Raw genomic sequence first — 72,089 nt, 5'->3', positions numbered from 1 at the left:
GGTAGATTTGAAGGAAATTGGTCCAGGATTTAGTAAGAGGGGAGTGAGGGGGTCATGGGGTGTTATTTTGGGAGTGGTTAGAGGTGGCGCCGCCGGTGGATGGTGGTGGAAAAGGGGGCGGCTCCGTTAGGGTTAGGCTTGGGTTCTCTGATAGGGGTGTTTGGAACGATGAAATGAAGGGGGGTAGGGGAGTTAGGACATATATATATCAAGTAAGGGCTCAGTTCCCATCTGTCTGATCATATGGGATCAACGACTGAGATTGGACTCCAGAAAACGATGTCGTATGGTACTGGGGAATTTGGACCGGGTGAGGCGTGGATTTGGGCCGGGTACTGGGGCAATTCTTTTGGGCTAGGGACAATTAAATGGGTTTTAGCCCAGATTTTCCTTTTCATTATTTCCTTCTTTTTTCCAATTCATTTTTCTTTAAAAATTCTTTTTCTTTTTTTCCAAAATTAAAATTAAAACCTAAATTAAATCCTAAACCAAATTATCCTACCAAATTAAATTAATTAACCCTAATAATTGTTACTACAAATAATTAAAAACCAAATTAAAGGAAAAACTACCAAAATTCAAAATAAAAATTAAAAGTGCAAAATAAACTATTTTTATGATTGTTTTTCCTATTTTTATAAAATAATTTGTCAATTAATCCTAAAAATGTAAAATTAAATCCTAAATGCAAATGCAACATATTTTTTGTAATTTTAATTAATTAAATAAAACAAACGTGCACAGACAAATGCAAATAATTAACAGAAAATGCCACGAAATCCAATCAAAATTGCAAACACTGAAAGAAATTATTTTGTTTTGAATTTGTTGGAGTAATACATATAGGGCAAAAATCACGTGCTCACATAGGAAAGCTTGCCATCTACCGGTTGAGTTGGAGCACAAGGCCATGTGAGCTTTGAGGAAGCTAAATCTTGAGTGGGATGTTGTAGCCAATCTTTGTGTGGAGCAGCTTAATGAACTTGATGAATTCCGATTCCATGCCTACTCCAGTTTGTCCTTATACAAGGATAAGATGAAGTACCTTCATGATAAATATGCTCGTGGAAAGGAGTTTAAAGTAGGTGATTTGGTTCTCTTGTTCAATTCTCGGTTACGTCTGTTTCCGGGTAAGCTTAAATTAAAATGGAGTGGACCGTTTGAAGTGGTTTCGGTGACCCCTTTTGTTGCTTTGTTGAAAAACAAAAATTGAGAGGTCTTTAGAGTTAGTGGGCACCGGGTAAAGTATTATCTTGGAAAAATTGATGACAGCCACGTGGTGGCACTTCTTCATTTCAAATGATGTGATGGTAACTTGCGTCGTGCCGCGACGTTAAATCAGGCGCTTCTTGGGAGGCAACCCATGTGTTTTTCTTCTTGTTTTTTTATTTTCTTTGTAGTATAGGATTGATTTTTGGGCTAACTGGTTGTGAGATGTTACAGGGTTGTGTTGATGCAGTGCATGACTTAGTGGAAAAAAGTGCCAGGTCTCTGAATTTGTTAATGCGGCCGCACTACATTTAGCGTAGACCGCACTGGTGGGTGAAATATAGACCTCTCTGAAGTTTGCCACTGTGGCCGCACTACATTTTGTGCGGTCCGCAGTGGACCACTACGGTCGCAGTCCATTTTGTGTGGATCGTAGTGTGTTGCCTCCTCAAGCTTGAAAATAGTTGTGCAGTGCGGACTGCGGTCCATTTTGTGTTGTCCGCAATGGTTGGTGAGACTGGGCCCCAGGTCCTTTTCTATAAATAGGGCCTGAGGCCCTCCTTTTACCCTTTTCGAACCTTTGGATCTCAGAAGCTTTAAGACACTGTTCATCACTTCCCTTGCTTGTAACTAATTGTTTGGACTCGTTATTCTTCATTTCATCTCATATCTGGTACCATTACATTCCTTTTACTTGTTCTTTTTATTAATTTCTTTTAATTTGTGTTTTTCTTACATTCCTTTCTCTTCTTCCCATATTTTCTTTTGTAGAATAGATTAAGGTAGTTACCCTTTGGATTAATATAGACATAGTTAGTTACATATACTGGGCAAACTCTTAGGGACAAGACTTGGGTGTTAATTAAGCTTAAAATCAAAAATCCATGAACACTAATTTAGTGCCACAGCTGGGCACTCAGTGCGGATCGCGGTCGTTTTTATGCGGTTCGTGGTGCCCCTGTGCGGTCAGCAGTACCATTTTGTGCGGACCGCACTGCTTATTATTTTGAAAGCTGAATCTCATGGAATGTGGCCGCATTACATTTTGTGCGGACCGCATTGCCCCTTGTGCGGCCGCACTATATTTTGTGCGGCCGCACTATATTTTATGCGGTCCGCACTGCCGGGATACAGAGAGTGGGTAGTCTGAACCCCACCTCTATGCGGACCGCATGGCCATTTTGTGCGGTCCGCATTGACCCCTATGCGGCCGCACACCATTTTGTGTGGTCCGCACTGGGTGACTCCTGCAACCTGTTTGCAATTTTTCTTTTCTGATTCTGCAACTCTGTTCTTAACTGCTACAACTGATACTAACAAGTTCATTTGGATTGTGTTTGCAGACAATGGTGAAACAACGAGGTAAAGGATCTAAACAACCGGGCAGAGGAGGATCCTCCCAGGGAGGGAAACAGAAAATGGTTAAACTCACTCCCCAAGCTAGGCAAAACATCAAAAACATGAGAAAGATGATCAAAGCAGCTGATAGGGCCATTGACATGTCGGGGAGTGAGTACGAGCCCTCCCGGGAGATATCTTCAAACTCAATACCAGAATACATCCCTGACTGGCCAGAGAGGAACAGACCAAGAGACATACCTCCAGCATCCCCCACTGCCTAAGAGTCAGTGAATGTATCTTCTGGGTCGTCAAAGGGCTTAGCTGAAGGCGGTGGGGATGAATACTCCACCTCTACCATAGCTTCATTATCCGAAGAAGGTGCAGTAGGAGATAAGGAGGAAGTAGGAGGAGAACAAGTAGTTGGAGAAGGTGGTGAACCTCAGGTTGGCGGGGTAGCTAGAACTAGGAAACCGGAGGCGTGGCAAGACCGGTTCATCAGCGAAGTTGCATACCATAAATTCCAGGAATGGTGGCCGGTGAGGAAGTTAATCCCAGAGAGGAGTTTTGTGGATAGGGACTTACTACCTCACAACCCCAATATGAGGAGGCAGTTTAGAACAAGAGTAGACTGGGCACATTTTCTAGATGAGTCTGTGGATGCTAATGAACACTTGGTCAAGGAATTCTACACCAACGTTGCCCACATCAAAAAGGGCTCCAAGGTGACTAAGGTTCGAAACCTGAAAGTGTTGTTTGACAGGAAGACAATAAACGATTACCTTGGCTTCATTGAGGAGGATGAGACCCTATATATGGCAAATATGGAAATAGGCAAGGAGATCCATTCCTAGCTAGCACAATACCTGGCAATCCCGGGTACCACCCCTGACTGGTTGATTGCGAGCGTCAAGATTCTGAGACATAGTCTGAATTTCGAGGCACGGGGGTGGGAGACATTTGTATATAGCAGGTTGGACCCCACGACACATGGCAACTCCCTACCTCTTCACCAGGCAGTTTTGGTGGCGTCGATCATGGTGGGGTACCCAATAAATGTAGGGAATGTGATGTCAAGAATTATTACAATTGTAGGTGCTGAGCATGACAGAAACTACTCGTTCTCCAGTTTTCTCACTATGTACTTCCGGGATCTGAAAGTGGAAAAGAGTCCCTTCGACATCAAAGTCAAAGTAAAGGCCCCTTTTTTCCTGGTATAGCATGCAGGGGGATGATAACCTCAAGAGCAAGAATTTCAAGCGTACAGTTACTGATCCAACTAGCCAATCTGAAGAGCTAGTTATGGTAGTGACTCCTGCTGAGCCTGCCTCTACTTCCACTGCTATCCCTCTTGGTCCATCCACCTCAGCGGACCCGGAGATTCCATCCTCCCGTGCACATCCTATTACTACCCACCGACTGAGCCAGGCACTTCTTAGTATAAACAACTGGATGCAGACTACGTCATCCATGTTGTCCACTCTCACTACCACGGTAGAGGCTCAGTCGGCACCTCCACCCCCACAAGTTCCCTAGTCGATAGAGGATGCTCTCAAGGAGATTTTAGATAAACAGAAGAAAATCCTCGACACTCAGATGGTGCTCCCAAAGGCAATTGCTTCGCACAGCCAGTCTCTCAAGGAGCTTGCTAGGGAGCACAAGAAATTGAGGAAGATGCGGGCTTCCAAGGAGTCCGTGAAGGCACTGAGGGTTGATGTTGACCAGTTGAAGGCAGACCAGCTGCCTTTGGACGTATTGCTCAATGAGCCTATGTCAGTAGCTCATCCCCAGCCAGAGCAGTCACAGAGGCCTCCAAAGAGAAAGAGGATGATTCCCAGAGCGGACGATTCAGTCATCCAGTTGGCAGACCCACCGGAGGCCTCCTCCAGTCAGCCACAGGATGCACCTCAGGTGCCTGTCCAGGCCCAGGTCCCAGCAGCACAGTAGCAGGGAACCAGTCTGAGGTTCCCGAGCACAGTGAGGACCCAGGGGCCACTCAGAAGCCCATGCAGGCAGACAGGCCATAGGGAGTTTCTATATCCTTTTTCCCTTTCTCTTTTTGGTGCTTTATTTAGTTTAGTTGGCATTGGGGATAATGCAAACTTTTATTTGAGGGGGTAGGCCTACTTTTGATGGATTCATTCGGATGATTGTATATATTTGATACATTTTATGCTTTTTTTATTTTTCATCTTTGGTTTGTATATAATTTTAACATTTCTTTACATTTCTCGTACTTTTAGTTTACTTTGGGTCTGTATATAAAGTTTTGTTACATTGTACATATTCATCCCATCTATTGTATATTCGACAAATCCCCTCTTGTATATATTCATTTTACTTTCCCCAATTTTTCTTTCCATAGCTTCTTATTTGTGATTTGCAACTTCTTGTTTTGAAAGTTTGCAATAAGCCTTTGGTTTTCTTAATGCCACAGTTCTTTCCAAAGGTGGAGTATTGTGTGAACCAGGTGGCTATTCCCAATGAGGGATGGCGTGACAACCTTCTTAAGGGTTTGAGTCCGTTTTTCTTTTTGTTTTTAGTAGTTAATTGTTAAGGGTGCCTCAAGAAAATCTTCACTTGGGCCTAGCACATTTGCCTTTGATCTTACGGTCAAAAACAAATTGTTGTGTTTAGGATGGTGAAAGTCGTGGCCTTGAGACTCTTGTGTTGGCCGATAATCATCAAGTGGTTTTTCGGGATCATTATGTGCTCAAATCTTATCTAAGGTTATTGTGGGCCCCCGACTCTATGTCTTTAGTGATCCCATAGCTCGTGTGGTGAGTAATTGCATTGCAAGTCCAAGTCCCGAGCCATTGGTCTAGAACTTGCCCAGAATGTTTGTTGAGGCGAAATCCTAAGTGAATTTTGACTTGAGACATGATTATAGACTCTCCTTGGTCCAAATGATAGCTTGAACACTTCCATAACCTACCAATGATAAAATTCCTAGTCAACCCTTTTGAGCCATAGACCTTTTTCTTTCAAAACCCATAATACAAGCCTATACCCATTTTAAAAGATACCCTCTCTTGGCACCCAATCTTTCCTTAGCATATGGAAAAAGTATAAGTTTGGGGGAGAAATGAGGATTGCAAAAAAGTGGTAAAAAGGCACAAAAATGAAGAAAAGGAAAGACAATGAAAAAGAAAGAAAAGCAAAAGGACAAAAAGAATGTTCAATATGAAAGAGAATAAAAAGGGATTCAAGAAAAGCAAAGAATGAAAGGTGTGGAAAGTTGAAAAAAGGGAGAAAAGGTTTGAAATGTATAAGAAAAAGTGACAGTGTGTCTCTCTAACCCCATAAAAAGAAGTAAAATGACTCAAAGAGTCAAGTGAATATGTGCCAATGAAGCAAAAGAAGTGTTTAAGGGAAGATGGAACCTACTTAGACCAAACATTTCCTACCAAAAGCCTTCACCATAACTCCACAAAAGCCCTATATGATCTTGAGTTGAATGAAACTTACATAGTGGTGACTTACATAAGGGGCAAGCATATGGTACTTAGAGCCGGACTTGTGACTCTTTTTTTGAGAGAGAGATGAGTGAATCCATTGACCTCATTTTGAGTGCCACTATTCTAAAGGTGAGGTTTTCTTAGGGAGAGTTAAGGATGTGTGAGTTTGGTTTCCACAATGACCAAAGTAATAGAAAGAGTTATCTGATATGTTGAGTCAACTCTTGATGCTCTTGTGTCACACTCATTCCATGGTGTTTAAAAAAGTAAAAGTTGTTAATGATTCATTTGTATTGAGGGCAATTGTTAGTCCCAATTGATGCTAGATGAGGTCACTTTAGGACAACTGAAATTTTCTTGGATCTTCTCTTAAGGGGTGGGTCTTATTTTGTTTGCTTGAGGACAAGCAAAGGCTTATGTTTGGGGGAGTTGATAACTAGGGATTTTAATACCTTTTATACTCTTTCTTGCTTATGTTTTGATTAGGAATTTGAACAAAATAGTCCCAAAAGGCTCACAAGTTGTGCTTGATTGCAAGTTTGATCAAAAAAGTGACAAGATATCAAAGATCAGCTCAAAAGGAGTGGAACTTGCACAAGTGCCAAAAACAAGAAAAGTTCATGCAAAACAGGCCCAGTGCGGCTGCACACCATTCTGTGCGGTCCGCACTAGGAGATTCAGAGAAGCTGATTTCCAGGAAAAGATGCAATACGACCGCACTGGAGTTAATGCGGTCGTACTCAATTTAGTGTGGTCCGCAGACCCAAGGATCAGAGAGATGCTAGATGTGAAGTTCCAAGCCAATACGGTCCGTAGTCCATTCCGTGCGGACCACACTAGAAGCTTCTGCAGTAGTCCATTATGTGCGGTCCACATTGCCTGAGCTCAGAGAGCTGTATTTTCAAGATCAAAGCCCTAGTGCGGCTGCACTCCATTTTGTACGGTCCGCACTAACCTCGTAGGGGTATTTTAGTCCAGATTTTTTAGCTTAGTATAAATAGCTTCTTTTTCCATTTTTAGGGTACCAGATAGTTTTGTAACGTAGCTGCACTCGTGGGTTCGACTTTCTTAGCCATTTTGGTAAATTTTATCTACTTTTCATCATTGAATCTTGTTATATACCTTAGTGATTAATTAATATGAGTTGTTCTTCATCTATTTCTTGCTTGTCTTCTTTAATTATAAGTAGCTAGACCCATAAGCTAGGGTTTTTGCTCAACCCTAGTGTGGGAAATTGATGGGTCTTGTATTTTAGGGCTAGATTAACTATGGGTGTTTGATATTTGGGCCAATTTCATAGTTAATTGCTGAATTAGTGGTTGCAAATGCTAGTTTGTATTTAGTTGACTAGGGCTCTTCTTGAGAAAGAGAGCCTAAGTCTCCGAAATTGGTCCAACAAGGAATTGGGCATACTCAAGAGATTGATAGCCCCAATTAAAGGGTTAAACCTCGAGAGAGTAATAACTGACTTGAACCCTAGTTGCTTGTGCAAATTTGCATACCCAATTGGTCTTGAGAAAGTCAATTAGGGCAAAATCACTTGAACCGCCGAGAGGTGTAGAGTGGGTAATATTGTGCAACAGTTATATCATACTCCCCAATTGTGCCAATCGTGTCTTAGATTCAATTACCTGTCAATTAACCACCTAGGTGAAAGTCATTACCCTAGTGCCTTTTTAACCATTTGAACAACCCTTTTTAGTTTAACTCTTAGCTTAATCTAGTTGCATTTACCATTTGTATTTTGATAATAGTAGAAGTAAAAAAGAAAACCCCAAAAATGAGTAGGAGTGTAATTTGGAACACATACGCAACTCTACACTAGATAGATACTCGATTCCAAATTCTAGCTCTCTATGGAAATCGATCCCGACCCTAAATCGGGTAAAAGCTGCTCCGACCCTCTCTCGCTACTCAATAGTAGTGCGGAGTAGACCGCGATCAGGTAGTAGGAAGGATCATTAGTCTTGCTCTAGCAAATGTGCTCACATGGGTTGTGGTGGCAGGGGTATGCACAGGTGGTGCCAAACAGTAATTTTGGGCAATTCCAGAGCGGTTCTTGGAACGTTCGAGGATGAATGTATGTTTAAGTGGGGGAGAATGTAATGACCCGATCAGTCGTTTTAAGCTCTAGCACATAGTTGAGTGGTTTGAGGCCTTGATTACCTTCACTTCATGTTTTATGGCTTGTATGTATGGTCAGAATTGAATTTCGGGAAGTGTAGAGTTGATTCGGAAGGAAAATTCTCAATTTGGAAGCTTTAAGTTGGAAGCGTTAACCAAGGTTTGCCTTTTGAGTAAACGATCACAAAATCGGGATTTGAATGTTCTAATACAAGGACTTAGGCATATGTTCAGGTTGAGTTTCGGATGGTCCGGGAGCGTTTCGGCGCTTAATGGAAAAAGTTGGCATCTTGAAGGTTTTAGAATTTCCTAAGTTTTATTTGAAGTGGACATTGATGTTATTGATGTCCGTTTGAAATTATAAGCCATAAAATAGGTCATATTATGATTTGTGTCTTGTATGTAAACTTTGGCATTATTCCGGAATGTTTAGATATGGATCACACGTGTTCGTCGAAGTTTGAAGGTTTGAAAGTTAAAGGAAGGATTTCGATCATCGATTCATAGTTTGAATGTTGTTTGGTGTGATTTGAGGCCTCAAGCATGTTCGTTTCATGTCTTGGGACTGGTTGGTGTGATTGGACGGGGTGTCCGGGGCTTCAGGTGTATTTCGAGATGGTTTCGGACAAAGTTTGGATGATTTATTCTTGTTGGTTTGCTGGTGTTGGTTTTGTTCTTCGCGAAAGCGGAGGGAAAGTTGCATTCGCGAAGAAGGATTTGGGCGGAGGCCTTTTTGTTCAACGTATTCATGATAAGGCAGTCGCGTTCGCGAAGGCTTGGGCAGTGGTGCTCCGCATTCGCGATGGCTTTTTTTCGTTCGCGTAAGAGAAGCTGGGCGTGAGAGTCTTGGCCTACGCATTCACGAGGATGGAGTCACATTCGTGATGATCAGGCCTGGTAAGGCATCGCGTTCGTGGGACTCTCATCATGATTACGAAGAAGGATTTAGGAGCGGAAGCTGGTTGTGCTTCGCAAACGCGAGAGTAAGGCCGCGTTCGCGAAGAAGGGCATTTGGGCATATGATGAGCTTTTAAGGTCGGGATTTTCTCATTTCTCTCTTGCTTGGTAGATTTTTTGGCAATTTGGAGGAGCCATTTTCATCATCAATCTTGAGGTAAGGAATTTCTACATATTGTGAGTTAAATATATGGATTATATGTGGATTTAAACATAAAAGGTTATGAGAATCATGGGATTTTGGGAGAAAATCTAGAATCTGGTATTTTCATATTTTGACCATAGAATTGGATATGAAATTGAGAATAAATTATATATTTGAGTTTGTGGTGTTATGGATAATATTTATCTTAAAAAATATTCGAAACCCAGGCACGTGGGCCCGAGGGTTGACTTTATTGACTTCTCGAGCAGAGTTGGGAATGTTTATAAATTGTTAAATTAAGTGCATTAGAGTATATTTTGACTAGTTTTCATGTTGTTTGACTAGTTTCGAATTGAAGGGTATCAGTTTGAGGTATTAGAGAGGCGTTAGAGTCTGTCATGGAACTTCGGAGCAAGGTAAACCTCCTGTCTAACCTTGTGAAGCGGAAACTACCCCTAGGTATTAAATTGTTAGGTGCTATTAGTTATCGGTTCTACGTACGCACGAGGTGACAAGAGTCCGTACGTAGCTAAAAGCATGTTTATGTACGGGTAGACTTAGGACTTTATAATGTAATATTTGACTTAGTTGAACTCAATTTTCTAGCTTAATTACTTGAACATATAATTGAAATTAACTGGAAATATGTTAGGCCGAGCTTTATCACCTTGAGTTGTTTTGCGAGATATTTGGTGGACAGTAAAAATCATGTTTACTTTATGCTAGTCACACTTAATTTACGGTCTTGTACTTGTGCTGCAAATACATGACCTGTAATTTGATAAGTTTCTTCCTTTCATGTGGATCGGGCCGAACGCCTCGACGGTATATTGAGATGCATCTCTTGTTCACATCGGTCGACCCCCGACAGTGTACACACCACTCTGGATCGGGTCGTACGACCTCGGCATAATCATGCGTGATACCCCTAGGAGTCCGAATATTCATGACATCATTTATATGGTATACCTTATCCGTTAGAGATTGCACTTGATATTTCTGATCCGTGAAGATAGCATATGAGATTTGAGAGATTTATATCATTAACAGAAATGTTAAAGAATGATGTGAGATACAGTTTTTACCTCATAGTTGTTGTTTTGTTTCATATTTGTTTATAATTTATTATATTATTTTATTGGACCACTAGTAAGTGTCGATATTGATCCCTCGTCACTACTTCTCCAGGATTAGGCTAGATACTTACTGGGTACGCATTGATTTACGTACTCATGCTTTACTCTCTACTAAATATGTAGGATCTGGCAGGTTCATTTAGTGGTCATCTTGGCGCGTAGCCGCAGCTACCAAAGGGACTTTATGGTGAGCTGCATTCCATGTTACATGTCGCAGCCCACAGAGTCTTCATCATATTTATTTATTATGCCCTGTCTCATTTACATTCCATATAGATGTTGTATTATTATTGTACTCCTTAGTAAATGTTCATGCATTTGTGATACCGGATTTTGGGATACTCTAGTAGTTGTTTATGGTTCGGCTTGATATTGTCATCTTTTATTTTATATCTTACTAATATTGTATGTATTCATGATTTTTAAATGAATCAAATTCTTTATTTAATGAAAACATATGGTTTCAAAGCAACAAAATGAATAGTTATTTAGATGGTTCATCGTTGACTTGCCTAAGAGCGATGTTGGGTACCATCACGACCTATAGTGGGTTTTTGATCGTGACATTTCTGGCGAGTTTTCTCTCGATGGGTGTGGAGAACTTTTAGGGGTATGGTTTGGGGGAGCATGTGGTGCATTGCTAGCTGTCACAACTTGTTCCACCTGCTGGTTAGCGGGGTTAACTCCAGACATGATGTTCCTTCAAGTTAAATTCAATAAGTGAAGATGAACAATATCTGATGGAACTAAAGCAAAACCAATAAAATTCTACAGAAAATGAACGATTGTTTGGGCCGCACAGTATGCTCAAACCTGTTTAATTTAAAATTCGTCTTATAGGCCAAATCAATTAAATTTATATTTTTAGGGAACAAGCAAGCGATTTGACTCACTTTCTCTCATATAATTAACAAGAATTGATAATAACAGCAAGTAAAAATAAGTCAAATATAAAAAAAACGGTTGATCAAGAGAGCTCTTTTTCCAAATCACTTTCTGATTCACTCGAGCAGAATGTAGTGATAGAGAGAGAGTTTTAAGATAACTTCTCAGATGGGATACAATATGGGAAAATAGAAAATTTAAATAGTAAGATTATCCATAACCGTTTCCGTAATATCTTGCCTTCTCGTTACTCCCATTAACTGCATTTTTTCGTACGTTACATCAGGAATAAACTTCTCAGTGAGTTATATCAAATCTCGCTTTATTTGGAATTGACTGACCCCTCTCTTATATTTATTAGCGTCGGACTTGCCCTTTCCATGACCTTCTTCTAACATAGCCTGACAGTTCTTGATACGTGTTGAAATTATAGTTATATGACAGACAGAACTGGTTGATATGATAAAAAATACTAACCACACACACCTAGCAGTACTAAGTGGTAAACCACATACCAAAGCTTTATGTATTTTAAAGCTTTATGAGCTCTTTAATTCCACTTTCTTCGTCTACTACATATCATTATTAGATTCTTTAAATGTATAAATGAATTAAAAAAGTTAAGTTCAATTAATCTAGACGTGAGTGCAATTGAAGAGACGCTGAGTTCTTGGGGTTGATTTGTATCACTTTAAATACATTCAAGACTCTTGTAACCGCACTAAAACACTGCGAAAATTTTCTTTAGAGTATTCCCTAATTTTCTGAACTTCTATAATCTCTGATGGTGAATATCTTGGAGCTAAATCAAATTTGTATGTTTTAGGTGTCTTTGGTGTAAGAAAGAGTTTTGCCTCATGTATTAATACAAAGCATATTCCAATTTGACCTTTTCTATTAATTAGTGAAAAAATTGTATATATGTACTTTCAAAATTCATTTTCTTGTCATACAATTCCATCGTGTCTTCTTTCTTTGTTGTGTTAACAAAATAAGACTTCACTATTTTTTAGGAATTCATCTTTTTCTTTTTATTTAATAACTCAAACTCAATTTTAATACTCTCACCGTTTCAATTTATGTGAACTTATTTGATTGGACACGGAGTTTAAGAAAAAATGAAAATTTTGGAATTTTTGGTCCTAAACAAGTCAAAATGGGGTCCAGAGTATTTGTGTGGTCATAAAAGCTTTTGATTAAGGGTAAAATTGAAAGTTTAAGCTAAATTGTTTCCAAATTTAGAAATTGATCATTCTTTTTGGAACTGACCAAAAAAGAAATAGATTCACATAAATTGAAACGGAAGGAGTACTATTTATGTGAGTTTTCAAATTTGTGTACTTAATAAGGGGTCCACGAATAATGTGCGTGTCCAGAAACTAATTGTGTATAAAAGTTGGATATTAACTGTTGAATCTTTTTGCTATGATACATTCCATTTTACAGTAAAATGACCGTTCTTTTGTTGTTTTTTCTTTGTATTTCTTCTTTTTCCCTTAGCTAAACATTATATCAAAATAGCTACTTTCTCCGTTCCAATTTATGTAAACCTGTTTGATTGGGCACGAAGTTTAAGAAAAAAATGAAGATTTTTGGAATTTGTGGTCCTAAACAAGTTCAAATGGGACCCAGAGTATTTGTGTGATTATAAACCCTTCTCATTAAGGGTAGAGTTGTAAGTTTAAATTAAATTATTTCCAGATTTAGAAAGGGTTCATTCTTTTTGAAACAGACCAAAAAGAAAATACGTTCACCTAAATTGGAACAAAAGAATATTATTTAACAATCTTAATTGAAAAGAAAAAAGTTGACCCAACCAAAGCATTGATACTCCTACAACTGCGTGCAAATAATGAAGGAGCACGATCAACGGTTAATGATAGAAGAGAACAACATAAGGATTTGAAAGCACTAAAAGAAACTAGGGTAGTAACATGTGGAGAAAATTTTGAAAAATATATACATAGAAATCCATTGAATATATTTGGGGATTGGAGTAGGACAAGGTTGCCAAACCATGAGCAACTTCATCCTGTTGTACAATGCATATGTTGCATACCATTTCAGTCACAGCATGCCTTCTCTTGCATCTGATTTTTCCCAGACAAAGGTGATTCTTATCAATTCAATTAGGCAATCACCATATATTTTCTTTGTTCAATGGACAACTTTTGTTTTTATTTAGTCCCCTTTGTCTCGGAAGCAACTTCCTTTTCCTACATTTCTTTGTTCCTCGCTTAGTATACTCTGACTCTCCCATTTCAGTCGTATAAAACTTGACATGTCGGAAGGGCTTACTCCTCTCGCTGCCTTCATGCACTATTCCTCCCACCAAAAAAGACCGATTGAGAAACTTAAATAAACCCATCAAAATTTTGTGTTTGTGCAAGACAGTGAACTAATGCTTCCCATGATCTAATTCCAGGAACGATGTTTTTGACCACCATTTCCGGAAGCAATTCCATCGCCTCAGAAAACAAACCCCTCTGGCACAGAAGATGCACTAATCCATCAAATGTAATTGACCGAGGAACGAAGCCCCTGCCTACCATTTCACCTAGCACATCACAGGCTTTCTCAACTTCACCCTCTCTAATCATGCAGTTAACTAAAATGTCATATATCAGTGAATTCAGTTGCAAACCCTTTAGTTTCATATTCCCAAAAACTTCTTTTGCAGAGGACAACATTCCTCTCCTACACAAGGCCTCCAATATAGTATAATAAGTGTTCATTTCAGGTTTACACCCCAGTTCCTCCATACAACCAAGCATTCTTACTGCATCATCAACTTTATTCTGCTTACACAAACCATTAATATACACATTATAAGTTACAATATCAGGAACTAAACCTAGTACAAGCATTTCATCAAACACTTCATCTGCACTTTCATACTCTCCTTCCAAAGTCAATCCATTTAAAACCAAATTGTAACATACAATATCAGGCACCATTCCACTCATCTTCAACTTACTTAACACCTCCAAAGCATCAATCCCTTTTCGATTTTTCACATAAAACCTAATCACATTACATAAATCCACCCTTTTTGGACTGTATCCTAATTCCCTCATTTTATCCAAAACATCCAAAATCTCAACCCCCTCACACTCTTTATACTCACACATGGTACATAGTATCAAAGAACAAATCTTTCTATCAAGATCAAACCCACTATCCACCATTAAATTCAACAAATCAACAGCATTATTTCCCTTTCCATTTCTACAGAGTGCCCTAATCAAAATCTTGAATGTTGATTCTTCAACCCAAATATTCATAAACTGACTCTTAACCAAAACTAAAAGCACAATCTTGAAATCATATTTGTTCTTACAAAGAACCCAAATCAATGTATTCAAAGATTTCACACTTGGGTTGCATCTAAAAGCTGGCATAGTAAAAAACACCTCAAATGCCAGAGGGGTCATGTTAGAATACCCATAAAACATAATCAAATAAGTGAATATGTATTCAGGTGTCTCAAAGTTTTCAACTTTATGAATATGATCAAGAACTTGAGGAATTTGATCCCATGTGGAGGGGTTCTTGGTAAGTGTTTTGAGGATGAGAAAGTAAGCATTTGGAGTTGGTTCACATTTGTAAGCAGCAAAAGAATCAATAAGAACTGATAAAAGATTAGTTTTTTTAGGGGATTTATGCGTTGATTCTACTAATTTTTGCACGGCTAATTGATGAGTAAAGAATGTTTCTTGCCACTTGGTTTTGTAAGGTGAAAATGGACATTTTCTTTTTTTACGAAGGTAGTAATTGTTAGCATAGGTTTTTGTTCTAGCTGAAAATGAACGTGAAGAAGAGTGTATGATTCTGTGAAGTGAGATTGGTATTCCTCGTACGGATTGTCTAAACATTAACATTTCAGAAGAAGCGTGTGATTGCAGAGATCAAAGACTGCTGTGAAATTTTTGGGGGAGTTGGGACGATAAAGGAAGCCCATAGACTAGGCCCAATGGGGTCCCACAATAGAGCTTTGTATGTACGCTGAGTCTGCGACTATTTGAGAAGTGTTTTTATTTTTTATTTCTTGTTATAAAATAAAAACTGTAAAGTAAAAACAAGTACAGAGAGAAACTCATATCTTATTAGAATTCAAATTGATGTACATAATGAACTGAAATCTCTTCTATAAATAAAAGAAAGGAAGCTGATGTGTAAGCTGCTACTACAAGCTGCTGTGTAAGCTGCTACTATATCATATATGGATAATCTTCTACTGAGAGTAATGTTTATCCATAACAGAGTACTGAAAGGATAAGCTCATTGTACCAGGTATAAATAATCTTCTACTGGGGGTAATGTGTTACGCCCCGTAGTATTATGTCGATGTTATGCTCTGCAGTAATATACTACGATGATGTTACGCTTCGCAGTATTAAATTACGACGATATTGCACCATGAGGTATTGTACGTTAAATTTGTCGTAAGGTAATTGACATTAGTTCAAGTAAAAGATTATTTGGAGATTATAAGAATTATGCTATTTCACAAGTGATTGGTAAATTCATGAAGGTGAAAGGGGGAGCAAGTCAAAGAAAATGAATTTTGTCCAAGTTTGCCATTTTGGGGTAAAATACGGCCCGAGCTAAAATACCCGATATTTATGGACTAGTGTCATATGAGGTACAACATGACCATAATAGTAAGGTGTATAAGGTATGTGAAAAGTGTGTAATATTTTAAGCAAGTGGGAATAATTCTCAACTTTGCTGGTAATTGATTAATTACCGGGTAACGGGACATTACCTAATTAATTGGGGATATATTTGGATAAGATTAAAACCCCACTCCCACCCCCACGCGGCAGCCACCCCTTCTCCAAGAAATGACTCTTAATCTAGTTAATCTAGGTGGCAACATACCTTGTTAATTTAAAAACACCTCACTTTTCTATATCCTATATACAAGCACTACAAAAATCCACGATTCAACAATTCTTTCCATCCAAAGATATTAGGCATTAAGTGATAATCACTACAAAGTCCATTAAAACAGAACGTTAGTAAGATTTAGAAAAAAACGTGAATTTATGCAAGACTTCAAGGGTCAAGCAAAGAAATTTCGTTAGCATCTCAGAAATGTGATGTTTTTGAAATTCTAACGAAGTCCGGTATAATCGTTCTCAAGAATATCATACGGATTTTTTCCTACTTCAATCCGTTATTACATGTTCGTCACACAAGACGTGTGTTAGAGGAATTTTCAAGAGAATCGATCCAGGTATGTTAAGGCTAAACTCTTCTTTTATTTGGCATGATCTCGTCATTACATTCATATCCTGAAATTTACGTATATTTTGCTAGTCTCGCAAATTGCATATATTTTTCTAGTGTTGTAAGTTATAATATTCTCCTTATCGGGATTTTCATATTCAGTTGAGTATTTCCTTCTTCTAGTCAAGAGAACAGAGAAATTACATATATATAGTATTAAAAGTATTTTTATTACCATCGAGCTATAATCGATGGGCAGCCCCTATTGGGAAACCTCTGATCAGATGGTAAGCTATATACCGAGCCTACTGTGGCCGAGCGCGTATGAGCGAGCCCAGTTGGTCGAGATACAGAGCCTACTATGGTCGAGCACTTATGAACGAGCCTACTATGGCAGAGCAGTTATATATATATCGAGCCTACTGTGGTCGAGCACTTATGAGCGAGCCCAGTTGGTCGATATACAAAGCCTAGTATGACCGAGCGCTTATGAGCGAGCCTACTACAGCAGAGCAGAATATATATATGTATACCGAGCCTTATAGGGCCAGACAACTATTTTACCTACTATATTGAGAGAATTGAGTCAATATCAGCAGGTAAGCATATCTTCAAATTATCTTTGACTTCCAGCTACTTGCCGTTAATATATTATCAGTTTAGTTTCAACTTTCAGTATATTGCCTTACATACTCAGTACATTATTTCGTACTGACGTCCCTTTTTTGAGGGCGCTGCATTTCATGCGTGCAGGTCAGACAGACAAACGAGTAGGCTTCTTCAATAAGTGTTGCCCGAGCTCAGCTTGATCGGTAAGCTCCATGTCTTTCGGAGTTTCCGGGTCTAGAGCCTTATGTATATATGTCAAGAGTAGGTCGGATAGCCGTTTCGATCACAGTATATCCATTAGTAGAGGCTTGTAGACATATCTTGTCAGTTAGTGCAGTATGTTGGGCTTTCAGGCCTTGTATGTATATTTGGTTGGGTTATCAGTTGTAATAAATATGACGGCCTTGTTGGCCAAGTTTTATATTCATATTAAGTCAACATTCATTGTTGTCTTGCAATGTGGCTCATGGCCAAAAGTATGACATCATATGTTCAGAGTCCCTTAATTGCAAGTTGGTACGCAAGGATAGGTAAGGCACTGGGTGCCGGTCTCGCTCCCCCAAGTTCGGGGCGTGACATAATGTTTATCCATAACAGAGTATCGAAAGGATAAGCTTATTATACCCGATATGGATAATCTTCTACCGGGGGTAATGTTTATCCATAACCGAGTACCGAAGTGATAAGCTTCTTCAGAAGGCTTATTTCCAATAGAGTACTAAATAGATAACTATATTTACGGCGAAGTCCCATATGGATAAGCTTCTTCAGGAAGCTTATTTACAACAGAGCACTAAATGAACATCCATAATATAATATATTAATAACACTCTCTCTTGGATGTTCATTAAAAGATAATGTGCCTAATTAAAACCTTACTAGGAGAAAACGTGGGGAAAAAATTCTAGTGAAGGAAAAAGAGTACACATATTTAGTAATACGCATTGCTAGGTGCCTTATTAAAAATCTTATAAGGAAAACCCTGCGGGAAAAAACCTTAGTAAGAAAAAAAGAGTGCACCGCGTATTTTACTCCCGTGATGAAAACCTTGTTTCAAATATTTAAGTCTCCGCATTCTAATCTTGTATCTGCATAACCAATATGATCTGCACCACCTATAAATGCATAAAAATTACACTGAGATAGAGTATTTCAGGACCAAGGAGTTCATCATCCTCTTCTGGAGGTCGGAACAAATCCTTATTCACTTCAAGTGATCGAACACTCATTGATGTACTTAATGGGTGCGCTTTGTCCATGAAAATTCATTTAAAGACCCTTTCTGTATAGGCGAATTGACAGATAAAGATCTCGTCTGCTAAATATTCAATTTGCAGACCAAAGAAAAATTTTTATTTTTCCAAGATCTTTCATCTCAAATTCTTTCTTAAGATATTCAACTGCCTTTCGGAGCTCTTCTAGAGTTCCAACAAATTTTATGTCATTAACATAAACAGAAAGTATAACAAATTCTGATGACATTTTCTTTATAAAAATACATGGACAAATAACATCATTTATGTAATTTTTTTTTCACTAAATATTTACTGAGGCAATTATACCACACGCGCACTGATTGCTTTAAACCGTACAAAGATTTTATAATTTGATTCGAGTACATTTTCTCAAGACTTTAAATTATATGCTTCAGGCATTTTCAATCCTTCAAGTATCTTCATATAGATTTAATCAAATAAGTCATATAGGTTAAGACTTGTATCTAAATGGTATGACATCTTCAAGTGTCTGGACTGCTGGTCCGATCCTCACAATCTTTTACAATATTATGCACTATATTGTATCAAATATATCATCGATGATCATTTTGTGTCAGTTCCTAAGCGACATAACTTGTTGAGATCTCATCACTTTCTTTATTTTCAGGTACCTGAACTTCTTCGGGAGTATCATGAAATGTTATGTCGTGGGCTCTTCTAGAGCTTATTTCCTCCTCATTATGATCATTTTGATCATTAGTTCCTACCATTTTTCAAGTATTGTTACCTTTGGAACCGATTGGTCTACTGCGCTCCATGCGTACAACAAACTTTATCCTTTAGGGACTTTAATTTTAATAGGAGCATTTGCAGCTGAAATATGATATTAAATTTTTGTGACGACCCGGCCAGTCGTCTCATGAATTACCGCTTTGTTTCCCCCATTTCTACTTTTTTATGCTTCATTATCCGAGTTTTATGGTATCGGGTTGGTCGGATCGAATCCGGAATGATTTGGTAAGGTTTGAGACACTTAGTCTCTTGTAAGAGAGTTTGAGTTGGAAAAGACAACCGGATGTTGACTTATGTGTTAGAGGGCTCGAATGCGAGTTCTGATGGTTCGGTTAGCTTTGGGAGGTGATTTATGGCTTAAGAGCGTGATCGGAATAGGTTTTGGAGGGTTGGAGTAGCTTTAGGCTTGAATTGGCGAAGTTGATATTTTGGCATTTTCCGGTTGGTAGGCGAGATTTTGATATAGGGATCGGAATGAGATTCCGGCGTGTCATTTGGGATGTGTGTGTAAAATTTCAGGTCATTTGGACATGGTTTGGTTGGGTTTTTGATCAAAAGCATATTTCGAAAGATTTTTGAAACCTAGGCTTGAATCTGATGTGTTTGGGTGATTTGATGTTGTTTGAGGTATTTTGATGATTGGAACAAGTTCGAATAAGGTATTAGGATATGTTTGTACTTTTGGTTGAGGTCCCGGGGGCCTCGGGGTGATTTCAGATGGTTCACGGAGGAGTTGAGATGTTATTGCAGCTGCTGAAGTTTTGCTACTTCTGGTGTTTTTGCACCTGCGGTTTGGGGACCGCAGGTGCGGTGCTACATATGCGTTGGATTGGGCGCAGAAGCGGACTAGGAGGATTTGTCAGGGACCGGAGAAGCGGTCAGGATGGCAGCATCTGCGGAGTCGCAGATACGGAAGGTGTATCGCAGATGCGACTTTTGGGCTCTTCAGTGAATTCCGCAGAAACGGAGGATTTACCAAAAATGCGGTACCGCAGAAGCGGCGATTGGGCCGCAGATGCAGAACAACTGGGCAGAAGAATTAAAAATAGTCCTTCGCAAATTTTGGGTTATTTCACCATTTTTTACTTCGGCTTAGGAGCTTCTTGGGCGATTTGAGAGGGGGATTTCAAGAGAACTTCATTGAGGTAAGGAATTTGGACCAAAAACTCATTCCTATGCTATTATTTCATGGATTAGGGCTAGAAATTATAGAAATCAAAGGTTAAAATTGGGGAAACAAAGGCTTGAGAACTTATGCCTTTAATTGTGGATTTGAAGGACCATTTGGGTTCGGATTTGAGAACTTTTGATATGTATGAACTCATAGGGAGATAAGGAATCTATTGATGTGAAAATTTTCGGATTTCGAGAAGTGGGCCTGGGGGGTTGGGTTTTGGTAATTTCGGGATTTGTGCCCTTTGTTGATTGTTTTTGCTTGGGCTTTGTTCCCTTAGCATATGTTGACGTACTCGTTCTGATTTTAGATAGATTCAACGTGTGTGGAGGCTGATTCGAGGGGCAAAGGCGTCGCGAGCTAGAGATTTAGCCAGTTCAAGGTGAGTAATAATTGTAAATGATGTTCTGAGGGTTTGAAACCCCGGATTTGCACATTATAGTGTTATATTGAGGTGAGGCACACTCTTGATGACGAGCGTGGGGTCGTGCACTATTGGGGATTGTGACTTGGTCCGTCCCGATTGATGATTTTACCACGTATTTGATTGAAAACTATTTGCTATCATCATTATTTGGGTAAATGCCATATTTGGGCCTAATGCCAACTATTTGAACCCTTCGGGGATTTTTATTAATATTTCCTCACTGTTTTGACTTTATACTTGAACTCAGTCATATTATTTTTCCACTATTTTTCATACTTAGCCATGTTTACTCAGTTTTAAGACTTAAATGATATTTTAAATGATGTTTGGGCTGAGAAACATTGTTTTACTATTGCCCGTGGGGCTTGTGAGTATTTTTGACTGAGTAAGGCCAAGGGCCTAGTTGTGAGGAAACACTGATACTGATCAGAGGCCGAGGGCCTGAGATATATACGCCACGAGGTGGCTTGATTGATATGAGGCCGATGGCCTAGATTTGATGCCACGAGATGGCTTGATATTGCACTTGGGCCGTAAGGGGCCCCTCCAAGAGTCTGCACACCCCAAGTGAGCGCGGGTACCCATTGTGATGTGAGATTGAGCCTGAGGGGCTGGTATTGTTCTGAGTTGTTGCCCGATGGGCAGATTTGTTGATACTATGCCCAAGAGGCGAACTTCTATTTGTTTATTTTGCCTTAATTGCCTGTCAATTACTTATTTACTTGTTGAAATAGGATTTTACTTGACTTTTTACTGTCTTACTATTTTTAAATGGTTTCACTGCTTCATTATAGAATGTCTTGTGCCTTATATGTTTTCTTACTTTCAGACGTTATTTACATTTGTTACTCACTTAGTTGGAGTACTCACTTTACTCCCTGCACTCCTGTGTGCAGATTCAGGCGTTGTTGATCTTGCCAGTGCGAGTTGAGAGCTCCCAGCAGACATTCGGAGTTCACGAGGTAGCTGTTTGACGTCCGCAGACCTGTGTTTCTCCCTCCTTATCATTTCTATCTCATATCAGACTTTTGTACAAGTTGTAGACCTTTCAGACTTGTATTGGGTTTTATAGATGCTCATGACTAGTGACACCCCGGTTAGGGCTGTGTTATGTTATACCTCCGCACTTTATTGACACTATCCACTACTTAGTATTGATATATCATGTTTTAGACTGCTTTCATGTTATTTAACTGTTTAAAAAGTTAATTGGGTTTAATTGGCTGGCCTTGACTTCACAAGAGGCGCCATCACGATCGGGTTCGGGTTTAGGGTCGTGACAAGTTAGTATCAAAACCTAGGTTACATAGGTCTCACGAGTCGTGAGCATGTTTAGTAGAGTCTCACGGATCGGTACAGAGACATCTGTATTTATCTTCGAGAGGCTGCAGAACCTTTAGGAAAAACTTCATATCCTTGAAATTCTTGTCGTGCGAACTTGTTGATCTAAGTACTAAACTTCTGTTATTCTATTCTCTCACAAATGGTGAGGACACGTGCTACTGGTCGAGGTAGACGACCCCCAGTACCACCAGTTGTGGACACCAAAGGCCGAGGATGTGGTCGTGATCGTGGTAGAGGCAGAGCAGAGAGGGCATCACTTGTAGATCCATCAGCTGCCCTAGCTCAGGATCAGACTTCAGCTAAAGATGCTCCAGCAGCACCAGTTCAGGCACCAGTTGTGCCCATCGTGATTCCGGGTCTTCAAGAGGCCTTGTCACAGATCTTATCCGTTTGCACTGGCCTGGCTCAGGCGGTTTTAGCCGCTACAGCCGCAGCTACTTCTCAGGCCAGGGGAGGTAATCAGACTCCCGCCGCTCGCACACCTGAGCAGGTCGTACAGGGACTTTAGACACCGGGGGCGCATCCAGCCCAGCCGGTTGCAGCTGCTCAGGACTATGTAGTTCCTTCCATGCCGGAGGACAAGCAGTGTGGTTGGAGAGGTTTGGTAGACTACAACCTCCGTCATTCAGTGGTGCAGAGGGCGAGGATGCCTAGGGTTTTCTGGTCATGTGTCAGAGGATGCTTCGTACAACAGGTATTCTGGAGACCAGCGGGGTCGCTTTTACCACTTATCACTTTTCATGAGCTACTTTCACTTGGTGCGAGGATTTTGAGAGGTGTAGGCCTGTTGGTGCAGCACCCCTTACCTAGCAGCAGTTCTCCGTTCTCTTTCTGGAGAAGTATGAGCCGAAGTCTCGCAGAGAGGAGCTGCACAAACAGCTTGAGTGGTTGCGTTAGGGGGAGATGACTGTGTCGTAGTATGAGTTGAGGTTTTCTAAGTTGGATCGTCATGCCATTTGGTTGGTCCCGACAGATAGAGTAAGGATCAGGAGGTTTGTTGATGGTCTTACTTATCAGCTCCGTATTCTTATAACTAGGGAGAGGGTATCTGGTGCTACTTTCGAGGAGGTTGTGAATATTGCACATGAGATTGAGTCTACTCGTTGTCAGGAGCGAGAGGAGAGGGAGACAAAGAGGCCGTAAGGATCTGGCAGCTATAGTGGTGCTCCTTTGAGGGGCCAGTTTTAGCATAGTAGAGGCCGTCCATTCAGGCCTGCTCAGCCAGCTTGCCTAGGTTATCGTGGGGCGTCTTCGGGTCATGGTTATCACAGTTCTCAGCAGGGCCAGTCTTTACTTAGTGCCCTTCCTGCTTAGAGTTCGACCCGTGCTCCATCAGTCCAGGGATCTTCTATGCCGAGTGCATCTGCTAGTCACTCCGGTGTGAGGGGTTCCTTCAATCCCCTTTCTCCAGCACCTGGGAGTTGTTATGAGTGTGGTGAGATGGGTCACATATGGAGGTAGTGTCCTCATTGTTTTGCTAGTTCATCCCAGCAGAGGGGTCAGTTATCGGCTTTAGCGCCAGTTGCTTCATCACCACCCGCTCTGCCAGATAGGGGTGGAGGTCAGTCATTTAGGGGTCACCCCATAGGGGGATGTCGATCAGGGGCGGTCAGGCCTGTTTCTATGCACTCCCAGGCAGACCCGATGCTATTGCTTCAGATGCTGTCATTACAGGTATTGTCTCAGTCTGTCACAGAGATACCTCTGTATTATTTGATCCTGGTTCCACCTTTTCTTATGTGTCATCATACTTTGCTTGTTATTTGGGTACGCCCCGTGAGTTTCTTGCTTTACTTGTTCATGTATCTACCTCGGTGGGCGATACTGTTGTTGTAGACCCTATGTACCGGTTGTGTATGGTGACTATTGGGGGTCTGGAGACCTGAGTGGATTTATTACTATTGAGCATAGTGGATTTTGATATCATTTTGGGCATGGATTGGTTATCTCCGTGTAGTGCTATTCTGGACTGTCATGCTAAGACAATCATATTGGCTATGCCGGGTGTGCCACAGATTGAGTGGTGAGGTGTGACTAATTATGTTGCCATTAGAGTGATCTCATTCTTGAAAGCCCAACATATGGTTGGGAAGGGTTGTCTTTCACATCTAGCGTTTGTGAGGGATGTCGGAGTTGAGGCTCCCAGTACTGATTCTATCCCAGTTGTGAGGGATTTTTCCGATGTGTTTCCTGCAGACCTGTCGGGCATGCCCCCAGACAGGGATATTGATTTTGGTATTGACCTGGTGCAGGACACTCAGCCCATTTCTATTTCGCTGTATTTTATGGCACCGGCGGAGTTGAAAGAATTCAAGAAGCAGCTTCAGGAACTCCTAGATAAGGGGTTTATTCGGCCTAGTGCGTCACCTTGGGGTGCGCCGGTTCTATTTGTGAAGAAGTAGGATGGCACAATGAGGATGTGCATTGATTATAGGCAATAGTAGGATGACACAATGAGGATGTGCATTGATTATAGGCAATTGAACAATAACAATTAAGAACAAGTACCATTTGCCTCGCATTGATGATTTATTTGACCATAGGGAGCGAGGGTGTTCTCCAAGATTGATCTCCGTTTAGGCTATCACTAGTTGAAGATCAGGGACTCGAATATTCTTAAGACGGCTTTCTGGACCCGTTATGGTCATTATGAGTTCTTGGTGATGTCTTTTGGGCTGACCAATGCCCCAGTAACGTTCATGCATTTGATGAACATCGTGTTCCAGATTTATCTCGATTCGTTTGTCATAGTCTTCATTGATGATATTCTGGTGTATTCACATAGTTAGGAGGAGCACACAGAGCATTTGAGGTTTGAGTTGCAGAGATTGAGGGAGGAGAAGCTTTATGCAAAATTCTCCAAGTGTGAGTTTTGACTCAGTTTAGTGGCTTTCTTGGGGCACGTGGTATCCAGTGAGGGTATTCAGGTTGATCCGAAGAAGATATAGGCGGTTCAGAGTTGGCCTAGACCATTCTTAGCCATTGAGATTCGTAGCGTTCTTGGTTTGGCAGGCTATTATTGCCGGTTTGATCAGGGATTCTCATCTATCGCATTGACCTTAACCAAGTTGACTTAGAAGGGTGCCTCATTTGTATGGTCGGACAAGTGTGAGGAGAGCTTTCAGAAGCTCAAGACAACTTTGACAACAACTCCAGTGTTGGTTTTGCCATCAGCTTCAGGTTCATATACGGTGTATTGTTATGCTTCGAGAGTTGGGATTGGTTGTGTATTGATGCATGAGGGTAGAGTTATTGCTTATGTTTCTCGTCAATTGAAGCCCCATGAGAAGAACTACCCCGTTCACGATTTGGAGTTGGCTGCCATTGTTCACACATTGAAGATTTGGAGGCATTACTTATATGGCGTATCTTGTGAGATTTTCACTAATCATCGCAGTCTTCAGCATTTGTTCAAGCAAAAGGATCTTAATTTGAGGCAGCGGAGATGGTTGGAGTTGCTTAAGGATTATGATATCATTATATTGTACCATCCGAGAAAGGCCAATGTGGTGGCCGATGCTTTGAGCCGGAAGGCAGTGAGTATGGGAAGTTTGGCATATGTTCTGGTTGGGGAAAGACCTCTTGCAGTTGATGTTTAGGCCTTGGCTAATCGGTTCGTGAGGTTAGATATTTCAGAGCCATGTCGGGTATTGGCTTGTGTGGTCTCTCGGTCTTCTTTATATGATAGCGCCAGTATGATGATCCGCATTTGCTTGTCCTTAAGGAGAGAGTTCAGTATGATGATGCTAGAGATGTGACCATTGGAGATGATGGGGTGTTGAAGATGCAGGGCCGGATTTGTGTGCCCAATGTGGATGGACTTCGGGAGTTGATTCTGGAGGAGGCCCATAACTTGCGGTATTCCATTCATCTAGGTGCCGCAAAGATGTATCAGGATTTGAGGAAACACTATTGGTGGCGGAGAATGAAAAAAGATATTGTGGGATTCGTAGCTCGGTGTCTCAATTGCCAACAGGTAAAATATGAGCATCAGAGACCGGGTGGCTTGCTTCAACAGATGGATATTCCTGAGTGGAAGTGGGAGAGGATCACTATGGACTTTGTTGTTGGACTTTCACGGACTTTGAAAAAGTTCGATGCCATATAGGTGATTGTGCATCGGCTGACCAAGTCCGCGCACTTCATTCCTGTGTGTACTACCTATTCTTCAGAGCGGTTGGCAGGGATATATATTCGAGAGATCATTCGCTTGCATGGTGTCCCAGTTTCCATCATTTCAGAGAGAGGTACTCAGTTTACTTCGCAGTTTTGGAGGGCCGTGCAGAGAGAGTTGGGTACTCAGGTGGAGTTCAGCACAGCTTTTCATCCTTAGACGGGCGGGCAGTTCGAGCGTACTATTCAGGTATTGGAGGACATGTTACGTGCTTGTGTCATTGATTTCGGAGGCTCATGGGATCAGTTTCGACCATTTGCAGAGTTTGCTTTTAACAACCGCTACCAGTCGAGTATTCAGATGGCTCCATATGAGGCTTTGTATGGGAGGCGGTGTAGGTCTTCAGTTGGTTGGTTCGAGCCCAGTGGGGCTTGGCTATTGGGGACTGATTTGGTGCAAGATGCTTTGGAGAAGGTAAAGGTGATTCAGGAGAGGCTTCGTACAGCGCAATCGAGACAAAAAAGTTATACTGATAGAAAGGTCTGAGATGTGTCCTACATGGTTGGCGAGAAAGTACTGTTGAAAGTTTCACCTATGAAGGGTGTTATGAGGTTTGGAAAGAAAGGGAAATTGAGTCATCGGTTCATTGGGCCTTTTGAGGTGCTTCGGAGGATTGGGGAGGTGGCGTATGATCTTGATTTGCCACCCAGCCTGTCGAGTATACATCCGGTATTTCATGTTTCTATGCTCAGGAAGTATATTGGGGATCCGTCCCATGTTCTGGATTTCAGCACGGTTCAGTTGGATGATGATTTGACCTTTGATGTGGAGCCAGTAGCTATTTTGGGTCGACAGGTTCGAAAGTTGAGATCAAAGGATATAGCTTCAGTGAAGGTGCAGTGGAGAGGTCAGCCCATGGAGGAGGCTACCTGGGAGACCGAGCGGGAGATGAGGAGCAGATATCCTCACCTGTTTAAGGCTTCAGGTATGTTTATTGATTCATTCGCGGACAAACGTTTGTTTAAATTGGGGAGGATGTGATGACCAGACCAGTCTTCTCATGAGTTACTGCTCTGTTTCCCCCATTTCTACTTCTTTATGCCTGGTTATTCATGTTTTATGGTATTGGGTTGGTCGGATCGAATTCGGAATGATTTTGGTAAGGTTTGAGACACTTAGTCTCTTGTAAGGGAGTTTGAGTTGGAAAAGTCAACCGGATGTTGACTTATGTGTTAGAGGACTCGGATGTAAGTTCTGATGGTTCGATTAGCTTTGATAGGAGATTTATGGCTTAGGAGCATGATCAGAATGAGTTTTGGAGGGTTGGAGTAGCTTTAGGCTTGAATTGGCGAAGTTAATATTTTGGCAATTTTCGGTTGGTAGGCGAGATTTTGATAAAGGGGTCAGAATGGGATTTTGAGAGTTACAATAGCTCTGTCGTGTCATTTGGGATGTGTGTAAAATTTTAGGTCATTCAGACGTGGTTTGGTTGGGTTTTTGATCAAAAGCGTATTTCAGAAGATTTTGAAACTTAGGCTTTAATCCGATGTGTTTTGGGTGATTTGATGTTGTTTGAGATGTTTTGATGATTGGAACAAGTTTGAATAAGGTATTAGGATATGTTTGTGCTTTTGGTTGAAGTCCCGGGGAGCTCGTGGTGATTTTGGATGGTTTACGGAGGAGTTGAGATGTTATTGCAGTTGTTGAAGTTTTGCTGCTTCTGGTGTTTTCACACCTGCGGTTTGGGGACCGCAGGTGCGGCGCCGCTTATGCGTTGGAGTGGCCGCAGAAGCGGACTAGGAGGATTTGTCAGGGACCGCAGAAGCGGTCAGGATGGCCGCATCGCGAAGTCGCAGATGCGGAAGGTGTATCGCAGATGCGACTTTTGGGCTCTTAAGTGAATTCTGCAGAAGCAGAGGATTTGCCGCAAATGCGGTACCGCAGAAGCGGCGATTTGGCCGCAGATGCGGAACAACTGGGCAGAAGAATTAAAAAGAGTCCTTCGTAAATTTTGGGTTTTTTCACCATTTTTGACTTCGGCTTGGGAGCTTCTTGGGCGATTTGAGAGGGGGATTTCAAGAGAACTTCATTGAGGTAAGGAATTTGGACCAAAAACCCGTTCCTATTCTATTATTTCATGGATTAGGGCTAGAAATTATGGAAATAAAAGGTTAAAATTGGGGAAACTAGGGCTTGAGAACTTAGGCCTTAAATTGTGGTTTTGAAGGACCATTTGGGATCGGATTTGAGAACTTTTGATATGTATGAACTCGTGGGGAGATAAGGAACCTATTGACATGAAAATTTTCAAATTTCGAGAAGTGGGCTTGGGGGTCGGGTTTTGGTAATTTCGGGATTTGTGCCCTTTGTTGATTGTTTTCGCTTGGGCTTTGTTTCCTTAGCATATGTTGACGCACTCGTTCTGATTTTGGATAGATTCGACGCACGTGGAGGCCGATTCAAGGGGCAAAGGCGTCGCGAGCTAGAGATTTAGCTGGTTTGAGGTGAGTAATGATTGTAAATGATGTTCTGAGTGTTTGAAACCCCGAATTTGCACATCGTAGTGCTATATTGAGGTGAGGAACACACTTGATGAAGAGCGTGGGGTCGTGCACTATTGGGGATTGTGACTTGGTTCGTCTCGATTGATGATTTTACCGCGTATTTGATTGAAAACAATTTGCTATCATCATTATCTAGGTTGAATGCCATATTTGGGCCTAGTGCCAACTATTTGAACCCTTCGGGGATTTTTATTGATATTTCCTCACTGTTTTGACTTTATACTTGAACTCAGTCATGTTATTTTTTCACTATTTTTCATACCCAGCCATGTTTACTTAGTTTTAAGACTTAAATGATATTTTAAATATTGTTTGGGTTGAGAAACACTATTTTACTAGTGCCCGAGGGGCTTGTGAGTATTTTTGACTGAGTAAGACCGAGGGCGTAGTTGAGAGGAAACACTGATACTGATTTGAGGCCGAGGGCCTGAGATATATACGCCACGAGGTGGATTGATTGATATGAGGCCGAGGGCCTAGATTTGATGCCACGAGATGGTTTGATGTTGCGCTTGGACCGTAAGGGGCCCCTCCAGGAATCTGCACACCCCCAGTGAGCGCCGTTACCCATTGTGATGTGAGATTGAGCCCGAGGGGCTGGTATTGTTCGGAGATGTTGCTCGAAGGGCGGATTTTTTGATACTGTGCCCGAGAGGCGAACTTCTATTTGTTTACTTTACCTTAATTGCCTGTCAATTACTTGTTTACTTGTTGAAATAAGATTTTACTTGACTTTTCACTGTCTTACTGCTTTTAAATGTTTTCACTACTTCATTATAGAATGTCTTGTGCCTTACGTGTTTTCTTACTTTCAGTCATTATTTACATTTGTTACTCACTGAGTTGGAGTACTCACTTTACTCCTTGCACCCCTGTATGCAGATTCAGGCGTTGCTGATCCTGCCAGTGTGAGTTGAGAGCTCCCAGCGGACATTCAGAGTTCACGAGGTAGCTGCTTGACGTCCACAGACCCGTGTTTTTCCCTCCTTATTATTTCTATCTCATATCAGACTTTTGTACTAGTTGTAGACCTTTCAAACTTGTATTGGGTTTTATAGATGCTCATGACTAGTGACACCCCGGTTAGGGTTGTGTTGGGTTGTACTTCCGCACTTTATTGACACTATCCGCTACTTAGTATTGCTATATCATGTTTTAGGCTGCTTTTATGTTATTTAACTGTTTAAAAGTGAATTGTGTTTAATTGGCTGGCCTTATCTTCAGGAGAGGCTCCATCACGACTAGGTTCAGGTTTAGGGTCGTGACAATTTTGGATCAGCAAATGCTTCTGGCATTTGTCTTGAATTATCTTCTAAGTGAGGATCATATTAATGATAAATCGATCATATTTTTCAGCTGTTTATTCCATCCCCCAAATTTTAGAAAAATTAACATATATCCTCAATCTTCTTTGGGAAACATATCTTTGTGTATTGTGGTAGAGAAATTAATCATATACCCCACATCAAAAGATAGTAAAAATATTTGATTTCTGATCCTAAACCAATTGTGAAGGGAGGACTTTTTCATATATTGTTGGTCTGATGCATACAAGTGTTGCTGTATGCAATTTAGAATATCTTAGACCAACACATGATGCTTTGTTCTCATAAGCAATAGTTTAGCCATTAGTAGGAGGTATTCAATGTTAAACCAGCTTGGATATAAACCAACACTATCAAGATGAACTGTCTTGATTTCATAATCTGAAAGTTATGCTCTTAACTGAGAAAAGTAATCTAAAATGCCAAATTGCAGGTTGACAATAAACATAGATGTAACCATCTTATATATGCATCTATAAGTGGTTCACATGATATGTGAATGGGCCCATATTCACCTTTTATATATTTCAGTATCAGGGGTCTTAGTCCCAACTTTAGTTGGTATAATCAATTTATTATGAGAACAAGCAACATAGGAGAATTCTTGAAGAATCTTATAGTTCTTCAATATATGCTTATCTGAATTCTTGAATAGCTCATTCAAAAATGGCAAATGAAAACTTCAAGTTTATCATGGCATGTGCTATCTCTTAGTAAATTATATTTTGTTAACCACCAGAAGTGGTATATGTCTATGATCACCAGAAGTGATAATTTAGGCTTTCTATGGTTACAATTGAAGATAACCTACATAAATATTCTCTATATTAAATGCATGCCTCGATTTACTCCTGAAGTAGTAAATATTTTAATACGTTGAGGCATCACAATTTGATGTGATTAATGCGCATTCAGATAATTATGTTCGATTTCCTGAAGAATGAGAACTTTTGATATTATTAATCCATTCCCTGAAGTGAATGTGGCAATATTAATAAATCTGGTAAATATGAACACGCTCTTGATGTGAATATATTACAATTCACCTCCAAAGAGGTAATATAATTAAGAGAATATATATTCAATATTTCGTATTTTGAATTTACTCCTGAAGAAGTAACACAATTGAAATTGCTTCCTGAAGTAGGAGAATATTATGAAGAAGAGTTTCTCATGCTTAAACAATTGTTTTACATTGTTTATTTGATTGTGATTTTCTCTTATGATACCAGAAGTGTATGAGCAATATTTGATAGTACAAAATGTATCAACAACTCCTGAAGAGCTAACTATTTGCCTAGAAGACACATGACACCAGTAGTGTCCGATAAATATTAGATTGTGGATAATAAATGAAGGCTCTCGAAGATCTTATACACAAATATGTCATTTATATTATATGATTATGGTCAAAATATATGTTGTATTAAACCTGAAGTTTACTAATACAAATGGTTGTCATATTGAGACTACAAATGACTGAAAGATTGAAAATCTTCATGTTTCCACAATCGTAGGAGGTAAAATAATATGTATGTGAGAAGTTACCCGCCTTATTCTTCAATTTTTATATTATATCATGTATCACAGTAAATCAGAAGTTTACTAATACAAAAGCAGTCACGGTAAATTAGAAGTTTACTAATGCAAAAGTTTATGCCATAGTAAACCAGAATTTTAAATGAGATATACGAAATATAACCACTTCTGGTGGTTGTATATTTCCTGCAAACTCTGCTAGAATTTAAGTTGATCTAATAATGTTATCCATATTCTTCAAAATGACATAAATAAGATATATTATAGTAAACATCATTATCAGATCATAATTTTTCTTTATGTACAACAATTACATAACCATACTATCTATTACAAACAACAAAAATTAAAATATTTACATTTTTACAGATTCACCACCGATTACATGACTTGTTTCTCCTACTGGGAGTGCAAGGTAATCAGCTACATCCAAATGCATGAAGTCTAAATTATCTTCAGAAATAAAATTTGCTTCAGCATTTTTCTCTGTCTTCTTCAAGGAGGCTTGATAAAGCTCAACCAGGTGCTTTGGCGTACGACAGGTACATGACCAGTGCCCTTTTCCTCCACATCTATAGCATGCATTTTCTGCATTTGGTGCTTGCACCGCTTCATGCTTCTGTTCCTTCCTTTTCCACTGCTGGTGGTGAGGAGGGTTCTTTGGTGCATTATTATTACCATGATTAAAATTTCTTCCTCGACCACGGCCATGACCACGACTGGGGCCACGGCCCCTTCCACGTCTAGCTTGGTGGAAGTTCGTCTCATTCACTTCAAGGAATGGACAAGAACCAATAGGTCGGTTTTCATGATTTTTCATTAATAGCCCATTATGTTGCTCGGCTATAAGAAGATGTGAGATAAGTTCAGAATACTTTTTAAATCTCATCTCTCGATATTGCTGTTGTAGTGTCACGACCCCGGTTCGCCCTCCGTGAACCATCATGATGGCACCTAGTCTCTACGACTAGATAAGCCTAAAATGTGGAAGATAAACCAATTTGAGGAAGAAAATAATTTAAAACAGAAATAGAGTAATAAAACAACGTTTAAAAGTGTCGCTCGGCATACACAATATTAACTCTCAAATACTAATGATTTTTTGCAAAACCCGAAAATCCATGAATCACAAGCTACGAATATAATAAATATGCTCTAACTGCGGAATGTCTACATCAACAGAAAAGATAGAAGGGCTATCACGACAAGATAGAATGGAAAGGGACTCCTCGGTCTACGGACGCGGCAGATATACCTCGAAGTTTCTGGAGCAGTCGCCTCGCCTCAAGGGTGATAGGACTGGGTCGAAGTACCTGGATCTACACATGAAAAACATGCGCAGAAACGGCATGAGTACACCACAACGGTACTCAGTAAGTGCCAGCCTAACCTCGGTCGGGTAGTGACGAGGAAGGTCAGGGCCCTACTAAGATAGAATAAAAATATAAGGTATGACAGAATAAGATAAGCAGTACAGTTGAAAGCTAACAATAAGAATTTAATATAGGAAAATAAGTAACTCAATAACTGAAACAGAGGCAAAAACAGTCATAAGGAAATACCACTCTTCACAAGGATAATAACCGGGGATCTCTTAGTACCCTAAATATATATCGGGGATCTCTTAGTATCCCGAGGATCTCTCGGTATCCTCAATATATTCTAGGGATCTCTTGGTATCCCGAGGATCTCTCGATATCCTCAATATATGCTAGGGATCTCTTGATATCCCGAGGATCACTTGGTATCCTCAATATACGTGCTAGGGATCTCCCGGGATGCCGTCCTATAGTCCCAAAGTAAAACACACAACAACAACACAAGGAATACTCAATTAAGCTCAATTTCTTACCAAGTAAACAAATAAATCTAACCTAACATGCTCCACATAATGCAATTAAGACATTTTAAGCAAATAAGCAATTTAGTCAATTAACATGCTTTTCTAAGCTAACAACAGGCTTAAATTGCAAGTAGTATAAAACAGGAAAAGGAGCACAATTAAAATTACTTAAAGAAAATCGGATTTTCAACAATTAGCTCAAATACGCACTAGTAACCTCACGAACAAGGCATTTCAATTATCAAATATACCAAATCCTAAGGGAAAAGTCCCCCATACAAGGTTAGGCTAGCCACTTACCTTGAACCAGCTCAAATCAATCCGAAACCACACTCTTGCCACGAGTACTCGACTCCAAATGACCCAAATCTATTCAATTCAATTTCGTAATGTAAATAACACTTCAAGTAACTGATTCTACAAATAAATTCTAAGCTAATGTGCGAAATTAGTTAAAATGACCAAAATGCCCCTCGGTCCAACGTCTCAAAATCAAGTAAAATTTACATTTCCAGAATCCTCACACTCTCACGAGTTCAGTCATACCAAAAGTACCAAATCGGACCTCAAATGGTCCCTCAAATCATCACTCAAAGGTCTCTAATTAGTCAAGCCCTAACCCCCAAATTACCACTGATTTTCCTTAAATTTTCATGTTTATAATGATAAAAATCACCCCAATAACGAGTTTAAGGATCAAAGACCTTACCCCAATGAACTCCTCTGAAAATCTCCCTTGAAAATGCTCCTCAAGGCTTCGTCCTGTTTGAAAAGAGGTGAAAATAGCTAAAATTCGCAAAGGCAAGAATTTATATGTTTCTGCCCAGCTAAACCGCTTCTGCGGTCATGGGAGCGCACCTGCGGTCCTCCTTTTGTGGACCAACGGTCGCATATGTGACAATTACTAACTTAGCCTGTTTCCGCACCTGCGCTACCCATTCGCAGATGCGGTACCATTCCTGTGGAAATTCTCCCGCTTCTACGGCTCCTGTTTTTCCTCCCCATTTCTGCTTCTACGATGGCAATTTCTGCTTCTGCGGCTATGCACCTGCGGGACCCAACCGCATGTGTGGTTATGATAGAAGACTAGCAGCTGAAGCTGCTCAAAGAATTCCAAATTCTTCCGACAACCTCCCTAAACCATCCCAAGACCTCAACCAAAGGCACCAACAAGTCCAATACCACTTTCCAAACTTATACCAATCCTTAAAACACCTAAAATAACATCGAAATCAACCGCGGACTCAAGCCTATGAACTCCAAAACTCTAAAATACGCTTTCAATCAAAAAGTCTATCAACCCTCATCCGAATGACCTGAAATTTTGCACACACGTCACATTCAATACTACAAAGCTACTCTAACTTCCAGAATTCCATTCCGACCCTCGGATCAAAATCTCACTTTCGAACCAGAAACTTCAAAATTCGACTTTCGGCATTTCAAGCCTAAATTAGCTATTGACCTCCAAAAAATAATCCGAACATGCACATAAACACAAAATCACCCAACGGAGCTATAACGGAACCATTAAAATTCCATTCCGAGGCCGTCTTTATACTGTTCCGACTATGGTCAAATTTCCCAAACCTATGCTCCCATTTAGGGACTAAGTGTCCCAAAACTCTCCGAAACTCAAAACTGAATATCCCGGCGAATCAAAATAGCAGAAATAAAGCCGGGGGAAGCAGTTAATAGGGGATCGGGGCGTTAATTCTTAAGATGACCAGTCAGGTCGTCACATCCTCCTATACTTAAACATTCGTTCATCCTCAAATGAGCATAGAGACATACCTGAAGTAGTGAAAGATGAGGGTAACAGCTGCGTATATCCTGCTCGGTCTCCTAGGTCGCCTCCTCGACCGACTGTCCCCACCACTGAACCTTCACTGATGCAATGTTCTTTGACATCAACTTTCTAACCTGCCTGTCCAATATTGCCACTAGCTCCTCAACATAGGATAGATCCTTGTCAAACTTGACTGAACTGAAATCCAACACGTGTGACGGATCACTGTGATACCTACGAAGCATCGAAACATGAATTACTGGATGAACTCCTGCCAAGCTGGGAGGTAAGGCAAGCTCATAAGCAACCTCCCCAACACGCCTCAACACCTTAAAAGGGCCAATAAATCTCGGACTCAACTTCCCGTTCTTCCCAAATCTCATAACGTCCTTTATAGGCGAAACCCGAAGCAGAACCTGCTCTCCAACCATATAGGAAATGTCATAAACCTTCCGGTCCGTGTAACTTTTCTATCGAGATTGGGCTGTACAGAGTCTATCCTGAATCACCTTGACCTTCTCCAAAGCATCTTGAACCAAGTTTGTGCCCAATAATCTAGCCTCGCCTGGCTCAAACCAACCCACCGGGGCTCTACACCGCCTACCATATAAAGACTCATATGGTGCCATCTGAACTGATAGTTGTTGTTGTAGGCAAATTCCGCCAATGGAAAGAACTGATCCCAAGACCCTCCAAACTCAATCACACACACACGGAGCATATCCTCAAGAATATGAATAGTGCGCTCGGACTGTCCGTCCGTCTGAGGGTGAAATATTGTACTCAACTTCACCCGAGTACCCAACTCATGCTGAAGGGCCCTTCAGAACCGTGATATGAATTGAGTACCCCTGTCTGAAATGATGGAAACTGGAATACCATGCAGACAAATAATCTCCCGGATATAAATCTCCGCTAGATACTCCGAAGAATAGGTAGTACACTCAGGAATGAAGTGCGCGAACTTGGTCAGCTGATCCACAATCACCCAAATAGCATCGAACTTTCTCAAAGTCCATATGATCCCAACTACAAAGTCCATGGTGATCTCCTCCCACTTCTACTCCAGGATCTCTATCTGCTGAAGCAACCCACGCTGTCTCTGGTGCTCATACTTCACCTGCTGACACTTGAGGCACCGAGCTACAAATCCAACTATATCTTTCTTTATCCACCTCCACCAGTAGTACTGTCTCAAATCCTAATACATCTTCACGGCACCTGGATGAATGGAATACCGCGAACTATAGGCCTCATCCAGAATAAACTCCCGAAGCCCATCAACATTGGGTACACAAATTCGACCCTGCATCCTCAATACCCCGTCATCACTAATGGTCACATCTCTGGCATCACCATGCTGAACCTTGTCCTTGAGGATAAGCAAATGATTGTCATCATACTGACGCTCCCTGATACGATCAAATACGGAAGATCGAGAAACCACGCAAGCTTGAACCTGACTGGGCTCCGAAAGATCCAATCTCACAAACTGGCTGGCTAAGGCCTGAACATCCACCGCCATAGGCCTCTCCGATGCTGGTAAATAAGCCAAACTCCCCAAACTCTCTGCCCGGCAACTCAAGGCATCGGCCACCACATTGGCCTTGCCCGGGTGATACAAAATAGTGATATCATAGTCCTTCAGTAACTCTAACCATCTCCTCTAGCGCAAATTTAGATCCTTTTGCTTGAACATGTGCTGCAAGCTCCGATGATTAGTATAAATCTCAAAGGGACACCATACAAATAATGATGCCAGATCTTAAGGGCGTGAACAATGGCAGCTAACTCAAGGTCGTAGACTGGATAATTCTTCTCGTGAACCTTCAACTGTCTGGATGCGTAGGCAATCACCCTACCGTCATGCATCAAAATCGCTCCAAGGCCAATCCTCGAGGCATTACAATAGACAGTGTAAGACCCCGAACCTATAAGAAATATCAAAATTGGGGTTGTACTCAAAGCCATCTTGAGCTTGTGAAAGCTTGCCTCACACTCTTCTGTTCACTTGAACGGAGCACCCTTCTGGGTTAGTCGGGTCATAGGGGCTGCAATCGATGAAAACTCCTCCACAAATCGACGGCAGTAACCCGCCAAGCCGAGAAAACTACGAATTTCTGTAGCTGAGGATGGTCTGGGCCAACTCTACATGGCCTCTACTTTCTTCGGATCCACCTGAATACCCTCACTCGACACCATGTGGCCTAAGAATGCCACGGAATCCAACCAAAACTCACATTTCGAGAACTTAGCATAAAACTTCTTTTCTCTCAAGGTCTGAAGCACTGTCCTCAGGTGATGCTCATGATCTTCCCGACTCCGGGAATACACCAGAATATTATCAATAAAGACAATGACAAACGAGTCAAGATATGGATGGAACACACTATGCATCAAATGCATAAAGGCTGCTGGGGCATTGGTTAGCCCAAATGACATAACAAGGAACTCGTAATGACCATACCAAGTCCTGAAAGTAGTCTTTGGTATATCGGGCTCCCAAATCTTCAACTGATGGTAACCTGAGCGCAAGTCAATCTTAGAAAACACTCGTGCGCCCTAAAGCTGGTCAAACAGATCATCAATACGAGGCAAAGGATAACAGTTCCTCACTGTAACCTTGTTCTGACAATAATCAATACACATACGCATAGAACCATCTTTTTTCTTCACAAACAAGACGGGAGCACCCCAAAGTGATACACTAGGCCGAATAAAATCCTTATCAAGCAATTCCTATAACTGATCCTGCAACTCATTCAACTCAGGAGGAGCCATACGATATGGAGGAATAGAAATGGGTTGAGTGCCTGGCAACAGATCAATGCCAAAATCAATATCTTTATCAGGCGGCATGCCTGGAAGATCAACTGGAAACACATCGGGAAAATCCTGTACTACTGGGACTGAATCAACTGAAGGGGTATCAATACTGACATCCACACATAAGCTAAATATGCGTCACACCCCTTCTCAACCATACGCTGATCTTTAAGAAAAGAAATAACTCTACTGGGAGTGTGATCTAAAGTACCCCTCCACTCAATACGTGGTACACCTGGCATAGCCAGCATCACGGTTTTGGCGTGACAATCAAGAATAGCATAATGGGGCGACAACCAGTCCATGCCCAAGATAATATCAAAATCTTCCATGCTAAGCAATAATAAATCGGCTCTGGCCTCAAAACCACTAAGAGTAACCAAACACAACCGATAAATGCGGTCCACAACAAGAGAATCTCCCACAGGAGTAGAAACATAAAAAGGGAACTCAAAGAATCCCAAGGTACACCCAAATGTGTAGCAAAATAAGAAGACACATAAGAGTAAGTGGAGCCTGGATCAAATAGAACCGATGCATCTCTGTGACAAACCAGTATAATACCTATGATGACAGAATCAGAGGCAACAACCTCGGTACGAGCAGGAATAGCATAGTATCGGGCCTGACCTCCCCCTCTAGGGTGACCTCTACCTCCCTGACCTCCACCTATAGCTAGCTGAGCAGATAGGGTAGCAACTGGAGCTGTAACCATAGCCTGAGAGCTCTGCGGTGCGCGCTGTGGCTGAGAAGTCTGTGGAGGCGCACTCCTCCCAAGTCTAAGACAATCCCTCACCACATGGTGTGGTCACCACACTCAAAACATGCTCTAGGAAGACGTGGCGGCTGTGACTGGCTTGGGCCAGGTCTGCTGGACTGACCTCTAAAAGCACCCCGCACAGGAGGCGCGCTAGATACCAGAGGTGCATAATAAGACTCCTAAGACCTAGGAGGAGCTGAAATACCACTGGCTGCTGGAAGGGCTGAATGAACAAGGCGACTCATATAAACCCTACCATGATGACCTGCAGCTCGGGCACGAGCACTAGAATAATGGCCCGACTCTCGAGACCTCTTGGCCTCCCTCTCTTCTCTCTCCCTAGCATGCATACCCTCAATCCTCCTAGCAATGCTCACCACCTGCTGATAAGAAATATCCATCTCTAACTCACGATCCATGCTAAACCTAATGCTGGGAATAAGGCCCTCAATAAACTGTCGAACCCTCTCGCGAATAGTAGAAACCAAGGCTGGTATATGTCTAGCCAAACTAGTGTAACAGACAGCATACTCTAAGACAGTCATAGAACCCTATCGCAAATGCTCAAACTCTACGCGCCATGCATCCCTGAGGCTTTGAGGAACATACTCTCTCAGGAATAGATCTAAAAACTGAGTCCAAGTTAGTGAAGCAGCCTCATCCGGACTGTCTAACTCATAGGTGTACCACCACTCATAGGCGGCTCCTCGAAGCTAGAAAGTAGTGAAGGAAACCCCGCTCGACCCTAATATACCCATGGTATGGAGAATGCGGTAACACTCATCTAGAAATCCCAGAGCATTATCTGATGCTAGACCACTGAATACAGGAGGCTTGTACTTCTTGAACCTCTCAAGCCTCAGCTGCTAATCCGCGAAAACTGCTGCCTTGTCCTTGAGCTAATTTCGGACTGCAGGCTGCACAGGAATAAGACCTTCTCAACATGCACTAGCTGCTCAGGAGTGCAGGCGGTGTGAGTCTGTGCCCCTCCCCCGGCCTGAGATGTAGCTGCAACAAGGGGGAGAAACCTTGCCTGAGCTAGAGTGGTGTACATGCTTATGAACTGTGCTAGAGTCTCCTGAAGTGCTTGAGTAGTAGTAGCAGTAGGCATATCAGGTGCCTGGACTCCAGCTGGAACTGGTGGTGGTACCTCGGTGGCAGCTCACATAAGTGCTCCGGCTGCACCACGTATGCGTCCTCGCCCTCTACTATGACCCCGGCCTCTGACGGCTGCAGTAGGGGGCGCGGGTGCTTGATCATCTCGGGTAGCGCGTGTCCTCACCATCTGTGAAAGAATAGAAGATAGAAGTTTAGAATTGTGATATCAAAATCTCGCATGACAAGGAAATCAAATGAAGTGGAATTTTCCTAACAGATACATAGCCTCTCGTAGATAAGTACAGATATCTCCGTACCGATCAGCGTGACTCTAATAAACTGGCTTGTGATTCATGACTCCTATGAACCTAGAGCTCTGATACCAACTTGTCATGACCCCGGTTCGCCCTCCGTGAACCATCTGACGGCACATAGTCTCTACGACTAGGTAAGCCTAAAATGCGGAAGATAAACCAATTTGCGAAAGAAAAAAATTTAAAACAGAAATAGAGTAATAAAATAGCGTTTAAAAGTGCCGCTCAGCATACACAATATTAGCTCTCAAAAACTAATACTTTTTCCCAAAACCCAGAAACCCATGAATCACAAGCTACAAATATAATAAAAATGCTCTAACTCCAGAATGTCTACATCAACAGAAAAGATAGAAGGGCTATCACTACAAGATAGAATGGAAAGGGATTCCTCAGTGTACGGACGCGGCAGCTATACCTCGAAGTCTCTGGAGCAGTCGCCTCGCCTCAAGGGTGATAAGACTGGGTCGAAATACCTAGATCTGCACATGAAAAACATGCGCAAAAAGGGCATAAGTACACCACAGTGGTACTTAGTAAGTGCCAAGCCTAACCTCGATCGGGTAGTGACGAGGAAGGTCAGGGCCCTATTGAGATATAATAAAAATAAAAGGTATGACAGAATAAGATAAGTAGTACAGTTGAAAGCTAACAATAAGAATTTAATACATGAAAATAAGGAACTCAATAACTGAATTAGAGGCAAAAATAGTCACAAGGAAATACCACTCTTCATAAGAATAATAACCGGGGATCTCTCAGTATCCCGAGGATCTCTTAGTACCCTCAATATATACCAGGGATCTCTTGGTATCCTGAGGATCTCTCGGTATCCTCAATATATGCTAGGGATCTCTTGGTATCCCGAGGATCTCTCGGTATCCTCAATATATGCTAGGGATATCTTGGTATCACAAGGATCTCTTGGTATCCTCAATATACGTGCTAGGGATCTCCCGGGATGCCGTCCCGTAGTCCCAAAGTAAAACACGCAGCAACAATATAAGGAATACTCAATTAAGCTAAATTTCGTACCAAGTAAACAGATAATTCTAACCTAATGTGCTCCACATAATGCAATTAAGACAGTTTAAGCAAATAAGCAATTTAGTCAATTAAACATGCTTTTCTAAGCTAACAACATGCTTAAATTGCAAGTAGTATAAAACAGGAAAAGGAACACAATTGAAATTACTTAAAGAAAACCGGATTTTCAATAATTAGCTCAAGTACACACTCGTAACCTCATGTACAAGGTATTTAAATTATCAAATATAAAAAATCCTAAGGGGAAAGTCCCCCACACAAGGTTAGGCAAGCCACTTACCTCGAACCAACTCAAATCAATCTGAAACCACGCTCTTGCCACGAGTACTCAACTCCAAATGGCCCAAATTTATTCAATTCAATGTCATAATGTAAATAACACTTCAAGTAACTGATTCTACAAAGAAATTCTAAGCTAATACGCAAAATTAGATAAAATGACCAAAATGCCCCTCGGGCCCATATCTCAGAATCAGGTAAAATTTACATTTCCAGAATCCTCACACTCTCACGAGTTCAGTCATACCAAAAGTACCAACATCGGACCTCAAATGGTCCCTCAAATCATCACTCAAAGGTCTCTAATTAGTCAAGCCCTATCCCCGAAATTACCACTGATTTTCCTTAAATTTTCATGTTTATAATGATAAAAATCACCCCAATAATGAGTTTAGGGACCAAAGACCTTACCCCAATGAACTCCTCTGAAAATATCCCTTGAAAGTGCTCCTCAAGGCTTCTTCCCGTTTGAAAAGAGGTGAAAATAGCTAAAATTCGCGAAGGCAAGAATTTATATGTTTCTGCCCAGGTAAACCACTTCTGCGGTCATGGGAGCTCACCTGCGGTCCTCCTTTTGTGGACCAACGGTCGCATCTGTGACAATCACTAACTCAGCCTGTTTCCGCACCTGCGACTACCCATTCGCAGATGAGGTACCACTCCTGCGGAAATTCTCCTGCTTCTACGGCACCTACTGTTCCTCCCCATTTCTACTTCTGCGATGGCAATTTCCACATCTGTGAATACGCACCTGTGGGACCCAACCGCAGGTGCGGTTATGACAGAAAACTAGAAGCTGAAGCTACTCAAACAATTCCAAATTCTTCCGACAACCTCCCTAAACCATCCCGAGGCCCCCCGGGACCTCAACAAAAGGCACCAACAAGTACAATACCACTTTCCAAACTTATACCAATCCTTAAAACACCTAAAACAATATCGAAACAACGAATCAACCGCGGATTCAAGCCTAAGAACTCCAAAACTCTAAAAATACGCTTTCGATCAAAAAGTCTATCAACCCTCGTCTGAATGACCTAAAATTTAGCACACACGTCACATTCAACACTACGGAGCTACTACAACTTCCGGAATTCCATTCCGATCCTCAGATCAAAATCTCACTATCGAACCGGAAACTTCAAATTTCGACTTTCGACATTTCAAGCTTAAATTAGCTACAGACCTCCAAAACACAATCCGAACACGCTTCTAAACCCGAAATCACCCAACAGAGCTAACAGAACCGTCAGAATTCTATTCCGAGACCTTCTTCACACTTTTCCGACTACGGTCAAATTTTCCAAACTTAAGCTCTCATTTAGGGACAAAGTGTACCAAAACTCTCCGAAACTCAAAACCGAACATCCCGGCAAATCAAAATAGCAGAAATAAAGATGAGGGAAGCAGTTAATAGGGGATCGGGGTATTAATTCTTAAGACGACCGGCCGGGTCGTCACGTGAAGGAGCATATTCGAGGCATGAAAAGTGGTGAAAGTTTTCTCCAACATATCATGATCAGTAATATTATCACCACATAATTTCAATTGGGAAATAATTCTGAACATAGCAGAATTATATTCACTTATAGATTTAAAATTTTGTAGCCTTAGACGAGTCAAATCATAACGTATCTGTGGAAGAACGACCATCTTTAGGTGGTCATATCTATCTTTCAAATTATTCCACAGTATGACTGGATCTTTAATAGTAAGATATTCCATTTTCAGGCCCTCATCAAGGTGATGGCGTAGGAATATCATTGCTTTGGTACGGTCTTGGTTTGATGCCTGATTTTTATTGTTGATGGTGTCTGCCAGACCCATCGCATCAAGATGAATTTCAGCATCAAACACCCAAGACATGTAGCTTTTGCCCGATATATCCAGGTCTACAAATTCATGTTTATACAGATTTGACATTATATAGAAAAAGAAAGTTCATACCTCAGATACTTTCAAAGTATTTGCTCGAGATGGCAGAGCCTCATGCTGATAACATGTTATAAAATAAAGACTGTAAAGTAAAGACAAGTATAGAGAGAAACTGATATATTATTCGAATTCAAACTGATGTACATAATGAACTGAAATCTCTTCTATTTATAGAAGAAAGGAAGCTGCTGTGTAAGCTGCTACTATACCAGAGATGGATAATCTTCTACTGAGAGTAATGTTTATCCATAACAGAGTATTGAAAGGACAAGCTTATTGTACCAGGTATAGATAATCTTCTATTGGGGGTAATGTTTATCCATAATGGAGTACTAAACGAATAAGCTCATTGTACCCGGTATGGATAATCTTCTACCGGGGTTAATGTTTATCCATAACGGAGTATCGAAAGGATAAGCTTATTATACCCGGTATGGATAATCTTCTACCGGGGGTAATATTTATCCATAACCGGGTACCGAAGTGATAAGCTTCTTCAGGAGGTTTATTTCCAATAGAGTACTAAATAGATAAACATATTTACGGCGGAGTCCCATATGGATAAGCTTCTTCAGGAAGCTTGTTTATAACGGAGTACTAAATGAATATCCATAATATAATATATTTATAACATTTCTTTATATATATTCCTTTTATTCTTTTTTTTTGGTGAACCGACGAAATAACTTTATATTAAAGACAGTTAAATTTACAAGGAGCTTGGGGCCTGCTTTACCCTAGGTTACAAAAAGAAGATGTAAGTAAGTTGTTGGACTGATTCATATCAGAGTCCATGCTCTTACATCCCGTATATGGTGCATCTAAACAAAAAGAAATAGAAGCGAGTGGTGCAGAAGTAGTTTTTCTTAGGTAGATAGTGCCGTTTAGATATTTACTTAATTCGTTTATCAAAAAGGTTGGCGGTTGGACGAGTAGATTCAAATTCTCTCTCATTGCCATAGTGGCACCATATATTTCTAACCTATCAGGAACCGATTCTGCTCCATGTATGTATGCATAATACATGGTCAACCCAGCTGGCGGAGTAAGTACATGCATTCAAACAGTAGAGATGAGTAGTGCATGTTGTGGTTTTGTAGCATAGATATTACCTCGATAGAGTCCGCATTGATTTTCAGTGGTATTAATTTGTGTCTCTAGGCAATGTGCAATCCTTGTAGCAAAGTGCATAGTTCCATTGAAGTAGGGTCTTCCGTTGGCTTGCTTCCAGCATAGCCTAGTAGCCAGTTGCCAGTTGAATTGCGGAAGACCCCACCCAACCCATATTTAGGAGGCGTGTCAGTGGAGGAGCCATCGGTATTAAGTTTAATGGCTCCTGCAGTGGGTGGTTTCCATTTGATGTACATTATTTTAATTTGTGGTTGTATAGCATTCTTTTGAATTATATAGTGGTATTCTGCCTCTTGAGATAGGATATGTTGGAAGGAATGATTGTTTCAACATTTTCAAAAATCTTTTTATTGCTGCAGTGCCAAATGTGCCATAAGGCCTATGGTAAGAGTATTTTGGCTGAGATTTGAGATGGCATTTGTTTGTTAGTACAGATGAGGGTGTAAATGTTGTGTAGTGGTAGGTCATCGTTATATCCCAATATTTGTATGAGTGTTGTGATTCCCATGTTATTCCAAAGAGGTTGTGTCTTGAGGCAATTGAATAATAAATGGGCAATGATTTCCTCATCTTTGTGACAAATAGGGCAGATTGTGAATGGATTAATATGAAGTTTATAAAGATATGCAGCAGTTGGTAAGCGATTGTGCCCAATTATCAAAGAAAGTACTTAATTTTTTGTGGCAACTGTAATGCCCATATCCATTTAAAGTTTTGAACTACCTATGTGTTTTGTAGTTTATAGTACAGAGATTGCACTGTAACTTTTCCGTTAGGGGTTAGTCCCTAGATGAGTTGGTCATAAACTTGTGAATTATGTAATGGTTGTATATAAATTTTGTGCATTTTGTTTACAATAGTTAATGGTAGCTCAAAAGGTAAGGCATTGATGTTTACCATATCTTGGGTCAAATGTTGCACAATGTGGAACTTTGTTCGTTGTTTGGTAGTGGGCCATCAACAATGTTCTTGAGTATAATATTTGGCCCAACCCAAGGCTCCGTCCAAAAATGTATATGTTGTCTGGTGGCAATGTGCCATAGTAGGCCTTATTGACAATCTTGCCAACCTAATTTGACAACTTTTCATATATTAAAAAATTGATGTTGGTTGGTTTTATTGCATACTTATTGATGAGTATAGAAGCCCATTGTATTGTTGGTGATGTGAACAATCTCCAAGCTAAGGCACCTAGTAGAGCATTATTTTTCATAGTTATGTTTTGAATACCTCCCACCTCCACCCCTTTTCTTTGATTGTTGTATAGTCTTCCATTTTACGAGGTGCGGTTTCCTTCTACGTTGTGTTGTACCTCAAAAAAAAAAAAAAAATTCGTTGGCCCTTTCCATATAATCTATGATATTGTGAGGAAGTTTAATAACTTGCATAACATGAGTTGGAATTGAGTTTAACTTAGACTTAATTAAAGTTTTTCGTCTTGCCATATTTAGCATATTAATTTTTCATCCAGCTAGCCTTGTTTTAATATATTATCCATGATAAATTGGTAACCAGCTTTGATGAGTCTTTGAGTGAATTGAGGGAAGCCTAGATATTTTACAAATTTGACACCTTCTTTCATACAAAATGAAGTAAGGATGGTCTGTTTATCATGAGGAGTAGTATTTTTAGAGAAGAATATTTTTGACTTTGCATAATTTATTTTTTGTCCCGACTTGTGAGTAAATGTGTTAAGTACATCGATAATTGTATGAATACTGGTAGTTATGAGACATAAAGACAGGATGATATTATCAACAAAGAGTAAGTGTGAGATAGATGGACCTCAACTGGATAATTGGACTGGAATCCATTGTTTATAATCTACGGCCGTATGAATTTGACGATATAGTCGTTCCATGCATAAAATGAATTGTATGGTGAGAGTGGGTCACTTTGACGGATTCCTTTTATAGGTGTAAAGAATTCTATGGGTTTTCTGTTTAGTAAAATGGAGATGAATAAGGTAGTGATGTAGGACATAATTAGTGAAATTAATGGGGCTGCGAAGTTGAAGTAATGTAATGTATCTTTAATGAATGCACACCCATTTGATCAAAAGCTTTTTTAAGATTTAATTTTCAAAGAAAGTTTGCTTGTTTGCCTTTCTTTTTACCAAAATAATTTAGAATTTCCTGCACGATAATTGCATTATCAGAAGTACGACGTTGTTTTAGAAAATCTGATTGTTCAGGACTAATAAGCTTTTGTAATAGAGGCTTGATCCTATTAACAATAATTTTCATTATTATTTTATAAAGTGTATTACAAAGGGCAATGGGTCTAATTGGGTAACTGAAGATGGGTGGAATTTTTTTGGAATGAGACACATATACATTTTGTTCGCTATTGGAGGAAGGTATTGGTTATTGAAAACTTCATGACAAAAGGATGTGATAGAATTTGCAATATAGGACCAGTACTTCTGAAATAAAAAAGAGATATAGGCCATCAGGTCTTGGCGCTTTTAAGGGTTTAAACGAGTTCATTGTACTGTGGATTTCCTCAATGGTAAGTGTGGTGTTGAGTGTATGATAATCGTCGGTATTTAGTATATTGTAAGGCGCAACTGGATAAGATTTGGTTGAGTAAGTGTGAGTAGTTGTAAATAAAGTTTTACAATAAGATTCTACCATTTCATTTATTTTTGTTTGTTCATAAATCTAGTTACCCCCTGAATCTTTTAAAGCAGTGATGCGGTTTTGTTTCTGTATTTGAATATACTCCTTTTATTCAAATTTAAGTGACAGAGTTTTAATATGCACGAAGTACAGATCAATTGATTTTTTGGCTCTTTACAAACTTGTTTTTTATTTTATGACCCTACCTCTTTTTTTTACGCATGAGAGATTTATTTTTACACATAAGAGATCTGTCTTTTACACATAAGAGATCTAAAAAGATCATTTTCTTAAATTTAAGCTTGTAAAGGGGCATGATGTTCAAATAGCACTATAAAGAACAAAAAATATTAGAACTTATAATTTAAAGACTTTTGAAACTTATGATTTTAAATAATTCATTAAGTTATACAAAAAAATTCATTAAAGGATAAAACAAAAAGTTTATGTAACATTTATCTTTAAATTTTAAAAAAAAAAATTGTCATTCTCTTTGAAATCGAGTAAGAAGATAAGGTATTCCCTTAAATAGAAATGGAGGGACTAGTTAATATGAAAGGTATAATCTATTGTCTAGTTGTGCCCGTAAGAAAGTTCCATTTTTATCTACCTCGAAAATACGAGTAACAATCAAATTTGATTTGTTATTTTAAAGATATGTGATTTAGTTCAATACCAATTAATAATCAAGAAATATGAAGTATAAATGAAAGAAAAAAGCAAATCAAACCAATGTTGCTTGACAGCGGTGGCCTCGAGCTTAGTGACCTTGAGGTGGGCTTAAAGCAATAAGAACAATTAAGTAAGAAAAGTAAAGTAAGAGCACTAAAGCTAAGGATAATTCTGATGGGCAGTAGGCAAAAATGTAGAGAGTATATTCTTTTCTCAATGATTAGATGATGTTACAAATGATTAGGGTCCCCTTTATATAATAGGAGAACCCCTAAATAAGGTATATTTCTATTTACAGTAAGGAATATTCAAGGTACAGCTATCTAACCGCCTAGTACAGAATCGTACAATCCTATTCCGGGATTTGAGCCATGACTTTGGGGACATGGCAGGAATCTAACTCGTTCTGGTATAAATCCATAACGATACTATTTCAGGGTCGAGCACACTTGGACCCACTATTCCTCGCACTCCTATCTCCGGGCATCGCACTCTGGCGTTGAGCTCAAGTCTGATCAGTCGGTCTCGAACTCGACCTCGCCCGTACTTAGGCCTAGGATGGACACTCGGGCCTATAAATTAGAGGCATACGATTTTAATCGTATGCAGATAGTCCCCGCGTTTTTTAGAATAAGATGATAAGTAACGATTTGATCCTCGTTTTTCCAAAGTCTTTAGTGACGACATCATTTCCGTTATACAGGCATTCGAAGTGACTGAAACTTCCCATCAATCCATTTCCCCAAAACATTGAATGCACGCCAGTATTGGTCAGCCACTAGCGTCGCCGAACCGTCGTTGCCCTTTTATAAATATGAGGCTATTCCTTTGAGTAAAGAACTTTACTCTTTTATTACATCTTTTTCTTCTTCATCTCTTTCTCTAATCACTGTCTCCACCGCCTTCATAAGCGCCAAAAAATGCCAAGTTCTTATAAAAACATAACATTCTGATACAGTCTATATTCTTTAGCTTGAAATCATGGCTAAAACATCCAAAACGGTCCCCAATAAAGATAAAGAGCCGTCTTCTTCTACCTCCCAGTCGGCCAAACTGATGATGCCGCGGACTCTTGAAGAAATCACCCCGACCCTTGTGTTATTAAGAAGTATTTTAGTATTGGAAATCCCTCCAATGTCCTAGGCCGATGCGAGCATGCATCTCGATATCTTAGCTTGATATCGGACGAGCACCTTAAGGATATGAAGAAGGCCACTGGCTGGGGAGATGAGGTCATTGTTCAGATCCCGAGCCTCGAGGAAAGCATTACTACCCATGTAGAGGGGTTTTTAAGTGTTTACACTTACCCCTTCACACTGGGTTCCCTTGATCCGGTGGTGACCGGCTTCTGCAAAACGTACGAAATCACCCTCGGCCAGATTTATCTCTCTTTTTGACGCATCGTGATTATGCTGCGCTACTTTTCCGAAAAGGCCAAGGGGTTGGAATTCACTCTCAACCACTTGATTCGACTATACCAGCCCCAGCTGTTTCGAGGGCTTGTCAAGTTACAACGTCACACGAAGAAAGCCTTATTTGCCAGTAACGGCGAAGCCAAGGATCGGGGTTGGATGAGCCTGTTCGTTAGAGTAAGGACTTCAGACGTCATTCCCCGGGACAAAATGTCGTTCCCGGAGTGATGAAATTATAATCGTAAGTGGAGTCATTCTCCCTAATATCTATATATACTCAACTTCCACATCCCATAATAATATTTTTATCTTTTCTGCAGTTGTTTCTCGGACACCTCACGTTGTACCCGATCTCGAGGACTGGATCCGAAAGTTGGCCGCGACCTCCTCGTATGATGAGCGCAAATGGCATGGTCTATCGAGGGACAAATGGGAGGCCAAACATCATGGTAAATTTTCTTTTCAAGTTTTAGATGTTTTCCATTCTTTTGTGGCATCAACTTATTCATATTTACTTGTGCAGGCATCAGAGATATCTCCGAAATGAGGCCAGCCCCGCCCGGGGAAGGGACCAAGTCATCGATCCTGAAGTTTGAGAAGGACAACAAAAGAAAAAGGGTTTCGAAGCCTGAAGATCCTCAAGACAAGAAAACCCCTGCTTGAAGGCTGCGTAAGAGATTTGCTCAAGCAGGCGCAGATTCGACCCACGATTCCCCGGATGACGAAGAAAATGACAGTGAAGAGTCCGCGTTGGTGCATCGAGCCAGGAAACCAATCGAGGCCGCCAAGCCCTCCAAACTAGAGACCTCATTATGTGGTGAGGGAACCCCAAAGAAAGATACGGGTAAGGGCCCCGTGTCCCCGGAGGTTGAGATCGTTCCTTCGACTTCAACAAATATACCAGAAGGGGCAAATGGGGAGACCCCCGAAGCTAATTAGAACACCCCGGGTGAAGAGCTCGGGTCCATGACAACAAGTCACGCTCTTTCTTTGCCAACTTATTTTGAGGAGGCAATCAAAGAAGCTAACGCTCTGCGTATGCCCGATCCGAGCAAGGTCCTCGAAGAAGATCCCTTTCAGAGTTGCTTTGCTGGGGTCGAGGATACTATTGACCTCAATGATGCGTCCACCATTTTTGAAGAGGCTCAACATCTCCTGTGTCGGGTAAATACTAACTTTCATTGTTGTAATTGTTTCCTTTCCTCCTTTTCCTTTGACTGATATATCTTCATTTCATGTATAGGACATCATTAAGTTTAGAGCTGAGTTGAGCCAATGTGAGGCCGAGCATAGGAAAGTTTCGGGTAAAGAGAAGGCCCTGAGGCTCTTCTGTAGCCGAAAGGAAGAGGAGCTTAAGGACCTCCGGGCTGAATTGGCCAAAGCTCGGAAAAATGAGTCCGAGCTAGATGAGCAGATAATTGTGATTTTAACAGAGTATGGCTTTCTTGGCCTTACTTCGGAGGCTAACACTTTGATATCTCAGTTGCGGCAAAAGTTAGAGATGATTGGGCAGCTCCGAGGCGAGGTTGATCAAGTTAAAGCCGATTGCCATCGATGGAAAGAGAGCATGGATCAGCTCGCTGCCGATAAGGAAGCTGTTACAGCCCAACTGGCCTTGGCTGAAACTTAACTCCGAGGCATTAATGTGAAGGGTCAAGCCCAGGCTAAGAAAATTGAGGAGTTAGAGGCAGAGCTCGCTAGAGCCCGAGCCGAAGTTGTTCAGGCTAAGGCTGAAGCTGAGAAGACGAAGGCTGCAGCTAATAAATCCATTGCCATATACTTAAAGGACGCTGTGACCATTCAAGCAGAGTTGAGGGAGGCCTCCGTCCGGGAAAAAAGGAGCAATGATTTGTCCATGTGCCAAGCCCGTAGGGAGACTCTCGAAGAAATCCATGCCCGAGGGTTCGACCTTGCTGAGGAGATAGCCGAGGCAAAGGCGCGGGAAACCGATGCCAGGTTTCATGTCTCTTTCGATGATAAGGAGGTAACGAGTGGCTCGGGGGACGAGAAAGGTGAAGAAGATGTTCCTGAGGGAGAGGAGGCTCCCGAAGATAGAGCTGACGAATGTGCAGTTCTTGAGGATGGCACTCCCGGGGATATGACCTCGAAAATAGATCAGGTTCTCTTTTTCTTTTCTGTGCAAGGGCCCTTTTCGGGCATTGTAAATATGTTTTGTAAAACACCCCTCATGAATATAAAGTATATTTTTGCTCTATCCTCAACTTCTGTCGAATTTTATTTTGTTTTCATTTGTGGAAGATTTCGATAATTCAAACAATCAGTCCGAGTTTTGATTCGGACTCAGAACATAATAAACCCTTAGGTTTTTATTGATCAATATAATACCCCTTAAGGTTTTGTTAATCCTCGATCTAAGCTTAAATCAATTCGATATGAGCTAAAAATAATGGGACTCTTGAGTCCGAGTTGAGTGAGAGCGAGGTCTCGAACTCTATATATTTTGGCCCTTAAGCTCTTTTAAGTTGGCCCTTAGGCTCTTATATATCGGCCCTTAGGCTCTTATATATCGGCCCTTGGGCTCTTTAAGTCGGCCCTTAGGATCTTTAGGTTGGGCCGATTCGGCCTTTAAAGTGGCTATACTTTCTCCCTCTTTTTGGCTAAAAGACTTAGTAAAATTTTGTATGCCTTAGCATGTGTTTTTTGTACCCGTTGGGTTTTTTGAGGATTTGACGTATCGCAACTTTATTAGTAACTTTTTTGTGTAATAATAGCCGAATACCTCTTGAGGTTTTTCTGATGGCTGATGTTTATCGAAGTCTTTAAATTATTCGAAGGCTGAATTTATCGAAGCCGTTTAATTATTCGAGGGTTGAATTTATCGAAGCCCTTTATGTTTTTATTTTGCCGAGGGTAGCCTGATTAAACCTGATTTTCAATGTTTGAAGGCCTTTAATTTATTGTGGAAGTCGGACACCTCCGAGCCGCATTATTTTGGCCATAGCCTTTATAGGACCGTAGTGTTTATATGGCCATAGCCTTCGGGTATTTCACTTGGACTTGTTTCCCGATAACTTTTTGAACTTGTTTGAAAAGTTAGTCCCCGAGTATATTGGCCTTGGCCTTTATTTCGAGGGGGTGCCTCTTTGAGGTCTTATGAGTTTGAGTTTTCAATGACTCGGATGTACTGATTGTTGATGACAGTCCCCGAGTATTCAGGGGCGCTTTTATGCTCTTGAGCCATTTCCCGTAGGATTATAAGTGTAGAGCTTGTATAATAGTAGACTTCTTTGAGACATAAAGTGTTTTTGATATTAACAGAATGCTTCTTCAAATAATTGATACATGCATACATGTTTTGCCGTCGGGGCTCAACTATTCTATACGGACACGACTCATCTGACCGTTTGGCCCATTACAAAGTTTTTCTATCGAGGCCCTCTTAGGCGTGAATTTTTTGAGCGCATCTTTGGGTATATAACCCTGAGTTTGCTTCTCCCTGGTGATGGATATTTTTGTTCTTTTGACAATGGGTTCCTGCGGGATGTCGATTCCTCCAACGATCATATGGATGACATGTTGCGGCTCGTCTCTTTCATTTTTCCTATTCGCCTCTCTTTCTCGGAGCAAACTTTTGGCTTGGTCGCTAAGGAACTTTCAGAGGTGCCCTTAGCTGAGTAGCCGAGCTACTTATTCTCGGAGCTGTCTACAATCTTCGGTCCTATGACTGTGTGTGCCGTGAAATTTGCACACTAAGTTAGGGTTCCTCTAATACGGATTTGATAGTACAGGTCTTGGCCACGGGTGTCTTTGATTTTACCGATGGCAAATACAATGTCCAAAACGTCAATGTTGAAGTTGTATTCAGACAAGCGGGGTGCCTCCGTCAGTCATGTGTGTCTATCGAATCCGACTTTGCTTACGAGTCCCCCAAGATTCTGACCTCGATCTGTCCTTTGATTATTTCAGTGTATGTTACGGCTTGGGGCATTTCTTCTATCTTCGGTGTATGGTTGGTACCTTTCTTTTTTGGCCTTAATTCCTTTGTCGGAAGCCTACTAGGAAATACCGAGCCCGTGGGGGCTCCTAGTTGGTCGTCCTTGACCCTAATCTTTGATTGATATGAGTTGTGGACATCCGACCAAGTCACAACGGGATATTCAACTAAATTCTGCTTCAGCTACTTCGAAGCCACCGAGCTTCATTCGTTCAATCCTTTGGTGAAGGCCTGCACTGCCCAGTCATCGGAGACTAGTGGTAACTCCATTCACTCCATTTGAAAGCGAGATACAAACTCCCACAGCATCTCATTTTCTTTTTGTTTGATTTTGAAGACATCGGATTTCCTTGTAGCCACCTTTATGGCACCGACATGTGCCTTTATGAAAGAATCTGCCAGCATGGCAAACGAGTCTATCAAATTTGGGGCTAGGTTGTGATACCAAATAATGGCCCCTTTCGAAAGTGTTTCTCCGAACGTTTTTAGCAGCACGGATTCGATCTTCATCGTCCCTCATGTCGTTGCCCTTCACCGCACAAGTGTAAGCAGTGACGTGCTTATTGGGGTCCGAGGTTCCGTTGTACTTCAGAAGATCGGGCATTCTGAATTTATTTGGGATGGGCTTTGGAGCGGCATTTTATGGGAATGGCTTTTGCACAAACTTCTTTGAATCTACACCCTTCAGGATCGGGGGTACGCCCGGAATCTGATCAACCCTTGAATTGTAGGTCTCCACCTTTTTGTCGTTGGCTTCTATCTTTTTTTCACCCAATTCGATCCTCTTTGTGAGATCCTCGAGCATCTTTATAATGGAGGGGTCAGCTATTGACCCGTTGTTGCTTGACCTTTCTGGTACATGTTCGGCTTGAGGGGATGCTTCTGGTTCCGCTGTGCTTGGAGGTTTTTGGTGGCTTTGCGGTTGAGAAATCGCCAGCTGTCGTGCCTATAACATCTCAAAGATGACGTGAATGCTAACCTCTTACTCCTCCCGAGCTGGGTTTTCTAAGCCTCTTATTGGTCTTCTTGGCATATACTCTTGTTGGTGTGGAAGCTTATATCGACGTGTTGGGCATTGCGTGAGACCACATCCATGGGGATTGGCTCTGGTGCATCCTCAGGGTTTCGTAGTGGTACACCAATACCTGGGACATCTACACCATTCTCTTCATGGTCCTCAAGATCGTTGTTTTCATGTGCGTTCACTGAGTTAGACATTTTGACCTGAAATTAAAGATTCTTGGATAAGAAAAAGTGTGAAAGATAACTTGCGTTATGTAGCAGACCAGTAAAAAAACAATCAGTATTATTTTTAGCCCCACGGTGGGCGCCAAACTGTTTACCTTGAAAATGGTAATTACACCTAGATTTGATTTTGTGGTTCTAAAAATATGTGATTTATTTTTATGCTAGTTGTTAGGCAGTAGATGCTAAGTGTGAGACTAGAAAATATGGTAAGAAATTGAAGGCAGTGTGTCGAGCAAACCGAGTGGCTGAGAATCGAGGCCTCGAGGTCGAGCTAAGCGTTAGGATGTGAACGGCCGATGAAGGACTAACAATTCTAAGAGCTTTGATAAGAGCTCTTTATGGTCAATAATGAGTAGTAAATGAAGGACAATTAATGATACACAATAAATGTAAGTAATAAATGTAAGTAATAGAATCAAAGGAGAATGTGTTTAAGTTAGAGAGCAGAGAATGTTCTTGTATTGAATGTTGTATGTGTTACAAAATGACAAGGGTCCCCTTTATACATAAGGGGGTATCCCAACATAGTACAAACGCATTTATTACAAGGATTTGAGGATGGTACAACTATTTAATGCCACGGTACGGGCTTGAACTAGCCTAATAGAATTAGTCAGCTTTAATCACGTGCCTTGGGAACTTCCCGTTTGTCCATCATAGCCATCGATTTGAACTGCCTCGAGGTCGATCATTGAGAACCTTCGGGGTCAAACCTTGAGCCTTCTGGGGGCGGTCTTACGAAGTGCCATAACGACCATAAAATTAGACTCTTTGATTTTGGCCGTATACAATTTCTGCTCCCAAGCTTTTAGCTAGATCGAGACCTGTAATCATGGCCTCATACTCGACCTCATTGTTAGTTAATCTAGGAGTTTTGATAGATTGCCTAATAGTATCACCTGTGGGTGGCTTCAAGACAATGCCAAGCCCGTACCTCTTCACATTCGAGACACCGTTCGTGAAGAGGGTATATACCCCCGATGTTGTACCCAAGATTAATAGGAGTTCTTTCTTTACTTCGGGTATGAGGGTCGGCGTAAAATCGGCCATGAAGTCAGCTAGGATTTGATACTTGATGGTCGTTCGGGGTTGATATTCGATACCGTACCTACTAAGTTCAATGGCCCATTTGGCCAATCGGCCCGATAGCTCGGCCTTATGCGAAACATTTCGAAGGGGGTAAGTGGTTAATACACGTATAGGATGACATTGAAAATATAGTTTTAACTTTTGAGATGCGCTTATCAATGCAAGTGCTAATTTTTCTAAGTGAGGGAACCTAGTTTCAGCATCTTCTAAAGTTTAGCTTACATAATAAATAGGAAATTGCGTACCTTGCTCTTCTCGAACTAGTACCCCACTTACCACAATCTCGGACACTTCCAAGTATAGATAAAGCCTTTCATCTACCTTCGGGGTGTGAAGCAAAGGCGGGCTCAACATATATCATTTTAATTCTTCTAAGGCTTGCTGACATTCCATGGTCCACATGAAATTCTTTTTCTTTTTGAGCAAGGAAAAGAACTGGTGACTTCGATCCAACGAGCTCGAAATGAATCGATCCAAGGCAGTTATTTGCCTTGTTAGCCTTTGCACGGCCTTCACACTATCCACGATCATGATATCCTAGATAGCCTTGATCTTATGGCAGTTGATTTCGATACCTCGATTTGACACCATGAAGCCGAGGAACTTACCCGAGCAAACTCCGAAGGCACATTCTCTGGGTTAAGCTTCATGTTGTATTTCCCCAAAATTGCAAATATTTCCTGCAAATGAACTAAATGGTCCTCTGCGCGTAGGGACTTAACCAGCATATCATCAATATAGAATTCTATTTTTTTACCTATTTGTTCTTCGAACATTTTGTTAACTAGGCGTTGGTACGTAGCTCCTGCATTTTTAGCCCAAAGGGAATTACATTGTAACAATAAGTTCCAAACTTAGTAATAAACAAAGTCTTTTCCTAGTCCTCCGGGTTCATCTGAATCTGATTGTACCCGGAGTAGGCATCGAGAAAAGTAAGGATCTCATGGTCACCCGTGGCATCGATCATACGATCGATGTTTGGCAAGGGGAAAGAAACTTTTGGACATGCCTTGTTCAAGTCCTTATAATCTACGCACATTCTAAGTTTGTTTCCTTTTTTAAGAACTACAACTACGTTGGCTAGACACTCGGGGTACTTTACCTTCCGAATAGATCCTATTTTAAGAAGTTTGGTTACCTCATCCTTTATGAAAACATGCTTTACCTCGGATTGAGGCCTCCTTTTTTGCTTCACCGGTTTGAACCTGGGATCGGTGCTTAGGCGATGTGTGGTGATTTTCGGTGGAGTCCCATTCATATCTAAATGGGACCAAGCAAAGCAATCCATATTATCAATAAGAAATTGAATGAGTTTTTTCCTAAGTTTGGGGTCAATCCCGTTCCTAGGTATACCTTTCTCTCGGGCATGTACTCGATCAAAATGACCTGTTCCAGCTCCTCGATAGTTGATTTAGTTGCATCAGATTCTTCGGGAATGACGAAGGTTCGAGGAGTAAGGAAATCCTCATCTTCATCTTCGATTACCTATTGCTCCGACTCTATCGAGGTTGGAGGCGGTGATTGTTATTTGGTCACCTGCTTATCTTTAGTGCTCGACTTCTTCGAGGTCGAAAGCTATGGAGTCGGCACCACTTCCTCGATTGCGAATATCTCTTTTGCAGCATGTTGCTCCCCGTAGACTATTTTAACTCCTTCCTCTGTTGGGAACTTCATCATTTGGTGAAGAGTTAAAGGCACTACCCTCATATTGTGTATCCATAGTCTCCCGAGGAGTGCGTTATACCTCATGTCACCTTCGATGACATGGAACTTTGTATCTTGTATGGTCCTGACTACGTTTACAAGCAAGAAAATTTCTCCCTTTGTTGTTTCGCTTGCCATGTTGAAGCCCTTCAGGACCCGGGATGTAGGTACAATCTAATCTTGTAGGCCGAGTTCTTCCACGACCCTAGATCTCATTATGTTTGCTGAGCTACCTGGATCCACTAAAACATGTTTAACTTGAATTTTATTCAAAAGGATAGAGATTACCAGGGCGTCGTTATGAGGCTGAGATATGCCTTTTGCTTCCTTGTCATAGAATGGTAAGACGTCCTCGGGCACATAGCTCTGAGTTCGTTTTTCTCTGGTGATTGATACTTTGGTGTAGTTTACCTAGAAAATGGTAATGACAATTAAATTTGATTTTGTGGTTCTAAAAATACGTGATTTATTTTTATACTATTTGTTAGGCAGTAGACGCTACATGTGAGAGTAGAAAATGAGATAAGAACTTGAAAGCGGCATATTTAGGCAAACCGAGTGGTTGAGAATCGGGGCCTCAAGGTCGAGCTATGTGCTAAGTTATGGATAGCCGATGAAGGACTAACAGTTTTGAGAGCTTTGATGATGGCTATTTATGATTAATAACGAGCAATAAATGAAGAATAATCAATGGAACACAATAAATGTAAGCAATAAATGTAAATAATAGAATCAAGAGAGAATGTGTTAGAGAGCAGAGAATGTTCTTGTATTGAATGTTGTATCGAGTATATGATATTATGTCATGTGCGCAAAAAATAACAAGGGTCCCCTTTATATAGGAGGGGAAATCCCAACATTGTACATGTGTATGTATTACAAAGAAATGTAGCTGGTACAACTACTTAGCAGTCTGGTACAGACTGGTGCTATTCTTGCAGGTGTTGTCAGCTTTGACCACGTGCCTAGGAAACTTCTCGTTTGTCTATGATAACCATCAGCTTAAGCAGCCCCGAGGTCGGGCATAAAGAACCCTCGATGTCAAAACCTTGAACTGTACCCCCAGGCCTTTGAGGTAAAGCTACGAAAAGACGTAATGATTGCAAAATCGGGCTCTTCGATTTTATCTGTTTACAGATAGTCCCCACGTTTCTTAGAGTAAAACGATAAGGAATGATCTCGAATTCTTACCCCTTCGATACTTCCATCACGGCGGTAGTTACGCCCTATCAAGCGATAGACATGACAAAATGAGGTGTCTAAAGGTCGCATTCATAGAGCCCTTAAAAGCCTTTGAATTAATTACAACGGTTGGATATCCTTTAGTTCGCTCCAACGTTCACGTTAGACCTCTATAAATACCTCTTCTTTCTCTCCTTGTCTTCCACTGCACCACCAAGCCCTCAAAAGAGTTCTTCTTACCTCTCTCTTGTGTTCTCTCCTGAAACACAATTTTCATTTCTCCTCTGAAATCTCTTAACAAGAATGGCAAAAACTTCCACCCTGTTCTTCAGGAAGATGTGCCTTCTTCATCCTCGCGCTCGTCTAAGGGTAAAGCAATAATGCCTCCTCGCGTCAGGGAATGCGTTCCAGGATCCTTTGAAATGACTTCTGATTTTAAGACCGAAAAACCTTCTTCAAAGCCAGGACGATACGAACGTGTGTCCCAATATGTTAGTTCAATAGCAAAGAAAGGGTGAAGACTGACTACCGTAGGGGGGATGCGGTGCTTGTGGAGATTCCTTCTCGGGGGGAGGATATAACATCATACAAGGCTGACTTTCTCAGTGTGTATACTTATCTATTTATCCTTGGCCTAGTGGAGCCATCCTCGCCTCCAATAGACCCCATGATCCTCGACTTCTGCAAACGATATCGAGTAACCCCTCGGCCAAATTCATCCTTCATTCTGGCACATTGTTTACATGACCAGATATTATGCGAACATGATTAAGGGGATTCCTTTCACCCTCGATCACCTCGTCAGAATGTATAGTCCCCGACTCTTTCATGGGGGCCTGATTAAGATCCACTATCGGCCTCAAGAGCCCTTCTTCCTTGTACCGATGAGGTTAGGAACGGTGGGTGGAAGAGTCGTTATATCCGAGTTAGGACTTCAGACCTGATTCCAATAGAGAGGATGTCGTTCCCTGAAAGGTGGAACATGAAACGTAAGTAGATAAGTTAATTAAATGTTCCCTTGTTTCTTTTTGGATACATCTGCCTGCGAACTAACATTCTCCACTGATGCAGCTATCGTAGTTTACCCCAATGCGGTTAAGGACCTCTCGGGTTGGGTCAACCAGCTGGATTTGATTTGCCCATACGCCGAGCGCATGTGGCGCGATTTGTCCCAGTCTCGATGGGAAGCCAAGGACCACGGTAAGCCTCCAATTCTGCCGTAATTGCACTTAACAAAAGAATTATTACTAATAGCGTCCTCATTCCCTGCACTTATAATTTGCATCTGTGCAGGTCTAGGGGAGGTCCCCTTATAAGGAAAGCACTACTTGGTGAAGCGGATACAATGAAACCCGCCAAAGAGAAGAAAAGGTGTAGGAAGTCGCCGACTCGTTCTCCGAAATCCAAGAAAGCCAAAGTGGAAGAACCTAAGGCTGACTCGGCAACCTTAATTCTAGAAATTATTGGGAGTCCATGAGCTGAAGGCAAGAAAAAAGATGATTCCTCGGAAGCACCTGCGGGGGGAGAAAGATTGACCGTCCCACATACTACAAAGTCGATGGCTTCTAGATCGGAACTTGATTTTGTTGTTGTCCTACCTCGGATTGAAGAGTCCTTCCAGGTTGCTTCAGGTGATATCCCCGAGTTACCCATTGGCAAAAACTCCCCTCGGGCTGAGGTGCATCCGTTAGGTGGTCTGGGGGAGCTTGGTTTTGAAGCTCTCCTGGAACAAGAGACGGGCCCGATTGATTCAGCTGTAATCATTGAAGTGAGCAATTCCCCTTTGGGATCGGCTTTTCCTATGAGGGAGATGCAGGACGCCCAAAATAAAGAGTCTTTCGATGCGGGGGCGCCCGTCGGAGATAAGTATGTGCTTGAAAGGATTTTGTTGCACCCGAGGAAAAGCCTGAGCTTGATGTCTCGCTTATTTTCAATGAGATCGACAGGCTTTGTTAGCAAGTAATTTTTTTTGTAAAATTCTGCTTGGTGCCCTAATATTTCTCTTGCTAACCTCGTTTCCTTAATGGTTTCAAGCCAAGGTGCTTTACAATCAAACCTTCGCCAGGTTTCAAACCGAGCTGACTCGTTATGAGGGTGAGCATAAAAAATCACCTTGGAAGCTGATGAGCTTAGAGCTCTTTCTACTAAGAGGGAAGAGGAACTCCGTAGCCTTAGGGGTTGTTTGGAGGCGGCATCCCGAGACAGGACTCATCTTACTGAGCAGGTTATATAGTTCTTGCTTTTTTTTGTCTACATGTTTACCCAGCTTTAATGCTTTAACACCTTCGGGTTGATCTTTGCAGCTTGAGAAGAAAGATGTCCTAATGAAGGAGGAGCTCCGAGTCAGGGACTCTGAAATTTTCAAACTCAGATGGCACGTAAGTGAGATAATCTCTGATTGAGATACCCTCCAGGGGGAGGTGGCCTCAGTCGGGCATCAACTTGATGATGCAAGGGCAGAGAGTAATAAGTACAGGGATCTTCATACTGAGATGGTTGTTGCGTTATCCAATGTTAGGGCTGAAGCTGAGGAGCTCGTATCCTCGTACAAAGATGATGCTGCTACTACAAATGCTCAGGCCAAGAAAGTGTCAGAGGAGGCCGAGCTGCGATTGACTCTGGCAGTGGACATGCCCGTTTAGAATCTTGGAGATGGGATATCGAGGATATATATGTGGGGGCATCATTTTGCCTGCTGAGATCGAGAGGGTGAAGATCGTAGAAGAGGAGTCCGCGGTCCTACATTCCTCTAAAGACGAGTCGAGCAGCTACTCAGGAGATGATAAAGATGGAGGCGAGTCCCCGAAGAGGGAAATGCCATTGAAAACCTGGGGGTTATGGCTGGTGCTGTTGAAAGCACAATTTCCGAGGGAGCCGTCAAAGGCATAGCCCCGGTGGTAGATTAGGGTTTTATTTACTTTTTTGCCCTTGTAAGGGCTTCAGACATAGGTCTTGTAAATGCACCTTTGTGAACCTTCCAATATGTATGTAAAGGTTTTTTCTTTTTTTTCTTTGTTTTAAATTTTGACGTTCATCAATGATTATCCAGATGTAATGGAATTCGTGGTAAAAACCCTTAGGTTGATAAATAGGCCCTCGGGCTTGTTGGGCTGGCTTGCAGGCTCTTACGCATTTGCCCTTAGGCATTTATTTAATTGTTTGGGCTTAGTTTTCAAGTTGGATTTTGACTCAAGCTCACTAACCCTTAAGTTTTCAAAATTTAAAGTTGGCTCTTAGGCTCTTACGCGTCGGGTAGGTACGAACCCTTAATATAGGCTGGCGATAGTGGCTCTTACGAATTGGGTCGATATGACCTCTTTATATAGGCTGGCGACAGTGGCTCTTACGCATTGGGTCGGTACGACCTCTTTATGTAGGCTTTATTTTCCCTCGTTAAAGACTTTTTGAAGTTTTTATGTTCGCTCAACTCTTTGACGACTCGATAAGAGCCTTGATTGTGAGCCATTATGTAGCGATAAATGAGCACCTCTGGAGGTTTCGTTTGACGGCTGAATTGTTTCGAAGCCTGTTGTTTGGAGCTGATATGATCGAAGATCTTTTGCTTATGTCAAGGGTAGACTAATTAACTGATTCTTTTCGAAGTTTTTTCAAAGTAATTGAAGTCCTGTGATTTTATAGCGACGGTCAGCCATTCCCGAATCGCGTGAGTTTGGTCGGAGCCTTGTGACCGTAGTCATTGAGTTTAGCCAACGCCTTTCAGTCCCCGAGTGAAGTAGTTTTAGCATTTATATCGAGGGTATACCTTTTTAGGGGTCTTACAAGTTCGAATATATAGCCTTAACTTTAAGATCGGGATGATGCCTTTTTGCAAGGTCATATAAATTTTAACATGCCTTATTGAGGTCTTACAGATTTGGTTACTTGGTACAAGTATAATTCATGCCTTGCTTGAGGTTTTGCAGATTTGGTATTGCCCTATGAAGGTCTTACGAGCTCGAGGTTGACCGCATGAGATCTTATGGCCTCGGGTTTTCGACAAATCGATGGGGGTGATAGTCGGTGACAATCCCTGAAGCATCAAAAGTTTCTTGGCTCTGGACCCATTCCTTGTAAGCTTGTTGTTGCCTCATTGAGGGCTTAAACTATTGGTAATGCCTCGTAGAGGTCTTACATTTTCTAGTATTTCCACATGGAGGGCTTTCGGGCTCGAGGTTGCCCGTTTGGGGTCTTACGACCTTGAGTTTCTGATAGCTCGATGGGATGATAGTCCACAATAGTTCTCGAGACGTCGAAAGTTTCTTGGATCTAGAGCCATTTTTTGTAAACTTGGTGTTGCCTCATCGAGGGCTTACGAGTTTGAAGTTTTCAACCCGGAGGTCATCTGGCCTTGAGCTTTTGGCGTCAGTCCTCGAGTGTTCGGGAAATTTCTGGCTCTGAAGTTGTTTCTTGCAAAAGTAGCATACTTCTTTGAAGCGTAAAGCGTTTTGATGGAGGAGAAAATATTCTTTAATAACTTGGCACAAGTATACATGTTTGTGCCATCAAGGGCTCAATTTATTCTATGCGGACACGGTCTGTTCGACCGTTTGGCCTGATACATCATTTTCCTATTGAGACCCTTTTTAGCTCATCTTGACTTCTTCGAGAAGGTGATCCTTCGGGGGGATGCCCCCCAGTGTTCGAGGTTGATTGGAGAGAAGCCTTGAACACTTGTGAAATTCTCCTTAGGTAGCACATAGATATTTCCTCATTAAAAACCTTGTTGGTAAAACCCCTTCTTGGGATAAAATCCGACCAAAGGAAAAGAGTGCAACATACACTTTAAAACCTAAGGTCTTCAAGCCAAGGGATGTTTTGGCGTCTTCCATCGGACACCTTAGCAGTAGTAACGTTTGAGCATTGATATGTTCCAATTGCTTGGAATTTGTTCGCCTTCTATGGTACCAAGTTTGTAGGACCCTTTGCTGATCACTCCGAGGACGCGGTACGGTCCTTCCCAGTTTTGGCCCAGCTTTCCTTCATTAGGGTTTCGAGTATTTAGGGTGACTTTCCTCAGAACTAAGTCCCCGACTCTGAAATGTCAGATATTTGTTCTCCTATTATAGTACCTTTCGATCCTTTGTATTTGGGCGGGCATTCGGACCAGCGAAGCTTTTCGCTTTTCATCCAGCAGTTCGAGGGCCGCAATCATGGCCTCGTTGTTTGAGCTCTCTATGGTGTGTCAGAATCTGGCGCTTGGCTCTCCGAACTCTACCGGTATCAAAGCCTCGACTCCATATACCAAAGAGAGGGGTATTTCTCCTATGCGTGGTTTTGGAGTTGTTCAATATACCCATAGCACTCCGGGTAATATTTCTCTTCATTTTCCCTTAGCACTTTCCAACTTCTTTTTTAAGTTTTGAATGATGGTCTTGTATGTGATCCTCGAGGAACTGTGTTGCTTTGCTTTCGATGAATTGCTTTTCGTTATCACATGTTATCTCGGAAGGGATTCCGAATCGGCACATGATGTGGTCCTAGATGAAGTTAATGACTTCTTTTTCTCTTATCTTATTGAAAGCCTGCACTTCCACCCATTTTGAGAAGTAGTAAGTCATAAATAAAATAAATCTAGCTTTACCTGGTGCCGTTGGTAGGGGTCCGACGATGTCCATCCCCCATTTCATGAAAGTCCATGGCGACAAGACCGAATGCAGCTGTTCACCGGTTTGGTGAATCATCGTGGCAAATCTCTAGCATTTGTCGCACTTACGGACGAATTCTTTGGCGTCCTTTTCCATGTTGTCCCAATAGTAGCCTGCTCTGATCACCTTTCGGACTAAGGAATCGTCACCAGAGTGTTCCGCAGGTGCCCTCGTGGATTTCTCGAAGCACATAATCTGTGTCCCCCGGCCCCAAACATACTATTAGGGGCCCATCAAAGGTTTTTCTGTACAGTGTTCTATTTTTGTCAAGCGAGAATCAGGCTTCTTTAGTCCATAGGGCCCTCGATTCGTTTGGGTCCGCGGGTAGTTTCCCACTTTCTAAATAATCGATATATTTATTTTTCCAATCCCACATCAGGCTAGTGGAGTTGATCTCGGCATGACCTTCCTCGATCACTGATTTAGATGGCTGAACAACAGCCCCGGGGAGTAGGTCATCTTCTTCGACAGATGATCCCAGGTTTGCAAGGGCATCGGCCTTGCTATTCTACTCTCAAGGTACGTGGACCAAAGTCCATTCTTTGAAGCGGTGCAATGTGACTTGAATTTGGTCTAAGTATCTTTGCATCATGTCTTCTCAAACCTCAAAGCTCCCATTTACCTGATTTATTACCAGGAGGGAATCACATCTTGCTTCGATGAATTTAGCTCCTAGGCTTTTGGCCAATTCCAGACCTGCAATCATAGCCTCTTATTAGGCTTGTTGTTAGTCAACCTAGCAGTTTTTATTGATTGCCTTATTATGCCGCCCATAGGTGGCCTCAAAACTATGCCGAGCCTGGATCCTCTCACATTCAAGGTGTCGTCAATGAATAGTGTCCACACCCCGAAAGACGTGCCCGTTTTTAGTAAAAGTTCTTTCTCTACCTCGGGCACAAGGGAGGGCAAAAAGTCGGCCACACAATCTGCCAGAATTTGGGACTTGATAGTCGTTCGGGGTTGATACTCGATATCATATCCCTCGAGTTCGATGGCCCATTTGGCCAGTTGGCCCAATAATTCGGGCTTATGCAATATGCTTCGAAGAGGATATGTAGTTAAAACACAAATGTGATGACATTGAAAGTAAGGTTTCAATTTTTCTAGGTGCGGATACTTGGTTTTGGTATCTCCCAGGGTCTGACTTACATAATAAACAGGGAATTGCGTACCTTGCTCTTCTCGGACTAGGACCCCACTTACCGCTATCTCGGATATGGCTAGGTATAAAAACAACATCTCATCCTCATTTGGGGTGTGGTGTAAAGGTGGGCTAGGCAGATATCGTTTCAACTCCTCTAAAGCACATTGGCATTCCAGAGTCCATTCAAAGTTATTTTTTTTAGTAAGGAGAAGAAATGATGACTCTTGTCTGATGATCTCGATATGAATCGGCCCAAGGCTGCTATCCACCTGGTCAGCCGTTGCACGGCCTTCACATTGTTTACCACCATGATTTATTCAATGGCCTTGATTTTATTGGGGTTGATCTTGTTTCCCCTATTTGACACCATAAAGCCTAAGAATTTGCCCGAACCCACTCTGAAGGCACATTTCTCGGGATTGAGTTTCATGTTATAGCTTCTGATGATGTCGAATGTCTCCTGCAAATGAGTCAAATAGTCCTCTATGCGCAAGGACTTAACTAGCATGTCATCAATATAAATTTCCATGGATTTGCCTATTTGATGTTCGAATATTTTATTAACTAGGCGATGGTATGTGGCTCCAACATTTTTCAGCCCGAAGGGCATTACATTTTAACAATATGTACCGTACTTCATGATGAACGAAGTCTTTTCCCTATCCTCGGGGTTTATCTGAATTTGATTATACCCTGAGTAGGCATCGAGAAAAGTGAGGGTCTCATGATCGACCGTGGCATCGATCAAGCGGTCGATGTTAGACAATGGGAATGAATCCTTGGGGCATGCTTTATTTATGTCCTTATAGTCTATGCACATTCTAAACTTATTTCCCTTTTTGGGAACCACCACCACATTGTCTAGCCATTCGGGATATTTTACCTCCCTAATAGACCTTATTTTGAGGAGTTTTTGTTAACTCGTCCTTGATGAATGTGTGTTTTACTTCCGACTGAGGTCTCCTCTTTTGTTTTAACGGTTTGAATCTGGGGTCGACACTCAGTCGGTGGGTGGTTATTTCCGGTGTGTTTCCTGTCATATCTAAATGGGACCAACCAAAGCAATCGATGTTATTAATAAGATATTGAATGAATTTTTCCTGAGTTCGGGGATTAGTTTCGTTCCTAAGTATACCTTCTGATCTGGGAGATATTTGTTCAAAACAGCTTGCTCTAATCCTTCAATAGTCGACTTCGTTGCATCTGACTTTTTGGGGGCAACGAAGGTTCGAGGAGCGAGGAAATCTTCTTCATCATCCTCGGCGATCTATTTTCCTCCCGGTTCTTCCGAGGTAGAGTGCATAGAATTTGATGCCTCCCAATGAGCCGCGAACATTTCCTTTGCCGCATGTTGTTCTCCATATATTGTCTTTATGCCATCCTTTGTCAGAAACTTCATCATGTGATGCAGAGTTGACGGTACTACCCTCATGTTATGTATCCACGGCCTACCAAGCAATGCATTATACCTCATGTCACCTCCGATGACATGGAATTTGGCGTTCTGGACTGCACCAGACATATTGATTGGGAGGGTGATCTACCCCTTCATTGCTTCGCCGGCCATGTTGAAGCCGTTGAGGACTCGGGAGGTAGGTACGATCTGATCGAGCAGCCCAAGTTGTCTACCACCTTTGACCTGATTATATTGGCTGAGCTACCTGGATCCACGAGTACACCTTTAATTTGAATGTTATTCAAGAGAAATGAAATTACGAGCACATTGTTATGTGGTCGAGTCAAGGTCTCAAAATCTTCCTCGCCGAATGCAAGGATGACTTCGGACATGCAGGACGGATTAACCCTTCTGTTGCAGCGGACACTTTTACCCGTTTTATCACGGGTCCTTTAGGAATGTCGTTCCCCCCCAATGATCATATGAACGGCATGCTGAGGTTTTCCCGCCCTGTTTCTCCTATTTGCCTCTCTTTCTTCCCGGGATGGGATTTTTTTGAGTTTTTTGCCAATTTTCTTGGCCTGTACTCCCGTTAATGTGGGAACTAACGTCAATGCGTTGGGCGTTGCATGAGACCGTACCTATGGGAATCGGTTCTGGTGCACTCTCAGGGTTTTACGGTGGTACATCAATACCTGGAACAACTACACCATTCTCTCCATGGTCCTCAAGACCGTTGTTTTCATGTGCGTTTACTAAGTTAGATATTTTGACCTGAAATCAAAGATTCTTGGTCAAGAAAAACCATGAAAGATAACTTGCGTTATATAGTAAAACAATAAGAAAACAATCACTATTATTTTTAGCTCCACGGTGGGCGCCAAACTGTTAACCTTGAAAATGGTAATTATAATTAAATTTGATTTTGTGGTTCTAAAAATATGTGATTTATTTTTATGCTAGTTGTTAGGCAGTAGATGCTACGTGTGAGACTAGAAAATGAGATAAGAACTTGAAAGCGGTATATTTAGGCAAACCGAGTGGTTGAGTATCGGGGCCTCGAGCCGAGCTATACAGGACCTCAAGCCCGAGCTAGGTGCTAAGTTGTGGACAGTCGATGAAGGACTAACAGTTTTGAGAGCTTTGATGAAGGCTCTTTATGATCAATAATGAGCAATAAATGAAAGAACAATCAATGGAACGCAATAAATGTAAATAATAGAGTCAAGAGAGAATGTGTTAGACAGTAGAGAATGTTCTTGTATTGAATGGTGTATCAAGTATCTGATATTATGTCATGTGTGCAAAAAATAATAAGGGTCCCCTTTATATAGGAGGGAAAATCCCAACATAGTACATGTGCATTTATTACAAAGAAATATAGCTGGTAGAGCTACTTAGCAGTCTGGTACAGGTTGGTGCTATTCTTGCAGGTGTTGTTAGCTTTGACCACGTGCCTAGGGAACTTTCCATTTGTCCATGATAACCATCGGCTTAAGCTGCCCTAAGGCCGGGCATAAAGAACCCTCGAGGTCATAACCTCAAACCGTACCCCCGGGCCTTCGAGGTAAAGCTACGAAAAGACATAATGATCGTAAAATTGGGCTCTCCGATTTTATCTGTATATAGGTGTGCTTGAACACAAGTCATTGAGGGACATCGACTCCGTCAATGATCATGTGGATTACATTTATTGAACAACCGAGCCACTTCTTCCCTTAGCTGCCTGTAGTCATCTGTTCTATGACCATGTGTGCCATGATACTTGCACATCAAGTTCGGGTTTCTTTGAGAAGGATCAGTCTGTATTGGCTTGGGCCACCTGGTGTCTTTGATTCTCCTAATAGCTGAGACTATCCTTGATGCATCTACGCTGAAGTTGTACTTTGATAATCGAGGAGCCTCTGCAGGGCCGATATGTTTATCGAACATGCCCTTACTCATGAGTCCCCGAGAACTTTGACCTTGATCGTTTCTCCGATTGCTCCGAGAAGTGTTACGGCTTGGGCCACTATTCCTTCGATTGGCATATGGCTGATACCGTTCTTTATTGAATCTTGATTTCCGATCTGTGTCCCTTGGGGGCTTGGTTGCGAATCTGTTAGGATGAACTAAACCCGAGGGGGCTCCTAACTGGTCATCCCCGACCCTGATTTTTGACTGGTAATGATTGTGCACATCCGACCAAGTCACAGCTGGATAGTCGATCAAGTTCTGCTTTAATTGTCGAGATGCAATCGAGCTCATTTCATTCAAACTCTGCATGAAGGCTTGTACTGCCCAGTCATCCGAGACTGGTGGTAACTCCATTCGCTCCATCTGGAACCTACATATGAATTCCTTAACATTTCGTCATTCCTCTATTTTATCTTGAAGACGTCCGATTTTCTCGTGGATACCTTTATGGCCCCGGTGTGCGCTTTCACAAAGGCATCCGCTAACATAGCAAACGAATCAATAGAGTTAGGGGCTAAGTTGTGGTACCAAATCATAGAGCCTTTCGACAGCATTTCTCCAAACTTTTTCAACAACACCGATTCGATCTCATTGTCATTCAAATTATTCTCTTTGATTCCGCAAGTGTATGAAGTAATATGCTCGTTAGGGTGTTGATATATTTGGGTATATCGGGCATGCGAAACTTCTTGGGAATGTGCATTGGAATCGCACTCAGGGAGAATGATTTTTGTATGAACTTTTTGGCGTCTAAACCTGTAAGCACGTAATTTTTGACTCGCGCACTTTTAAAGTTAGTTTAGTATCTTTAGTATTTTCATATATTCACTTGAATTATTCTAATTAGATTCTAATCTACTCTTATTTTAAATTTTAGAATATAAAGTCAAAAATACAAGGATAGTTTTATTTATATTATTTCTCATCTTATTACATTTTTCATTTTAGTATAAGATCATCAACACTTCTATAGTGATATTAATTTAGCTTTACCATGACTTTTAATCTACTCTTTCTAACTTTTATTTTAATATAATATTTGAAAGTATAAAAAAATAAAAAATAAAAATATTTTTAATAGTTTATTTAATTAACTAAGATTAATTAATATGTTTGTAGGATTTTCATTTTTTTCATTTTGTTTTTTGTTTTTTGTTCAACAAGAATTTCATAAAGCCTAATCCAAATCTTCCGCTCAATTCCAACACCCCTTAGACCAACTTGCCTGACCCATTTCCTTCTAGCCCATAACCCATTAGCCCTCTTAGATTAATCCCAGCCCTTGATCTAGTTAAATCCAATGACCCCTGTTTCTTCCCTACCCCTTAGAAAGATTTTTTTTGTCACAACCCTAAACCTAAAGAGATCCCACCAGCGGCGCCCCCCACCAATCTCTAAGCTTCATTGCTGCTAAACAACACCCAAACCCACTATAACTCCACCCCAATCTCACTCATGGTCCCCCCTTCTCTTTTCTCCTTCTTCCACGTCACACATTCCGTACCAAGCTTTATCATTTTCACGTATTTTTCTCTTCATTTTTCTTTTTCTTAATTTGTCTCTTTCAGGCGAGAATAGAAAAATGGGGTGCGTAGGATCGAGTTACACTATATTTACTCCATCCATTTGTCTTATCTCGTCTATTGTAGGGATTTTCGGATTTGGTTTGTGGTCCCACGCGTTTTCTTGGTAAAGAAGAAGAAAATTCGAGAGTGAGGTATATATTTGGAGGTTTTTGGACAGAAGGAGGGGGGTTCAAGAAGAAAATTAGTTTGAGAGAGAGGAAAAGCCAGGGTTCTTTCTTTGAGATTCATTTTCGGATTTTCAAGTTTTTCTTTATTTTAGATTTCAGAAGAAAAAAAAACAAAAAAACGAAAATACATTCCTGTGTCTTCCTTTGATTCCGAGATTTAATTTTAAGGATGGAATTTGATTGAGGAGGAGTGCTTTCAAGCTCGTCACCGTTGTTGGCTGCCATTCAGGGTTTAAATCCAGCGGTTTCGGTTTGAAGTTTATTGGTATTTCTCGCTTCAACAATTTTGACATTAGTTTCGCTTGTAATTGCAATCTTCAGCAATTAATTGAAACCTCATTCAGGTTCATCTCTTTTCTTATTCTATTTGCTCGTTGTTTTATGGTGAATCAAGCATTGAAAGGGCCATTTAGGGAGATTAACTTTGCATTTTTGTTATCGATTCTTGTTAAAACCTATCCTAACTTATGGTTCTGGTCTTTGCTTTCCTTAGTGATTCTGGTCCCAAACATGGAATGTGCGGAAAATTGTCTAGGGAAATTGTTTTAAAATTGAACAAGATGCTTATGGTTATTATTTTAGTTCTTTCTTTTAACATTAGAATAGCTTATTCCTCATAATAAATAGGTAAAATGAGGCTCATAATCCTGCTTTTAGTCACATCTTTTGGTATTTTTGAGATTGAGTTGGTTTCTGGAATTCCTTTTGGTTTAATCTGTGACTAATTTTCTAATAAATAAGGCTTTAGAGAATTAAAGTGATATAAAGATGGTTGGCTAGTTACAATTAATTTTCAATGTCATAGTTATTTTTAGATGAGTGGTAAGCATTTAAGAGTATATATTTTAAAGAGGTTTGCAAGTTAGTGTTTTATGATTTAAATATCATTATTCTACTAGAGTATTCTGTTACAATCACACAATCTTAGTAAATTATTTGATGATATTATTTAGTATAATGTATCATTAGGTAAGTAGATCACCTTAGTGTTTTATTGGTATAGTTTGATAAATGTTGGAATATAAAAAATAAAAAGGAAGAAGGCAAACTGAAGGTTCGCGTAATTAATTTATCAGAAATTGGATGATAGGAAAATCTTTAGTTGGTTCCTCCTTAATAGCTTTGATTCACCTGTCTTTTATTTTACTAAGTATTCTAGAGTCATTCATGTTTTATCCCTTTAAAGTACTTAAATGTTCATATGTCGTGTGCATGTTTAGGGCGACGACACTTGGGTAGGCGAATTTAGGTCTCGTCTTTTAGCTTCTTTAGAGGCGAGAGGTCGATCCTTTAGTTAAATTTATACGAGGAATACCACGAAGACTTTGTATATATTTTATCTGGGTATGCCCGAAGTGAATGTAAATGAAGGACGAAGACGGAGCGGTTTGAGGAAGCATAGAATAATATTTTATTTTACTTTTATTTTGTTTTGTTTTATTAGGTGGACGACCTCGAGCTTCTTGTGTGTTTTTTTGTGTTTATTTCTACCTCAATTTGAGTGTTTTGATAGCTAACTTGATCGAGTACGCAACCGTGACCTTCACGGGACTTCGGGAATTCCTAACACATTCTCCCCAAGTCAAATAAACCTCCTTACCCGAATCTTTGGTGCAGACTTAGTTTGGAGTCCAAAGTATTTTAAAAGGAAAATCATTTTAAACAAACGGTGACTTGGCACACCGAAACCAATGTCAG

The 72,089-nt window shown here is 41.1% G+C and overlaps 2 protein-coding genes across 2 annotated transcripts; one reads left to right on the top strand and one right to left on the bottom strand.

Annotated features, from left to right (window-relative positions):
• Positions 1-13,606: 13,606 nt before the first annotated feature.
• LOC104243653 (pentatricopeptide repeat-containing protein At2g38420, mitochondrial) lies at positions 13,607-15,133 on the bottom strand. Its single transcript, XM_009798873.2, has one exon. The coding sequence runs from the start codon at positions 15,131-15,133 to the stop codon at positions 13,607-13,609; it is 1,527 nt and encodes a 508-aa protein (XP_009797175.1).
• Positions 15,134-50,285: 35,152 nt separating this feature from the next.
• On the top strand, positions 50,286-59,974 carry LOC138873772 (uncharacterized). Its single transcript, XM_070152250.1, has 5 exons — positions 50,286-50,483; positions 50,563-50,916; positions 50,971-51,438; positions 58,830-59,011; positions 59,791-59,974. The coding sequence occupies exons 1-5, from the start codon at positions 50,286-50,288 to the stop codon at positions 59,972-59,974; spliced, it is 1,386 nt and encodes a 461-aa protein (XP_070008351.1).
• Positions 59,975-72,089: the final 12,115 nt, after the last annotated feature.

The sequence above is a fragment of the Nicotiana sylvestris genome, chromosome 7, assembly GCF_000393655.2.
Source record: "Nicotiana sylvestris chromosome 7, ASM39365v2, whole genome shotgun sequence".
Classification (NCBI taxonomy): Eukaryota; Viridiplantae; Streptophyta; class Magnoliopsida; order Solanales; family Solanaceae; genus Nicotiana; species Nicotiana sylvestris.
This window is presented reverse-complemented; position numbering and strand designations above follow the sequence as displayed.

Excerpts from the sequence above, each read along its gene's own strand:
- LOC104243653 (XM_009798873.2), bottom strand. The coding sequence starts at position 15,133 with ATGTTAATGTTTAGACAATCCGTACGAGGAATACCAATCTCACTTCAC.
- LOC138873772 (XM_070152250.1), top strand. The coding sequence starts at position 50,286 with ATGACAACAAGTCACGCTCTTTCTTTGCCAACTTATTTTGAGGAGGCA. Across the intron at positions 50,484-50,562 it reads CTCAACATCTCCTGTGTCGG|GACATCATTAAGTTTAGAGC; the intron begins GTAAATACTAAC and ends TTTCATGTATAG. Across the intron at positions 51,439-58,829 it reads TGACCTCGAAAATAGATCAG|GAAGATGTGCCTTCTTCATC; the intron begins GTTCTCTTTTTC and ends CCTGTTCTTCAG.